General features: G+C 31.8%; 4 protein-coding genes across 4 annotated transcripts in view; 2 read left to right on the top strand and 2 right to left on the bottom strand.

Annotated features, from left to right (window-relative positions):
- Positions 1-23,107, bottom strand: part of LOC135127671 (LITAF domain-containing protein) — a 36,459-nt gene extending 13,352 nt beyond the window's left edge. Inside the window, exons 1-2 of the mRNA XM_064054206.1 lie at positions 22,535-23,107; positions 430-586 (exon numbers count right to left, since the gene is read on the bottom strand). Of these exons, the coding sequence (XP_063910276.1) occupies positions 430-586; positions 22,535-22,649 (272 nt within the window). The 5' untranslated portion in view covers positions 22,650-23,107. The remainder of the gene's footprint in view (positions 1-429; positions 587-22,534) is intronic.
- Positions 23,108-30,392: 7,285 nt separating this feature from the next.
- On the top strand, positions 30,393-31,389 carry LOC135128286 (SOSS complex subunit B homolog). The gene has a single exon (XM_064055190.1). The coding sequence runs from the start codon at positions 30,526-30,528 to the stop codon at positions 31,126-31,128; it is 603 nt and encodes a 200-aa protein (XP_063911260.1). The 5' UTR covers positions 30,393-30,525; the 3' UTR covers positions 31,129-31,389.
- Positions 31,390-36,195: 4,806 nt separating this feature from the next.
- LOC135127670 (solute carrier family 35 member C2) lies at positions 36,196-38,664 on the top strand. Its single transcript, XM_064054205.1, has 6 exons — positions 36,196-36,921; positions 36,970-37,184; positions 37,239-37,311; positions 37,359-37,611; positions 37,659-37,834; positions 37,890-38,664. The coding sequence occupies exons 1-6, from the start codon at positions 36,730-36,732 to the stop codon at positions 38,175-38,177; spliced, it is 1,197 nt and encodes a 398-aa protein (XP_063910275.1). The 5' UTR covers positions 36,196-36,729; the 3' UTR covers positions 38,178-38,664.
- Positions 38,665-43,216: 4,552 nt separating this feature from the next.
- Positions 43,217-69,294, bottom strand: LOC135127666 (protein Jumonji). The gene is made up of 8 exons (XM_064054196.1): positions 68,933-69,294; positions 67,943-68,881; positions 56,629-59,800; positions 56,376-56,574; positions 50,076-50,314; positions 49,493-50,024; positions 43,626-43,987; positions 43,217-43,578 (listed from the first exon to the last, which is right to left on the bottom strand). The coding sequence occupies exons 1-8, from the start codon at positions 69,010-69,012 to the stop codon at positions 43,357-43,359; spliced, it is 5,745 nt and encodes a 1,914-aa protein (XP_063910266.1). The 5' UTR covers positions 69,013-69,294; the 3' UTR covers positions 43,217-43,356.
- Between the last annotated feature and the right edge of the window lie 2,795 nt (positions 69,295-72,089).

The raw sequence follows: 72,089 nt of genomic DNA, 5'->3' as shown, positions 1-72,089 counted from the left end.
GTAAACTAAAAATCGAAAAATCAAGAAATCGACAAATTGTAATTCAATTTTGTTTTATGTTTCCACAAAAATTTCGATGTCGAAGATAAAAATTCAACACGGATTCATGAACCATAGGTACACTGTTACTTTTTTTTAATTTATATAGCATTTATTTGACAAAACTGTAGAACTGAAGAAACGAAAAATAGAAACATTGAAAAACTAAAAATCGAGAAAAAACTAATGAATCAAAGAACGAATTAAATCGAAAAATGTAAAGTCCAAAAACTAACATTCAAAGATCGAAAAATTAAAAAAATCCAAAAACGAAAAATTGAAAAAGTGAACAACTATAATTAAAATTATAATTATTATTACATATCTAAAATGAAAACTAGAAAACCTGCAAATCAAAAATTGAAGTTGCGTTTCGTACTTAATACATACCCCATCAGACAAATTAATGTGGCAGCAATGTATGCGATGTTCCCTGGTCTCGTATATGTCGTAGTGTCTATTTCTGCATGGCAGTGAGGACAAATCATATGCGTTGGATCAGGACCAACCGGCACCACGGTTGTCAGGATCGGAGGTCCTTTCATAACTGCAAACAAATATAAATTACTAGAACCGATAAAAACCAATGTTGTTATTAACTATAAAACAAACAAACGCACAAAGTCACAAATATTTGGACGAAAAATATTTAAACTAGTATTTTTTCGTAGCTTCGAGAACAATTAGACGCAATCACAATTCCGGCAAGTCGTAACTTTGTAGAAAAAGTTCAAGAGCAATTTAAAGATAGCGATTGAAAACAAACATCGCAAGTACGAAACTAATAAAAATTTTGCAAGTATTTGCGGGATAATAAACCTTGAATCAGTGTTTATGATCATAACTGCACGACGTGTTATTATTATGATCATTTGGGAGCCAAATATTATGAAACTATGTTGTAGAAAAAAGTTCGGTGAGAATTTTTTAAACAGGGGTATAAAAACGACGGCAAGTCCCAAAACGGACTGCTCGAGGCTGTAAATTATTAAATTAATAATTGACAATAGTCGTAAATCTCGAATTAGCATATTATAACACTCAGCTTGTGTAAAAAAAAAAAAATTTTGCTGGTCCGGCTACAATTTCAGACTCGTGGCAAGGACGTTCTTGGTCCGAGGAAAATTTATACAAATTTATTTCGGAGTTTTTTAAGGTACGTAAAAACGAACAAAAGTTCTGAGATGGTTCCAAAGGGTTTATCATCGCTATTAAAAGTTATTTGTGTTCCAATGAACTCATTTAAGTTGAAGATTCTCGTGAATTGGAGCAGATAAATACAATGATCTATTATGGTAATTGATTTATTTCTTCCACCGCCAATTATCTGCAATACTGCGTACCTACATTAAATTTTCGTCAAATAATACTTTTCCAACTAGCTATTACCTAGTCTAAACACACGAATTAAATTCTCAGTGTGTTATTAACGTTCTTTTGAACTTTCGGTCATGAAATGAATTAAAATTATCGTAATTGTGAAGCGGTTTCAAACCGAGTTTTATCCTAGTTTTCGAAGTCGGAGTGTAACGCACAATCCTGAGTTTTCGATGACACACCTACATAATGCTTTGATTCAGTTTAATTCTTACGCAGTTTACACAAACCTATTTTTAAATGGTTCTTGATGTTTTGCCAAAACGTACTCCCTGTTCTAATAAAAACTGATTCATCGGGGAAAAAACAATGGGCGATTAGCGATTTGAGTCCAATAACTGGAACTAGATAATAGCTCCATCTGGCGATTGGCCTAATTTTTTAGTTATTGCAACACGGTTTATGTAATTATAATTACGTGGTAACAAATACGGAAATCTGGTTACCACGTACCGATTCTGTGAAAATGCCGCGCTAGATCTTTGAGAATTTTCTATTTATGTTTGTATCGATCTAATGGAAATATTCTTGATGTAAATTAGCTTGAAATCTGCATGTGGTCACGACACGTGTTATAGACGTCATCTGAAACTGTGAGTGTGCGAAAATTTGGGATGCGAGTATTGTTTTTAAATTTCTGCAATTCACATGTGGGAAATTTGTACGGAAAATTGTTGGAAAACTATCTGTAAAATTTAAAATTCTTGTCTTGTTTTTATGGTTTGTGCTTTAAGGTTATCATATAAATATGCTAAAACACAAACAAATATTTTTCTTGTGTTTGAAAAAAAAATCTAAAACCTTAACAATTTGCAAATGTCGATATTCCAGGTTTTCCAAATCGAAAATTCTACTTTATTACTGCATTTTACTTTTTTTGCTTTCTTTCAAATGTTGGTGTTTCATTTTTCGATTTTTCAATGTTTCATTGTTCAATTCTATGATTTTGCAATTTTTCAATTTTTCATTTAACTGAATTTTCAATTTCTAGACATTTTAATTTTTCGATTTTAAAATTTTCTCATTTTTGATTTTTCAATTTCTCGCTTCTTAATTTTTTAATTTTACGATTTTTAATTTTTAAACGGTACAATTTTTGTTTTTTTTTTATGTTCGATTTTTTAAATTTCTAGGTAGATTATTTTTTCAATTTTTTATTTTACCCTTTTTTTCCATTATTCGATTTTTCAGTATTACAATTTTGCAATTTTTTTATATCTCCGTCATGTTTCAATTCTTGAATTTTGGAAATTTAGATTTTTCAATTGATAATTTTTCAGTTTCATAATTTTTGATTGAATTTATCAAATTTACAATTTTTCCATTCATGATTTTTTAATAGTCCAAAAATTTTCAGATTTTGACTTTTCAATTTCTTAATCCCTCGATTTTTGAATTTATAAATTTGTAATTCTTCAGTTCCTGGAAATGAAATTTTAATTTTTCGATTTTACATTTTCTGTTTTTGATTCTTTGGTACCTGAATTTTTTCGAGTTTTTTAATTTTTTGATTTTTGAGTTTTCAATAGTCAATTTTTCAATTTCTCGGTTTTTTAATTTTTTCGATTATTCAATTCTTAAATTTTTTGATTTTCAAATTTTCGATTTTGAGGGAAAAAGCAAACTGTAAGCTTACGGATTTTAGGATTTTGGTATTTTGAGGATTTGGGAATTTTGGTGTTTTAAGAATATGAGGATTTTGGTGTTTTGAAGATTTGAGGATTTTAATGTTTTGAGGATTTCAGGATTTTAGTGTTTTGAGGATTTGGGAATTTTGGTGTTTTAAGAATATAAGTATTTTGGTGTTTTGAGGATTTGAGGATTTCGATGTTTTGAAAATTTGAGGATTTCAGTGTTTTGAGCATTTGGGGATTTTGGTGTTTTAAGAATTTGAGAATTTTGGTGTTTTAAAAATTTGGGGATTTTGGTGTTTTAAGGATACGAGAATTTTGGTTTTTTGAAGATTTCAGGATTTTAGTGTTTTTAAAATTTGTAGATTTTGGTGTTTTGGGGATTTGAGGAGAATAGTGTTTTAAAGTTTTAAGGAGTTGAGAATTTTTATGTTTTGAAAATTTGGGAAGTTTGGTATTTTGAAAATTTAAGGATTTCAGGATTTTAGTCTTTTGGGGATTTGGGGATTTTGGTGTTTTGAGGATTTTGCGGTTTTAGTGTTTTCAAGATTTGAGGATTTCGGTGTTATGAGGATTTCAGGATTTTACTGTTTTGGGGATTTGAGAATTTTAGTGTTTTGAGGATATGAGGATTTTGCGGTTTTGATGTTTAGAGGATTTGAGGATTTCGGGATTCTTGGTGTTTTGAGGATTTCTGGATTCTAGTGTTTTAAGAATTTGGGGATTTTGGTGTTTTGAGGATTTGAGGATTTTGCAGTTTTGTTGTTTGGAGGATTTTAGGATTTTGTTTGTTGAGGATTTTGGAATTTTTGTGTTTTGAGGATTTGAGGATTTTGGTGTTCTAAGGATTTCGGGATTTTTGGTGTTTTGAGGATTTCTGGATTTTTAGTGTTTTGAGAATTTGGGAATTTTGGTGTTTTGAGGATTTGAGATTTTTTTAGTTTTGTTGTTTTGAGGATTTCGGGATTCTAGTGTTTTGAGGATTTGGGGATTTTGTTGTTTTGAGGATTTTAGGATTTTGGTATATTGAGGTTTTGGGAATTTTGGTGTTTTAAGGATATGAGGATTTTGGTGTTTTGAGGATCATTGTATTTTAAGGAAATAAGAATTTTGATATTTTGCAGAATTTGGAAATTTTGTTTTTTTGAGGATTTGAGGATTTTGCACCTTTGGTGTTTTGAGGATTAGAGGATTTCGGGATTCTTGGTGTTTTGAGGATTTCTAGATTCTTGTGTTTTGAGAATTTGGGGATTTTGGTGTTTTGAAGATTTGAGGTTTTTGCAGTTTTGTTGTTTTAAGGATTTTAAGCTTTGGGAATTTTGGTATTTTGAGTATTTCGGGATTCTAGTATTTTGAGGAGTTGGGGATTTTAATGTTTTGAGGATTTTAGAATTTTGGTATATTGAGGATCTGGGAATTTTGGTGTTTTAAGCATATGAGGATTTTGGTGTTTTGAGGATTTAAGGATTTTGCGGTTTTGGTGTTTTGAGGATTTGAGGATATCGGGATTCTTGGTGTTTTGAAGATTTCTGAATTCTAGTGTTTTAAGAATTTGGGGATTTTGGTGTTTTGAGGATTTGAGGATTTTGCAGTTTTGTTGTTTGGAGTATTTTAGGATTTTGGTTTGTTGAGGATTTTGGAATTTTGGTGTTTTGAGGATTTGGGGATTTTGGTGTTTTAAGGATTTCGGGATTTTTGGTGTTTTGAGGATTTCTGGATTCTAGGGTTTTGAGAATTTGGGAATTTTGGTATTTTGAGGATTTGAGATTTTTGCAGTTTTGTTGTTTTGAGGATTTCGGAATTCTAGTGTTTTGAGGATTTGGGGATTTTGTTGTTTTGAGGATTTGGGGATTTTGTTGTTTTGGGGATTTTAGGATTTTGGTATATTCAGGATTTGGGAATTTTGGTGTTTTCAGGATTTGAGGATTTTGTGGTTTTGTTGTTTTGAGGATTTTAGGATTTTGATGTTTGGTGAATTTCAGGATTTTTGTGTTTTGAGGATTTGGGGATTTTTGTGTTTCGAGGATTTGAGGATTTTGTGGTTTTGGTGTTTTGAGGATTTGAGGATTTTCGTGTTGTGAGTATTTCGGTATTCTAGTGTTTTGAGGATTTGGGGATTTTGGTTTTGTGAGGATATGAGGATTTGAGGATTTTGGTGCTTTGAGGTTTTTGGTGTTTAAAAATTTTATAATTGTGTTTTTTTGAGGACCTGGGAATTTTGATGTTTAAAGGATATAAGGATTTTAGTGTTTTGAGGATTTGGTGTTTCGAGGATTTCAGGATTTTAGTGTTTTTAGAATTTGGAAATTTTCGTGTTTTGGGGATTTGAGGATTTTAGTGTTTTAAGGAGTTGAGAATTTTGATGTTTTGAGAATTTGAGGATTTCAGGATTTTAGTGTTTTTTGGGGAATTGGGGATTTGGGGATTTTGGTGTTTTGAGGATTTAAGTATATTACTGTATTAAGACTGAGGATTTTGGTGTTTTGAAGTTTTCCGGACTTTTGGTGTTTTGAGGTATTGAGGATTTCGATGTTTTGAGCATTTGCGGATTTTGGTGTTTTGAAGTTTTCGGGACTTTTTGGTGTTTTGAGGAATTGAGGATTTCGATGTTTTGAGCATTGGGGGCTTTTGGTGTTTTGAGAATTTGAGAAGTTTGGTGTTCTGAGAATTTGAGGAGTTTGATGTTTTGAGGATCTGAGGATTTTGCGATTTTTTTGTTTTGGGGATTTTAGAATTTTGATATATTGAGGATTTGGTTATTTTGGCGTTTTAATATATGAGGATTTTGGTGTTCTGAGGATTTGGGAATTTTTGTGTTTTAAGGATTTCGGGATTTTTGGTGTTTTGAGGATTTGAGTATATCAGTGTATTCAGACTTTGAGAATTTTGGTCTTTTAAAGTTTTCGGGACTTTTTGGTGTTTTTGAGGAATTGAGGATTTCGATGTTTCGAGCATTTGGGGATTTTGGTGTGTTGAGGATTTGGGAATTTTGATGTTTTAAGAATACGATGATTTTGGTGTTTTGAGGTTTTGAGGATTTTGTGGTTTTGGTGTTTTGAGGATTTCAGGATTTTAGTGTTTTGAAGATTTGGCGATTTTGGTATTTTAAAGATTTGAAGATCCTGGTGTTTTAAGGAGTTGAAAATTTTGATGTTTTGAGAATTTTTGAATTTTGGTGTTTTGAGGATTTGAAGATTTCACGATTTTACTGTTTTGGGGATTTGGGAATCTTGTTGTTTTGAGGATTTGAGGATTTCTCGATCTTTAGATTTTTTCATTTCATAATTTTGTAATTTTTCGATTTTTCAATTGCCCGATTTTTCATTTTATAGAAATTTTAATTTTTCGTTTTTACTATTTTTGCTTCATTTTCCGATTTTTCCACTTCCCGATTTTTCAATTTTTCAAAATTTCAGTTTCATTAAATCTGTTCTTGTTGAAAAATTGACCAATTAAAAATATCGAAAAAATTAAACATTAAAAATTGGGAACCTGAAAAATTGCAAAATCGTAAAATTAAAAATTGAAATTTCAAGAACTCAAAATATTGGGAAAACGTAAAAGGTGTAATATTGAAAAAAACAACTGAAAAATTTAAAAAATTCAAAAAACGGTCCCAATGGAAAAAAATGCTCAAATCAGACAATACAAATATAAAAACAAATCGTATGATTTTTCCTGAATCTATTACTTTGGTTATGATTTTGTCATTTTCTTACATAAACGTTGATTTTAATCTCATTATAATCTTAAGAGGTAGCAAGGCATGAAAAAATTGACAAGATTCCTGAAAAAAGAAATTTGCTGTAAGCGATGACTCTGAAAACAGATATTCTTCAGGTCTTTATTATTATCAAAAGCGTGCGTAGTTAATTATGCAAATCATTTCGCGATGACGAACCATACATTAATTTCAAAACTATCTATCAACTGAATGACAAGTGAAAGCAAATGTATTTTCATTTATTAGATACAATTTTAGAATTGGTTGCTGGTTGTTAGTTTCTAAAAACATTACGGGAAACCTGTACTAGGTTAGATGACAAAATTTTCGAATGAATAAGATCCTCTTGAACAATGCTCAGAACTATGTTGTTGTTTAAATAAAAAGGTAAAAATACAGTTAGATCTAACCGCGATCACGCAAGCCGGAATTTTTACTGTTACCACCTATTTTAATTTGCCATAAAAAAAATAGAATAAACAAAAAATTCATATCATTATATAACGCCGTAGTTGTCTTTGTAGATTTGAACTAAAGCAAAAATTGTAACATTTAAAAAATAATATTTTTAAACGATGACAAATGCAAGGAAGCTAAAAACCGGCAACTAATCGTAAAAAATAATCGCAAACGCCTATTCCACCACGCGTGTGTCAAATCGATACAGACTTCCGTCACTATTTACATTAAATGCTAATGCTACATTGTGTTTTACCATTGAAAAATTGTTCATCGGTTAAACACTGGCGCGATAACAATGTCATTAGCAATTTAAATTCGACCAAATTAACCGTAAAAGTAGGCAACCAAACCTCAGGCGTTTTTTAGACATGTCACCACAAACACTGTTCCGTTTTGAAGACGATACCGTTACATAATGTTACGTCGGCGTATTATGATTTAATTTAAAAAATAACCTTGCTCTAGTTTTAATTTATGCTCACGACTAGCATTTCTATTTGACTGTTTTAATTCGGGTCATTAGGCGTCCAGTACGTGATCTCATCCGAAAAGACACAAATAGAACACAACTGTAAAGCGACGCAGAAAAGGTGAAAGGTGAAAGTAGTGAAAAGATACGCAGAGGTTGACAGTAGTGGAATGTTTTGGCTGGGTTTGTGCAGCCCTGTGCCCTTTTTGAATTTCAGTTCCAATTTTGTTGGCCTTGAAAAATTTTTATATCTTTGATAAAAATAAATAAGTGCATCGAATCAAAGCCATTAATTAATTAATGTACGAGGTTTTCTTCAATTCATGGATTATATGGTGCTATTGACGCTGGAATGTCAAGGTTCTAATTTTGCATATTTTTTTGGGATCATTTGTCATATTTTTGGCAGTAATTATTGTCGGTCAAGAATAATTTGAGAATATGTTTTTGTAACTTTAGCATTTATAGTGTGAAAATAAGTAAAAAATTAAATATAAATAATATTATTTATAACATGACTTTTAATATTCAGTTTACACATGTTATGATTATAAATGCGTTTGTGGTAGTTATAAAGTTATTACCAGGAAAATTTAATAGCAGTTAGTAAGTCAGAATAATTAATAACATACGTAAGTAAAACTATGATTGATAAAAATATAATTCTCATAACTGTAGTTTTGAAAAAAATTATACTGTGTGGTCTGAGCATTTTTTTAATTAGCATGAATTTTTTAGTTTTTATTTTACGGGTTTTCGATTTTTCAATTGTTCCTATTTTCGGTCTTTTATTTTTTCGACTTTAAAGTTTTTTGAATTGCGATTTTACCATTTTTAATTTTCGGATTTTTTGATTGTTGATTTTCTAATTTTTCACTCTTTAAAAAAATCAGAAAATTAAGGAATTGGAAAACTTAAATCGAAAAATGTAATAACTGAAAAAGTATTGTTTTAATTTTCCTATTTTTCAATTCCTAAATTTTTGATGAACAAATTTGCTTGAACTGAAATTTGAAAAATCAAAAAGTGAAAAACTGAAAATCGGATACTTGAAGAATAAAAAAAAAATGCACAATTGTAAGTAAGTATTAACGAAAAATAGAAACATCGACCAATTGAGAAAGCGAAAAATAACAAAATTGAGAAATCGAAACTGGAAAATTGAGAAATCAAAAAATTGCAATTTGTAATATTGAAAAATCGAATAAATAAAATACAAGAATCGAATAATTGGGTAATCCAAAAATAGTTAAACTGTAAAATTGAGAAATCGAAAAACTGAAAAATCGAAAACATTTAGAAATGAAAAATCGGAAAAATCTTCAAATCATCAATAATCAAAGACCTCCAAATCCACAAAGCCTCGAAATTCTCAAAATCCTCAGATTCTCAAATCTTTAAAAACTCCAAATCTTCAAATCCTCAATATTCTTAAATAATCATATCTTCAAAACTTCGAAAACCTCAACTCCTAAAAATCCTCGAATTCTCAAAATCCTCAAGTCCCAAAAATCCTTAAAACCTCAAAACTCTCAAAACTTCAAAATCCTCAAATCCTCAAAATCTCCAAATCTCCAAAATCCGCAAATCCTAAAATTCCTCAAATTCTAGAAATAATCAAATAACCAAATCCTAAAATCTTAAAAATCTACAAATCCTCAAAATCTTCAAATACTCAAAATCCTCTAATCAAATCCTGGAAACCTTAAAATCCCCAAATTCTCAAAAATCTCAAATCACCAAGTCCCCAAAACTTCAAATTCTCAAAATCTTCAAATAATCAAAATCGACAAATCTTCGAATCCTCAAAATCCTCAAATCCTAAAAATCCCTAAATCCTCAAAACCCAAAAGTTCTCAAAACTTCAAAATCCTAAATTCTCCAATGTTAAAAATCCTTAAATCCCCAAAATTCTCAAAATCTTGAAAATCCTCAAATCCCCAAATCTCCAAAATCCTAAATTCCTCAAAATCTTCAAAATCTCAAATCCTCAGATCTTCGAAATTCTAGAAATCCTCAAATCCTCATGTCCACAAATCTCCAAAATCCATAAATTCTAAAACTCCTAAATTCTCAAAATCCTCAAATAACCAAATTCTCAAATTTTCAAAATTTACAAACCCTCAAAATCCTCTAATCAAATCCTTAAAACCTCAAAATCTCCAAATTCTCAAAGTCTGTAAATTCTCAAAATTCTCAAAACCCTAAACCCCCAAATTCTCAAATGTTAAAAATCTTCAAATACTCAAAATTCTCAAAAGCTTCAAAATCCTCAAATCTCCAAAATCTCCAGAATCTTAAATTCCTCAAAATCTTCAAATTCTCCAAATACTCAAAATCCCCAAATTTTCAAAATTTTCAAAACCCCAAACCCCCCAAATTCTCCAATGTTAAAAATCCTCAAATCCCCAAAATTCTCAAAATCTTCAAAATCCTCAAATCCCCAAATCTCCAAAATCCCAAATTCCTCAAAATCTCAAATTCTCAAATCTTCGAAATTCTAGAAATCCTCAAATCCACAAATCTCCAAATTTTCAAATTCTAAAAGTCCCTAAATTCTCAAAATCCTCAAATAACCAAATAATCAAAACTTCAACATTTACAAACCCGAAAAATCTTCAAATACTCAAATTCCTCTAATCAAATCCTTAAAACTTCAAAATCTCCAAATTCTCAAAATCTGTAAATTCTCGAAATTCTCAAAACCCCAAACCCCCAAATTCTCAAATGTTAAAAATCCTCAAATCCCCAAAATTCTCAAAATCTACAAAATCCTCAAATCCCCAAATCTCCAAAATCTTCAAATTCTCCAAATACTCAAAATCTCCAAATTCTCAAAATTCTCAAAACCCAAAACCCCCAAATTCTCCAATGTTAAAAATCCTCAAATCCCTAAAATTTTCAAAATCTACAAAATCCTAAATTCTTCAAATCCTTGAAATTCTCAAAATCTTCAAAATCTCAGATCCTCAAATCTTCGAAATTCTAGGAATCCTCAAATCCTCAAGTTCCCAATTCTCCAAAATCTTTAAATTCTAAAAGTCCCTAAATTCTAAAAACACCCAAATAACCAAATCTCCAAAATCCTAAATTCTTCAAAATCTGCAAATTCTCCATATACTCAAAATCTCCAAATTCTCAAAATCTGTAAATTCTCGAAATTCTCAAAACCCCAAACCCCCAAATTCCCCAATGTTAAAAATCCTCAAATCCCCAAAATTCTCAAAAGCTTCAAAATCCTCAAATCCCCAAATCTCCAAAATCCTAAACTCCTCAAATCCTTGACATTCTCAAAATCTCAAATCCTCAAATCTTCGAAATTCTAGAAATCCTCAAATCCTCAAGTCCCCAGATCTCCAAAATCCGCAAATTCTAAAAGTCCTTAAGTTGGCAAAATCCTCAAATAACCAAATCTCCAAATCTTCAAAATCTACATATCCTCAAAATCTTCAAATACTCCAAATCCGCTAATCAAATCCTTGAAACCTCAAAATCCTCAAAATCTTTAAATTCTCAAAATTCTCAAAACCTTAAACCCCCAAATTGTGAAATGTTAAAAAACCTCAAATCCTCAAAATTCTCAAACTTCTAGGAATCCTCAAATCCTCAAGTCCCCAAATCTCTAAAATCCTCAAATACTAAAAGTCCCTAAACTCTCAAAATCTTCAAATAACCAAATCCTCAAAATCATGAAATACTCGTAATCTTCTAATCAAATCCTTGTAACCGCAAAATCCCCAAATTCTCAAAATCCTCAAATCACAAAATCCCCAAAACTTCAAATTTTCAAAATCTTCAAATCCTAAAAATCTTCAATCCTCAAAACTTCAAAGTTCTCAAAACTTTAAAATCCTCAAATCCTCAAAATCTTTAAATTCTCAAAATTCTCACAAACTCAAATCCCAAAATCTCCAAAGTCCTCAAATCCTAAAAATCCCCAAATTTTCAAAATTCTCAAATAACCAAATCCTCAAATCTCCAAAATCTACAAATCCGTAAAATCTTCAAATCCCTGAGACCTCAAAATCCCCAAATTCTCAAAACCCTCAAATCACCAAATCCTCAAATCACCAAATCCTCAAATTCTCAAATCTTTAAATAAGTATACAAAATCATAAAATCCTCAAAATCCTCGAATCGCCAAATTCTTAAAACCATATAATCTCCAAATCCTCAAAAGTTGAATACCCAAATCCCCAAAATTTTAAAAATCCTCAAAATCCTTAAATCCTCATAATTCTCAATTCCTAAAAATCTTGCAAAAATTGAAAAATCGAAAAATTAAAACATCTAAAAACCGAAAAATCGAGAAATTGAGAAATTAAGAAATTGAAAAATCTAAAAAATTGGAAAATGAAAGAATCGAAAAATTGAAAAGGCGTAAAATTGAAAGATCTAAAAATTAAGAGGTCGAAAAATTTAAAAATGAGGAAATTGAAAAATGTACAAATTAAAAAACCGGAAAGTCGAAAAATCGAAAAATGGAATAATCGAGAAGTCGGAAAATCGAAAAACCAAAAACTGAAAAATTGAGAAATTGAAGAATCTGGAAATTGAAAGATCTAAATATTGAGAAATCAAAAAATTCAAAAATGGGAAAATTGAAACGTGAAAAATTAAGAAATCGAAAAATTGAAAGTTCGAGAAATTGGAAAATTGAAAAATTTAAGAATTGAAAAATCGAGATAGTGCAACATTGCACATTTGAAAAACAATATACGAAAAAATTAAAAAATATAAAAATTAAAATATCTAGAAATTGAAAAATCGCAAAATTGAACAATTAAAAGTGGAAACATATCGAAAAATTAAAATATCGAAATGCTGAAAAAAAAACGAAAATTTTGAAAAATCGTAACATTGACACATTGAAACTATAAGTTTGCAGTTCCCATAAAAGTACTCTCGAGTCAACGCAAAATTCTGTAGTGAGAATCCACGCTTTTTTCATTCAAGCTTTTACAGCAGTCACAGTTGTTTGTAATTTATTTTTTAATAAGCATTATTCCAAGGGATGCTCATAAATATTTACGGAGAAGGAAAATATTTATGAAATAACCTTAGAACTGTACAAATATTTGTTATTTATTCCCGATTTTGTTTACTAATGAAAGCAATAATAAAAAAAAAGAAATAAAGTCTGCACTGGAACATTATAACATAACACAACTTTACCTTTTTTGCGCTATTTTTTGAAATCTTTATTACACACCGAAAATTGCATGTTATTGCATTTAGGAAACAGCACTTTTTCTCAAAACAAATTAAAAATCAAGGTTTACACTTCCGTTTTACAATTAGTATCTCGAAATAGATTTTATTTTGTAGTTTCTCTGTTGCCAAATTTATTTCCGATACACCAGCTAAACTCGAACTTATTTTGATAAATCAGTCAAAAAACAGCTACATTCATAGAATACGTGAATCAATGACATCACATAAAATTATACGGCAATCTAAAAATAACAGAAATTATAACAATCTGTGTCTTTTTTGGAATCGTTAAACACACGATACTACTTAACGTTAAAGCAAACAAATAAAACATTTCAGCGCAACAGCAATGTTAATTTAAGTGACGCAAAACAACTTATCACATCCTTGTTAGTTTCGAGTTTGGCTGAATTTTTAAAAGTGATTACTTTCATGATAACAAGCTTCCTGATTGACCAACAAAATACAAACTGCAATTAACCAAAAAAATCAAGTTCGCCTCTGCAATCCCTTACGATTCATTTTCTCTTTCATCGCCGTGAAAGTTCCAAAAAACTATTAATACATCATTTACTTTCACATTATTAACACCATGTCGTCAAACAAATACGCTTTGATCTCGAAAGTCAAACAAATAAAATGGGTGGTCCGAAACAACCGCACACATGAAGACCACGTCTTGCATGCCATTACGGTGTCATCAGTTTAATTCCGCAATAAACCCACTGGAGCGAATTAACCACTCGACGCGAAGATCTAAATCCGGAGCTATCAATTTCAATTGTTTTGAAATTGAAAATTCTGTGAAGCACTGTTTTAACATCGGCGATAAAAATAAAAAGGTAATTTGTTTACGGATCGACCAAATATTTATCCCATTCATAAACTCATAAAGTCGGTATTTAACGCCTGCGCTAGAGCTATTCTCCATGTAAATCCCACACGCGATAATTAACTGCGATTGTCGCGCCTTGAAGTGGCAAAATTGCGCGGAATGCAGGGCCGGCTCGGGAGCATTTATTGATTATTATGGAAAGTACGGTCCTGTGTTGATTCCTGGTATTGGTATTGGCGAATGAGGGAACGCCGAGAGCACGCTGGAAACAGAGGAATCGAGAAGGTCCTAGCACGAATGAATAAAGTTTGAATTGTTAACACAAACAGGTTTGCGATAATAACTGGATTAAAAATAAAAGCTTTTAAGTTAATTAAGTTTGGGCGTCATTGGATTAAATGCACACCGAAACCCACTCACACGGATACTTTCACAAGAATTGATATGCGTCACCGATAACATAAATTATATGTAAAAATAATAACAATTATCATAGTCCCTTTTTTTCTAAAGATTTTCCTAAGTACGATGATTTAGCAAAACGTATTATCGTATACTAAGTATTTAAAAACACAGCTATTAAAATTTACATGGATAATATTTTAATACGGTTCATGGTAGTACCTACAACAACGATTTAACATTTACACAATATATTTATAACGTTTTTTTTTTCACTCGAAATAAAAATTTCAAAATTTTCGCCAAATTCTAGAAGCACAATTTAAAGCAAGTAGAAGTATGAACGGTGAAATACTTTCGCCTATTACACACCCAAATTTTGAAATGTGGGTTGCGACCTTCAGACAAAAAACGTCCCCGACTGTACTATCGTTAAAACCCAAATGAATAATGGGTTCTAAAATTGTTTCGTTTTCCATAAATTTTACTTTGTAGAAGTGTAAAAAATGGTTCAAGTCGCATTTATTGTTACCATGTGGAAATTTTGACGTTTCTAGCTGTTCCAAACCTCATTTTTATTCAGCTGGCATCGACTGGTGTAATCTACAATCGAAGGTGACTTATTAATGTGAAATTTAATTATAATGACCCATTAATATGGTTAAAATTTTAATACTGTAGATGTCAAAACCAGTTACAAAAAATTTACAATATTAAACAAGCGAACACCACGCTCGGAAAAAGTACTCTTTTTCGATCTGTTTCTAAAATTAACTAGCTCCTTGATGCATTCTTCGAACGGAATGTGGAGTTTATCAAGTTTATTAAAATCGTGTAAACTTTACAACCCACGGAAAAACTTGGAACGAAAAAATAGCGAAATACTAAGTGTGTTTTAAAAAATTTAAGTCTAGATTCTCCGCGTTTTTTGTAGTGTTAAAGTTACCGTATGACGAGCTGTAAAATATTCAAATAAATAGCTTAAATATTTCGTGCTTGAAATTGTTTTAAGTGTTTACTGTTAAAAATAATTGCATTAGACTAGCTGAATGTGGAAATTATTAATTTCAAATTATTATTAATAATGAAAAATTGTTTGTATTTTTAGAAGGTTTTTAACAAATTATGTTACTGATTAATGTCAAATTTTTACAATATCTCAAAATTTGCAGTGTATCATTTTGGCGATTTTGGAAAAATTGCAGGAATTTTCGATGAAATAAAATCGTAAAAAACTTCTAGAGGGCAAAATTAACAAACAATTCTTTTGGTACTTTTTGGCTCCAAAAAAGGTCCAAAATTTATCCCTGAAAAATTGAGATTTTTGCAAAGTTGTCTGAAAATTCACAAAAAAAAAATTACAAAATCTCAGAAATGGTTCATTTCATTTTGATGATTCTTGAAAAACGGCACAAATTTTCAAAGCAAAAAAAATTTGGTTATAGTTTTCAAACAACTAAGTCGAAAAACATGTCGATGGTGTTTGAAACCATAATTTCGAAAAATTCGGTTTCAAATTTTTACAAAAACTCAAAAACGGTCTATTTCATTTTTGCAATTCTGGAAAAATTGCACGAATTTTCGAAATAATAAGGCCGAAAACAACTTCTGGAGGTCGAAATTAGCAAAAGAATTTCTTTTGATACTTTTAGAATATGTTCGGAACGAAAACTTTGGCTAAGTTGTCTAAAAATTCATATAAAATTTTATTTAGTTTTTTTTTAATTTCAAGATTGTCGAAATATTAAGGTCTAAATTCAAATTTTGACGATATTCCAAAATCTGCGATCTTTCATTTTAGTGATTCTGAAATCAACAAAATGATTGGCCATTTTCGAAATATTCGCTTTCAAAGTCAAAATTTTTCAAAATCTCAAAAATGAGATATGTACTTCATTTTGAGGCCGAAAACATTTGTACGTCAATATCAACAAAATAATCTCTTTTGGTACTTTTCGAAGATGCTCGAAAAAAGTCAATAATTTCAAGTAAATTCAAAAATTGAAATTTTCGTAGTTTCCAAAAATCGTCAAAAAATTTTTGGGATACAGATCTTTACGAGCTGATTCGAAAAACACTGCGCATTAGTGATGCCCGGCCAAGATTTTAGAAGTATTCGGTTTCAAAGTTAATTTTTTTAAAAATCTTAGAAGTGGCCTATCTCATTTTGATGATTCTTGAAAAACGGTAAGAATTTTAGAAACAAGGAGGTCGAAAACAAATTCTCTACGTCAAAATCAACAAGAGAATTTCTTTTGGTGCTTTTCGAAGGTGTTCGGGAAAAGGTCAAAGATTTCAAAAACACTCAAAAATTTAGATTTTGGCGAAGTTGCCTAGTCGGAGCAAGATTTTTCAAGGATTCGGTTTCAAATTAAATTTTTAGAAAATTTTAAAAATGGTCTAAGATGGTAGGAATTTTTGAACCAGTGAAGACCAAAACAACTTCTGTGGCTTGAACTCAACAAAAGCATTGCTTTTGGTAAGCTTCGGAGGTGCTCGGAAAAAAGTCAAAAATTTCGTATGTTCTGAAAAATTGAAATTTTGGCAAAGTTGTATAAAAATTCACAAAAAATTTGACACAGGGATTTCGAAGAGCTGAATCGAAAAACATTTTGACGGTGTCGAAACAAGATTTTTGGAAAGTTCGGTTTCAAATTTTTACAAAAACTCAAAAATGTCAAAAATTTCCTACATTCTGAAAAACTGAGATTTTGGCAAAGTTGTCTGAAATCCACAAAAAATTCTAGGAAAAAATGTTTATTCAAAAATTGAAATTTTGGCGAAGTTGTCTGTAAATCCACAAAAAATTTTGGAATACAGACTTCGACAATTTGGATCGAAAAACATTGCCTGTTGGTGTCGGAATAAAATTTTCGAAATTTTCGCTTTCAAATTTTAACGAAAACTCAAAAATGGTTTATTTCATTGTGGTAATTCTGGAGGTCGCAGTTAACAAAATATCTTTTGATACTTTTAGAAGATGCGATTCTGGAAAGAGGACAAAAATTTCATACTGTAGGATATCGAAAAATTGCAATTTTGGCCAAGTAAAAATCAATAAAAAATTCTGGGATACATTTCGACACGAAAAACAGTGTGTTGATGGTCCCGGACCAAGACTGTCAAAATATTCAGATCCAAATTCAAATTTTGACAATATTCCACGATTCATTTTGGTGATTCTGAAAAAGTGGCACGAATTTTCGAAGAAGTGAAGCTTGTAAAAACTTCTGGAGATGGAAATCAACAAAAGAAACTCTATTGGCCATTTTCGAAATATTCAGTTTCAAAGTCAAAATTTTTTAAAATCTCAAAAATAGGATAATTCATTTTGAGCCCGAAAACATCTCCACGTTAATATCAACAAATTAACTTCTTTTGGTACTTTTCGAAGATGCTTGGAAAAAAATAAAAAATTTCATGCAAATTCAAAAATTGAAATTTTCGCGAAGTTTCCTAAAAATCGACAAAAATTTGGGATAAAGATCTCGACGAGCTTATTCGAAAAACTCTGCGCATTAGTGATGCCCGGTCAAGCGTTTAGAAATATTCGATTTTGAAGTTAAATTTTTTCAAAATCTTAGAAATGGTCTATTTCCTTTTGATGATTTTTGAAAAACGGTAGGAATTTCGAAGCAAGGAGACCAAAAACAAATTCTCTACGTCAAAATCAACAAGAGAATTTCCTTTGGTGCTTTTCGAAGGTGTTCGGAAAAAGGTCAAAGATTTAAAATAAACTCAAAAATTGAAATTTTGGCGCCAAAAAATTCTGGGACAAAGATCTCGACGACGTGAGTCGAAAAACATGGACCGTTAATGTTGGCGGTCCAAGATTTCCGAAAAATTTGGTTTCAAATTAAATTTTTGGAAAATTTCAGAAATCATTTTGGCGATTCTGGAAAAATGGCAGGAATTTTCGAAGCAGTGAACCCGAAAACAACTTCTGTGTCTCGAAATCAACAAAATAATTTCTTTTGATACTTTTAGAAAAAGCTGGCAAAAAGGTAAAAAATTGTATACGAGGATTAGTGAAAAATTGAAATTTTGGCGAAGTTGTCTTCAGATCCACAAAATTTCTAGTGTAAAGATTTCGACAAACTAAATCTAACGACACGGCTTATTGAGGGTATCGGAACAAGATTTTAGAAATATTCAGTTTCAAATACAAATTTTGACAATATTCCAAGATTTTCAATTTGGTGATTCTGGAAAAATGGCACTAATTATCGAAGAAGTTGAGCCTGTAAAAAGTTCTGAAGATCGAAATCAACAAAAGAAGCTCTTGGCCATTTTCGAAATATTCGGTTTCAAATTCAAAATTTCACAAAATCTTAGAAATAGTCTATTTCATTTTGACGATTTTAGAAAAACGGTGGAAATTTTCGAAGCAATGAGGCTGAAAACAAATTCCATACGTTAAAATCAACAAAAGATTTTCTTTTGCTACTTTTCGAAAAGTAAACAAATTCATACAAATTCAAAATTTGAAATTTTGACGAAGTTTCCTAAAAATTGCCAAAAAATTCTGCATTAAAAATCTCGATGACGTGATTCGAAAAACATGGCGCGTTAATGATTCCGGACCAAGAATTTCGGAAAATTCGGTTTCAAGTTAAATTTTTAGAAAATTTCAAAAATGGTCTACATCGTTTTAGCGATTCTTGAAAAATGGCAGGAATTTTCCAAGCAGTGAAGCCGAAAACAACTTCTGTGACTCGAAATCAACAAAAAAGTTTCGTTTCGTAAGTTTCGGAGGTGCTCGAGAAAAATAAAAAATTTCGTATATTCTGAAAAATTAAAATTTTTGCAAAGTTGTCTAAAAATTCACAAAAAATTTTGACATAGGGATTTCGAAGAGCCGAATCGAAAAATATGTTGAGTGTCGAAACAAGATTTTTAAAAAATTCGGTTTCAAATTTTTACGAAAACTCAAAAATGTCAAAAATTTTGTACATCCTGAAAAATTGAAATTTTGGCGAAGTTGTCTGAAAATCCACAAAAAATTCTAAGAAAAAAATTCTGGGAAAATGGCTGGAATTTTCGAAGCAATGAAGCCGAAAAACAATTTTGTAGGTCAAGCCAGCAAAAGAATTTCTGATAAATTTCAGGAGTGTTTGGGAAACTGAGATTTTGTCGAACTTGTCTAAAAATCCAAAAAAAAATGGGATACAGATTTCGAAGACCTAAATCGAAAAACATGTCGATGGTGTCGAAATAAGATTTTCGAAAAATTTTACAAAATCTTAAAAATGGTCTATTTCATTTTGACCATTTTAGAAAAACTGTGGAAATTTTCGAATCAAGGAGGCTGAAAACAAATTCCGAACATTGATCAACAAAAGAATTTCTTTTGGTACTTTTCGAAGGTGCTCGGAAAAAAGTGAACAATTTCATACAGATTCAAAAATTGAAATTTTGGCGACGTTTCCTAAAAATCGACAAAAAATTCTGCATTAAAGATCTCGATGACGTAGTGGAAAAACATTCGTGATGTCGGACCAAGATTTTCGAAAAATTCACAAAAAAATTTGACATATAGATTTCGAAGAGCTGAATCGAAAAACATGTTGATGGCGTCGAAACAAGATTTTTGAAAAATTCGGGTTCAAATTACATATAACAAAAATTCAAAAATTTCATACATTTTGAAAATTTGAGATTTTTGCGTAGTTGTCTGAAAATCCACAAAAAATTCTAAGAAAGGAACTCCAACGAGCTGAATCGAAAACATCGCGTGTTTCGGTTTCAAAATTTTACAAAAGAACTCAAAAATGGTTTATTTCGTTTTGGCAATTCTGAAAAAATGGCAGAAATTTTCGGGACAATGAAGCCGAAAACAAATTCCGTACGTCAAAATCAACAAAACAATCGTTTTGGTACTTTTAGAAGTTGCTCGCAAACACGTCAAAAATTTCATATTGAAAAATTTTAATTTTAAGAAGTTATCTAAAAATCCACAAAAAATTCTGGGATATAGATTTTAACAAAGTAAAACGAAAACTAGTGTGTTGATGCTGTCATAGCAAAATTTTCGAAAAATTCTGTTTCCAATTCAAGTTTTTATAATAATCTAAGAATTGACAAATATTTTTTTGCTGATTCTGGACAAATGGCGTGACAGATTTTAGAAATATTCGGCTTTAAAGTTAAATTTTTACAAAATCTCAAAAATGGTGTTTTAGCAATTCTGGAGAAACCAGCAAAAGAATTTCTTTTGATAAATTTCCGAGGTGCTCGGGAAAAATTGAGATTTTGGCGAAACATTTTTGAAAAATTCTATTCCAAATTTTTACAGAAACTCAAAAACGATCTATTTGATTTTGGCAATTCTGGAAAAATGACAGAAATTTTCCAACAATAAGGCTGAAAACAACTTCCAGAGGTCGAAATCAACAAAAGAATATATTTTGATACTTTTAGTAAGTGTTTGGAAATAGGTCAAAAATTTCATACAGGGATATTGAAAAACTGAGTTTTTGGAGAATTATCTAAAAACCTACAAAGTTTCTGAGATATAGATTAACGAGCTGAATCAAACAACACTGCGGGTTGATGGCGTCCGAACAAGATTTTCGAAATATTCGGTTTCAAATTTTTACAAAATCTCTTTGACAATTATGGAAAAATTGAAGCAATAAAGCCGAAAACAGCTTTTGTAGATCAAAACAAACAAAAGAATTTCTTTGGCCATTTTCGAATATGCTATAGAAAAAGTCAAAAATTTCAAACATTGTTAAAAAATGAGATTTTGGAAAAAGGTGAAAATTCACTAATTCAATTTTGAAAATCTACAAAAAATTTTGGAACATAGATTTCGACGAGCTGAACTGAAAAACAAAAACAAGAATTTCGAAATATTCACTTCAAATTTTTATAAAAACTGAAAACGGTATACGTCATTTTGGCAATTCTGGAAAAGTGGCAAAAATTTTCTAAGCAATGAAGTCGAAAACAAATTTTGCAGGTTTTCAAAGCTGCTTGGACAACGGTTAAGAATTCCGAAATGAAAAATGGAAATTTTACCGAAGTTATCTAAAAATCCAATTGAATTAGGTTTGAAATTCAAGTTTTTATGATTTTCTAAAATTGACAAATTTTCTTTTGTTGATTCTCGACAAATGGAACATTTTGGCGATTCTGAAGAAACGGCAAAAATTTTCGAAGTAATGAAGCCGAAAAAAATCTGTAGGTGGAAAACAACAACAAAAATTCTTTTGGCAATTTTCGAAAGTGCTTAAAAAAAGGTCAAAATTTTCATACGGGGAGATAATTCTAGAAAAATTAAAACAAAAAATTCTGGAATATTCTTAGATTTCAAAATATGCAATTCAAATTTTGACAATACATATTTCAAAATTTGCCATATTTCATTTTGGTGATTTTTGGATAACTGTAGGAATGGTACGAAGTTTGGAAGAATAATTTGGTAATTTCCTCAAGGTACTGGGAAGTCAAAAATTTCGTTTGGAGGGGATTGAAAGTAGCGATTTTGGCGAAATTGGCTAAAAATCTACAAAAAATTCTGGAATTAAGCCAGGTGAAGTAGCAATATGGCAAATTTGGTATGACTATTGTGACACTAATAAAAATGAACTGATCCCAGAAAAATTAATCAGACAAAAATTGTTTTAGATTCGTATTTATAAACTATTTTTATAAATTTTACCCGTGATTAGGTAAAATGGTTGTCTAGCCGCTAGGAGCAACTAAACTGATACATTTTCTTCTAGATTATTTTCAAAATTTGTAAATAAAAAAACTTGCTGACTTGACTTTTTTAAAGAAGAAATTTCGACAAATGGTTGACACATTTTTTACAAAGATTTCAAAGTCAGACGAAACTCAAATCCTTTCTTTGTTTCATAATGAATCCTGTGCTTTTTACGATGAATTAAAAATGTAATTGACCGGTTCATACAAGATTGTTTTATTATTATTTAAATTTTTGATTTATTAACAGGTTCAACAACTTCATATTCAAACATTTGTTTTATTTTTCTTGTTCTAGTCATAAATTTTTCCACTTCAGACGATGTATTTGCATTAAATTTCGCGTAGTACAACTACATTCAAAAACACCGTTAAAACAAACACTGATAACACAAATTTCGGTAAAAAAAAGTGGTAACAGTAAATAAAAACGCTGATGTCCTAGTGCCACACTGTGTTCACCTATCATCGATTAATTATTCACAACCATAACGCAGTGTCATCGTCGTTCAGCAAATTTACTCAAAACCCACATTCCAACAAATTTTTCGCTCTTCGTCAAAAAGTGTCGAAGTGGGGCACCCACACTAGAAACCGCCTAGTCTGTGTTTATATAACAAAAACCTAGCTTTCACCGTTCCAAAAAGTAGGTCTTTTTCTTGATTACTCACACGTATGGTGCGGCACGAAGGGACTCGTGGGCGGCACACCCCCGACGGCTTGCGCGTAGCTGGGGGGCGCCGACGGGGGCGGGCTGTACGGTGGCGGCGCCGAGTTCTTGTGCATCGTCTAAGCTGACCGAATTTCGCCGACTCCAGCGGTCGTCTTCTAATTTTAGCACCTCCGACCCAGAGCCAGTTACTGGGTTAAGGGCCGCACTAGCACTGAACTGATTCGCGATGCGCCTCCAAGTGACGGCGGCGACCGAATGCGCGAAAATAGCGCGAAGATGATCACTGCTCGACCGCTGTTCGCGGAAGATTGTGATGTAAGCCGGTACTTTCTATATTTCTGTACCATGGGTATCGGGTACTGCCTCCAGCGCGCCGCGCTGCTAAGAATAACGCGGTATTTTCGTGGCGGTGATTGCGCGACGCTGGGTTGTGGGTTCGACGCGGATGGGACTGGTGGGAACGGACCACACGTGTGGATCAGGCGGCTTTTTCTGGATGTGCGTCAGCGGAGGCAAAAAGGTCGGGTTTTTGCTGGCGTGGAGGCGGCGCGACATGTGCAGGGGAGGCGGATCGATGGACGGTGACGTCGGAAATGCAGCGGTTATGCAAGTCGTAATCGGGCTCCGAAGGTTACGGATATCTTTGTTTACGATTATTATTTAAATTACGATTAGTGGGGGCATGGGGGCGATTGTGGTTACGGCGGAAGGTTTCTGTAGTAATGTTTGCGAAAAATGGCAGATGGCGCTTTGGCAGAAATTTACAGATTCCGTTCCAGAACATCCTCGACTTCAAATTTATTATATATTTTTAGTTATTTTGCATAAAATAAGAGCTTGTGGACCAAAACGTTACTGGTTTTTGGAAATATCCGAGTTCAAAATCAAATTTTTAAAAAAATCCAAAAATTTAGTCAATTTTCGGATCAAGATTTTCGAAATATTCGATGTCGAAGCCGAATTTTTAAAATATCTACTTTTTTGTATTCGGAGGTCGAAAACTTACTTTTGCGTGTTTTTGAGCAACATTTTTTTTTTAATAAAAAGGCAAGAGCGTCGTTATTTGAACTCTGCGTTTACTGAATATCGGTGCCACTTTTTTTCTTAGTATAGGAGCAAAGTAGCACTTTGGTTTTATCAAATCTTAGGGGCTTTTCCGTCAACGACGAAAAAACATTTTCTAACCTCAAAACTACTCACATAATCAATTAAAAACGTTGTATGTACGTTGGGCAAGGAAAACTTTTTTCATCTAATTTCTCAAACTTCAGATCGGCCGAAAAAGTTCTAGCGGTAAATCTGCAATAGCTAAATTTGTTTATAAATTTATTTAGTTTATAATTTTTAATTTATGAATGTGCATATTTATTTATTTTTATATTATTTTGTTTACCCATAAATTTGTTCATAAAATTGTTTTTAAGTTTATTTATAAACTCTATTTTTATAGAATTTGTATTTTTTATAAATTTGTGTATAAAATTTGTTCATTTATAAAAATATATAAAATTTTTATAAACTTTTTTCTAATTTATTTTTACTTTGTTTATATTAGAGTATCTGATATTATAATATAAGCAAGAAAAATGCTATGTTATTGTAGCGAGTGTTCCTGACCTCGCGAGTTTATGATGGAATTTTACGTCAGCTGTTAATAATATTAATTTTTGTATCTCAAAGCAGTCTCATAAACTACTTCAAAACCTATTACGCAAGAAAAAATATGTTTATAAAATGTATTTATAAATTTTGTTATCATTTTTTTTTTTAATTCGTTTATGAAACTTGCTAAATTTGTATAAAATTAGTTGAGAAATTTGTTTACAAAATGTTGATAAAATTGTTTATAGAATTTGTTTATAAAACACAACAGTTGAAAGATTTGTATAACTTGTTTATAAAAAATGTTCATAAATTTGTTAATATAATTAGTTTAAACATCTTTATATAAATTTTCTTAATTTTTAAATCTGTTTATAAATTGGGTTATTTGTTAATGTGTTTCTTAAATTTGTTGATTTATCAAAACGTTTATAAAATTTGTTTATAAAAACTGTTGATAAAATTGTTGATTTATTTGTTTACAAATTTGTAGAAATCGTTATTTCTAAATGTTGTCTCTTTTTAAACTTATTTACTTATATAATTTGCTTAGTCATAAATTTGTATATAAAATTTCTTCATTTATAAAATTGCAAACAAAAATATTTATAAAAAAAATTGTAATTTATTATTACTTTATGTGTAAAATTTGTTGATATGTAAATATATTTACAAAATGTTGAGAAAATCCTTAACAGAATTTGTTACTGAATTTGTTAATAAATTTGTTAAACATTTTTTTGATAAATATGTTTCTGAAAATTAATATAATTATTGATAAATTTGTTCGTATGTGTTTAAAAAATTTGTTTATAAATTTGTTTACATAATAAGTTAAAAAAAAATGTATATAAAATTTCTTAATTTTTAAATTTGTTTTTACAAACTTAATTTACTTCTAAATGTTTGTAATAGTAAAATTTGTTTGTAGTATTTGGTTACTTATAAATTTGTTTATAAGATTTTTTTATAAATTTGTCAAATTTATATAAAATTTGTTGAGAAATTTATTTATAAAATGTAAAAAAATTGTTTGTTGAATTTGTTCATGAATTTGCTCATAAATTTGTCAAACAAATTTTTTGATAACTTTGTTTATAAAAATTGATGACATTATAGTTGAAAAATTTGTTGTATAATTTGTTTACAAAAGTTGTTCATAAATTTGTTTATATAATTAGTTAGTAAAAAAAAATTGATGTAATTTTTCTTAATTTTTAAATTTGTTTATAAATTTTTTATTAACGTTTTTTGATATAAAATTGTTTAGAAAATATTTTTATTTATAAATTTGTCTATAAAATTTGTTCAGTTATGAATTTGTTTATATAACATGTTGATAAAATTGGATTGTTTGTAAATTAGTTCATTAAAATTTGTTCATTTCTAAAAATGTTAACAAAAGTTGTTTATAAAAACTGTTGACAAAATTGTTGACTTGTTTGTTTATAAATTTGTGAAAATAGTTGTTTCTAAATGTTGTCTCTTATTAAATTTGTTTATACAATTTGCTTAGTTATAGCATATAAAATCAAATATATTTATAAAATGTTGATAAAATTGTTTATAGAATTAGTTGATGGTTTGTTAATTAATTTGTTAAAAAACTTGTTAAAAAAATGATAAATTTGTTTATATTAGTTTAAAAAAGTGTATAAAAAGTTTCTTAATTTTTATATTTGTTTATAAAATTAATTGATTTATAAATTTATTTTTAAGTGTATTTATAATTCGTTTATATATGAATTTGTTTATTTAATGTTTATAAAAAAGTGTTTCTAAATTTGTTCATCCATTTACTGATATTATTTGTTAGAAGAAACGTTTATTTACAAATTTGTGCATTTATAAATTTGTTAATATGTATACATATTTTTTTAATTTGTTGAGAAATTTGGTTATAAAATTTATTTGTAATTATAAAATTTATTCATAAAATTTGTTGATAAATTTGTTTATAAAACTTGCTAAATTTGTTTATGAAATTTTCTGATGAATTTGTTTATAAATTTTTTTGATAAAAATGTATGTTGATAAAATTGTTTATCGAATTTATTCATGAATTTGTTTATAAACTTGTTAAAGAAATTTTTTGATAAATTTGTTTATAATAATTGATGACACAATAGATGAAAAATTTGTTTGTATAATTTATTTATAAAAGTTGTTCGTAAATTTGTTTATATAATTACTTTAAATCAAAATTATATAATTTTTCTTAATTTTTAACTTTGTTTAATTTTTTTTTAATAACGTTTTGTGGTATAAAATTGTTTAGAAAATATTTTTATTTATAAATTTGTCTATAAAATTTATTTAGTTATGAATTTGTTTGCTAAATTTTTTAAGAAATTTGTTTGATAAATTTGTTTATATAATTAGTTTAAAGGATTTTATATAAATTTTCTTAATTTCTAATTTTGTTTATGAATTTTTTAATAACAATTTTTGGTACAAATTTGTTTAGAAAACATTTTTATTTATAATTTTATCTATAAAATTTGTTTAGTACTGAATTTATTTATATAACATGTTAATAAAATTGGGTTATTTATAAATTTATTTTTTAAATTTGTTCATTTATAGAAACTGTTGATAAAACTGTTGATTTATTTGTTTACAAATTTGTAAAAATCGTTATTTCTAAATGTTGTCTCTTTTTAAACTTGTTTATATAATTTGCTTAGTTATAAATTTGTATATAAAATTTTTTTATTTTTTTTATAATTTATTATTATTATATGCATAAAATTTGTTGATAAATATATTTATGAAATGTTGAGAAAATCCTTAATAGAATTTGTTACTGAATTTGTTAAAAAATTTGTTTATGAAAATTAATACAATTATTGATAAATTTGTTTGCATGTATTTACAAAATTTGTTTATAAATTTGTTTACATAATAAGTTTAAAAAAAATGTATATGAAGTTTCTTAATTTTTAAATTTATTTATAAACTTAATTTATTTTTTAATGCTTTTAATATTTGTTTATACATATAATGTTTATAATAAAATTTGTTTTTAAATTTGATTATTAATTTCTTTCTAAATTTGTTGCTTTGATATTGATTGAAATTATAGTAGTTAATGAAACAATATGGACAAAAATATTCAAAGCAATTTATAGAATTTGTTTATTTAATAAAATTTGCTTGTAATATTTGTTTGCTTATAAATTTGTTTATAAAATTTATTGATAAATTTGTTTATAAAACTTGCTATATTTGTTTATAAATTTTTTTGCTAAATTTATATAAAATTTGTGGAAATTTATTTATAAAATTTTTATTTGGTCAACAAATTTTTTGATAAATTTGTTTAAAAATATTGATGACACAATAGTTGAAAAATTGGTGTGTATAATTTGTTTATAAAAGTTGTTTATAAATTTGTATATATACTTATGTAGTTTAAAAAAAAAATATCATTTTTCTTAATTTTTAAATTTGTTTATAAATTTTTTTAATGACGTTTTTTGGTATAAAATTGTTTAGAAAATATTTTTATTTATAAATTTGTCTATAAAATTTGTTTATTTGTGAATTTGTTTATATAACATGTTGATAAAATTGGATTGTTTGTGAACTAGTTCATTAAATTTGTTCGTTTCTAAAAATGTTAGTAAAAATTGTTTATAAAAACTGTTGATAATATTGTTGACTTCTTTGTTTATAAATGTGTAAAAATAGTTGTTTCTAAATGTTGTCTCTTTTTAAATTTGTTTATACAATTTGCTTAGTTGTAGTATATAAAATTTGTTCGTTTATAAAGCGGCAAACAAAAATATTTATAAAAAAATTTGCAATATATTTTTAATTATAACATGTAATTTGTTGGTAAATGTATTTATAAAATGTTGATAAAATTGTTTATAGAATTAGTTGATGATTTTGTTAATTAATTTGTTTATATTAGTTTTAAAAAAATTTACAAAAGTTTCTTAATTTTTAAACTTGTTTATAAAATTAATTGATTTATAAATTTATTTTTAAATACATTTATAATTTGTTTATATATGAATTTGTTTATTTAATCCTTATAAAAAATTGATTCTAAATTAGTTCCTCCATTTGCTGACATTATTTGTTAGAAGAAACGTTTATTTACAAATTTGTTTATTTATAAATCTGTTCATGAAATTTGTGCACTTATAAATTTGTTAATATACATATTTTTTTAATTTGTTAGGAAATTTGGTTATAAAATGTATTTGTAATTATAAAATTTAATCATAAATTTTGTTGATAAATTTGTTTATAAAACTTGCTAAATTTGTTTATGGAATTTTCGGATGAATTTGTTTATGCATTTTTTTGATAAATTTGTCTAAAGTTTGTTGAGAAATTTATGTTGATAAAATTGTTTATCGAATTTGTTCATAAATTTGTTAAACAAATTTTTTGATAAATTTGTTTATAATAATTGATGACACAATAGATGAAACATTTGTTTGTATAATTTGTTTATAAAAATTGTTCATAAATTTGTTTATATAATTAGTTTAAAACAAAATTATATATGTACTTTTTCTTAATTTTTAAATTTGTTTATAAATTTTTTTAATGACGTTTTTGTTACAAAATTGTTTAAAAAATATTTTTATTTATAAATTTGTTTATAAAATTTATTTAGTTATGAATTTGTTTATATAACATGTTGATAAAATTGAATTGTCTATAAACTTGTTCACTAAATTCATTTATAAAAATAGTTGTGTCTTTTTAAATTTGTTTACACAATTTGCTTAGTCATAGTACATAAAATTTGTTCATTTATAAAGCGGCAAACAAAAATATTTATAGAAAAATATACAACATAATTTTAGCTATATATAATTTGTTAAAATGTTGATAAAATTGTTTACAAAATTAGTCGATGATTTTGTTAACTAATTTGTTAATAAACTTGTTAAAAATTGATAAATTTGTGTATATTAGTAAAAAAAAAGTGTGTAATAATTGATTTATAAATTTATTTTTAAATGCTTTTATAATTTGTTTATATATGAATGTATTTAATGTTTATAATTTTTTTTTAATTCGTTCATGCATTTGCTGGCATTATTTGTTAAAAAAAATGTTTTTTTACAAATTTCTTTATGTTAAAATTTGTTCATTTATAAATCTGTTCATGAAATTTATTCACTTATAAATTTTTTAATACATATGTATACATATTTTTTGTAATTTGTTGAGAAATTTGGTAATAAAATGGATTTATATGTAATTATAAAATTTATTCATAAAATTTGTTTATAAAGTCGTTTATTTATAAATTTGCTTATGTTCATGAATTTGTTGGTAAATTTATATATTTACGTATAATTTGTTTTATAATAAGCATGTTTGTGTATTTGTAAATTTGTTATTTTTATTGTGTGTATTTATTTTGTTTTATTTTTTTCATAAATTTGTTTAAAAATTTGTTGATATTTGTTTATAAATTTCTTTATTTTTAAGTTTTTTCATTTTGTGTATTTCCAAATTAGTTTTTTAATCAATTTGTTCATAAATTTGTGTTTTTGTAGTTGCAAATTCTATTTTTTAAAATTATATGAATACATTGATCAACCAAAATATTTGATATATGTATTTTAGAAACGATTTATTCAGGAAATTTTTGAAATGATTCTGATTAATTTTTATGCAGGGAATAGACGGATACATATACAACAAATACTTGCAAGATTTCAGAGCATTTGGTTTTACAGTTTCAGAGTTAAATTGTATAATGTTGCACATTTCGATATTTCTAAAATACATATAAAATTTGACAACAATCGGTCTACTAGTTTCAGAGACTGTCTGTCTATAAAAATCGACACAGACAATCAGACGAAAACGGGAGACCTATTTTTTGATACTCTCGAGGTAATGAAACGTCAAGAAAAAAAAACATGAAAGTGACAATTCGCTCGGGAAGTAAAAAACACTGATTTCCTTGGTTTATTAGGAAAATTATGTTACGATAAGATCCTTTATGGTATTAGACGCACTAATGTTGAAGAAAATTGATTACATTGTTACACTGGAAAATTTAAATCTAGTTTTATTTATTGCGACGCCCTCTGTACGACAAACGCATTAATAAAATAATCAAGTTCGAATCTGCATAATGTGTGATCCTATTTACATTACTTTAATTAACGCATGACGTAATGATTGCATTTCGTCCCGATAACAAAATAATCAAATACCGCGATGACGCAGATCCCCTAATTACCGACACGTAAATGTCACTTTACTACCAACATGACGCCCCGAAACGCCGTCATTTGACGTTTACGCTTCGAAGCGACAACATCGCATGCGAAAACCCACCCGATTCCCCACGAAAATGCCCCCAGCATTTTTTTCCCTCTAATCCGCCCCCAAGCACCCGCCATGGACACCAATTACGTCCAGATCAAGGACATGCGTCCGGGCTTAAAGAACATAACCGTAGTGTTTATCGTGCTGGAGGTCGGCCACCCCACCGTGACGAAAGAAAACCGCGAAGTTCGAACTTTCAAAGTGGCGGACCAGACGGCGTGCATCAACGCGAGTGTGTGGGACGAGGCGGGCCAGCTGCTGGCCCCCGGGGACATCGTGCGCCTCACAAAGGGCTACCTCTCCATCTGGCGCAACTGCCTCACGCTGTACACCTCCAAGGGGGGCGACCTGCAGAAGGTCGGCGAGTTCTGCATGGTGTTCAACGAGCAGCTCAACATGAGCGAGCCCAACCAGGCCTTCCCGCAGACGCCGCCGGTGTGCGGGCCCCCGAACAACATGCCGATGAACAACGGGACCAACAACGGGGCGGGCAGGATAGGGCCCTCGATGCAGGCTCCGGTCACCACCTCCTCGTCCATGATGAACAACACGGGGCCGATCAAGTCGGCGCCGAGCGGCACGAACAGGGGCGGCGGGCCCCCGCAGGACAGCCAGAAGCGGCAGCGGGGCTCGCGGGGGGGCCAGCATAGGAATAGGCACAACAGGAGTAACTAGGGTTCGGACTATTTATTTGAGTTCTAGCTGCAGAGGATTTATGTTGTAGATAGGCGGCAGTTTGTGTAAAATTATATTTTTTAGCGCGATTGAGGATTAGCGGGACTGAGATCACACGACACAATACAAAAACCAAGATTATATTTTATGTACAAAATTATTTTATGATAAGTGAATCTGAAATAGAAATCGTCTGTTGTATATGTTGAATTGTTTCGGATGAAAGGTAATTTTATCTGTAAATAAATGCATAGATTAAGATGTTGGCGCTTTCATTTAGTGCTATTTTAGCCACAATTGTTGCTACTGTTACAACAAAAAACGTTTAGAATGTTGTTTGAACGTTTTAATTTAGCGAGCGACAAATAAACCTGTCTCAGTTTGTACTTTGTTAAACTTTATCAACAATCACGAATCACCACCTGTTGATTCCTTCTGGTGACAAAATAATTATCCCTGCTGGTGACAGTTCAACTGTCAAACACAAGCCCATCAAAAACAAGAACACATTTTTTTTTTTAAATTTAGCAATTAATGAAAAAAAAAGTAATATTTCCATTTTTTTTTGTCAAAATAACTATACTACGGTAAGCCATATTTACGCCAAATTTCACGAGGTTACACTTTTGTTTGTGACAGTTTGTAAAAAGGCAAGAGTGATGTTTTTATGACCTCATTAAATTTGAATGGTGCAAACCTTAACATTTATACCCACTGGAACGCAGCCAGGTTAAGGTTACATGGGGATCTACGATTCTACGAAGCAAACTTTAGTACCTACAATACGATTTAAACTGTAACCATAAAAACCACTAACCGTTATTGAACTCTGTGAACCCTTTGATTTTTTAACCTCTAACCTTAATTAAGTCATATATCGACACAAAACGAAATGTAACTCTAGATGCGGCATGTTCTTTTTTTGACTGTTTTCTTTAATTGCATTTTTTTGTTGCCTTTCTTTTGGTCGGTCTTTTATCTTTTTTTGTTTTTTTTTTTAGGTCTTTTCTAGTCTTTTGTCTTTATTTCGCTCTTTTTTGTATTTTTCATAGCCTTTTTGGGTCCCGTTTCTTTCAAATTTTTTATCTTCTGTTCTTCGCCTTTTTTTCTTGTCGCTTTTTTGTCCGTTTATTTGATTGCCTTTTTTTCATTTCTTCTCCATTTTTGTTGTTTTTTTTTCAATTTTTTTGATCGTTGAGTTTTTTACGACTTTTGGTTCTGAATTTTTGGATGCATCTTTTGTCCGTTTTTTGTTGTTTGTTTTTCGCTTTTTCGTGATTTTTTGACACCTGTTTCATCCAGTTATTTTATTGCCGTTTTTCGTTTTTTCTCCCTTTTTTGTTGCGTTTTTTTTTTCATTTATTTTGGTCGATCTTCTGTTTTTCTTTTGGTTCTTTTTTGTTTTTATATAACCTTTTTTTGGTCCCGTTTTTAGTTTGTCAATTTTTGTCATTTGTTTTTTTTCTTGTTATTTTTTTGTCCCCTTATATTATTGCATTTTTTTTATTTGTTTATCACTTTTTCTATTGTCGCTTTCTTTAGGACGCTCTTTTCTGCCCTTCTTTTTGTCGTGTTTTGTCTTTTTTTTTCGCATTTTTTTTGCCGCTGGTTTTGCCTTCTTAATTATTGCCTTTTTTTTGTTTTTTTTTCATAGCCTTTTGTGCTCCCGTTTTTTGGGGGCCTTATTTATCACTTTTTGTTGTTTGGGGTTTTTTCTTTTTTTGTCCCCTTACTTTTTGTATTGTTTTTATTTTTCTCCCTTTTTTGGTGTTTTTTGTTACACTCTTTTTAACGTTTTTTTCTGCCTTTTATGTCGATTGTTTTTCGCTTTTTTTTCTTGTCATGTTTTTTTGTCGCATTATTTTGACTCATTTTATCGTCTTTTTTTTTATTTTTTTGCCGCTTGTTTTTTTCTCTTATTTTATTGCGTGATTTTTCTGTTTTTTGTTGCCTTCTTTTTCATTTTTTTTGTTCGATCTTTCTTTAGGTCTTTTTTAGTTTTTTTTAGTTCTTCATAGCCATTTTTTGGTTTCGTTTTTGGGCGCCTTTTTCCCCTTTTTTTGTAGCTTGTTTTTCGCCCTTTATTTTTCTTGTCATCTTTTTGTCGCGTGTTTTGTTCCCTTATTTTATTGCTTCCTTTCCTCCCGTCTTTCCAATTTTTTGTCACTTTTTTTGGTCGTTCTTTTGTTTTTTTTTTGGATTTTTTAGTTTTTTTGATCGCCTTTTTTGGCCCTTTTTTGTCATTTGTTTTTCGCCTTGTTTTTTCCCTTATTTTTTGCCGTTTGTTTTGTCCTCTTATTTTAATGCCCTTTTTTCGTGTTTTTAATCTATTTTTTGTTGCCGTTTTTTCACTTATTTTTGTTGATCTTTTGCCTTTCTTTTGATCTTTTTTTTTAGGGCCTTTTATGGTCCCGTTTTTGGGGGCCTTAGTTATCACTTTTTATTATTTGTTTTTTCCTTTTCTTTTGTCACCTTTTTTGTCCCCTACTTTTCCCATTGTTTTTGTTTATCTCCCCTTTTGTCGTTTGTTTTTCGCTTTTTTTTCTTGTCATCTCTTTTTGGTCGCATTATTTTGACTCATTTTATCACCTTTTTTCTCCGTCTTTTATTGTCTTTTTTTCACTTTTTTACTCGATCTTTTGTCTTTCTTTAGGTCTTTTTTAGTTTTTTTGGTTTTTCATAGCCTTTTTTTGTCCCTTTTTTGTAGTTTGTTTATCGCCTTTTATTTTCCTTGTCGCATCATTTTGGTTCTTTTTCGTCATCTTTTTGTCACGTGTTTTGTTCTTTATTTTATTGCTTCCTTTTCTCCCGTCTTTCGATTTTTTTGCCTTTTTTTGGTCGATCTTTTGTCGTTCTTTCGGTTTTTTTTTGAATTTTTGGTTTTCTCAGGCGAATTTTTTGGTCCTTTTTTGTCATTTGTTTTTAGCCTTGTTATTTCCCTTATTTTCTGTTCGTTTGTTTTGTCTTTCTTTTCCGTCATCTTTTTTCGCTTATTTTTTTTATTGTTTCTTTTCCTCCCCTTTCTCGAATTTTTTTTGTCACTTTGTTTTGGTCGGTCTTTTGTCGTTCTTTTGTTATTTTTTTGGAATTTTTAATTTTTTCAGACGCCTTTTTTGCCCCTTTTTTGTCATTTGTTTTTCGCCTTTGTTTTTTTACTTATTTTTTGCTGCTTTTTTGTCCTGTTATTTTAATACCTTTTTTTTTGTTTTGTTGGCGTTTTTTTCACTCATCTTGATCGATCTTTTTGTCTTTTTTTTTGTGGGGCCTTATTTGCCACTTTTTGTCGTTTTTTTTCTTGTAACCTGTTTATTAAAATATGAGTTTTTTCCATCTTTTTGCCCTTTTTTTTTGTTTTTCGCCTTTTTTTTTCTTGTCATATTTGTTTGTTGCTTTATATTTTTACTTTCTTTTATCGCTTTTTTTTCATATTTTTTTCCGCTTGTTTTTCCCTTTGTTTTATTATCCCCTTTTTCGTATTTTTTTCTCCGTTTTTTGTTCCCTTTTTTTCATTTTTTTTGGCCTATCTTTTGTCTTTCTTTAGGTCATTTTTTAGTTTTTTTATATATTCTTTTTGTCCATTTTTTTGCAGTTTGTTTTTCCCTTTTTATTTTTCTTGTATTTTTTCGTCACCTTTTTTTGTTGCGTGTTTTGTCCCCTTATTTTATTGCTTCTTTTCCTCCCTTTTTTGCATTTTTTGAGTCGGTCTTTTGTCATTCTTTTGGTTTTTTTTTTGCATTTTTTTAGTCTTGGCGCCTTTTTTGCCAGTTTTTTATCGTTTGTTTTTCGCACCTTTCCTTGTTCCATTATTTTGGGCCTATTTTTATTGCCTTTTTTTGTCGTTTTTCCCCCTTATTTTATTGCTTTTTTTTCGTTTTTTTTTCCTTCTTTTTTGTCACTTTTTTCCGTCATGTTTTTGTCGCGTGCTTTGTCCCTATATTTTATTGCTCTTTTTTTATTATTTTTTTCTCCATTTTTTAACCCTTTCTGTCGTTTGTTTTTCGCTTTTTTAATATCGCCTTTTTTTGGTCATCTTTTTTGTCGCGTACATTTTTTGTTTTCTCCAACTTTTTTGGTCGATCTTTTGACTTTATTTTGATCTTTTCTGGATTTTTTATAGTTCGATAGTTTTTTGGGCGCATTTTTTGCCGCTTTTTTAGTTGTCGCCTTTTTTTGTTGCATCATTATTTTGGTTCCATTTTTATCGCCCTTTTTTCGTCGTCTTTTTGAAACCTTTGTTTCGTCCCTAAATATTATTGCATTTCTTTACGTTTTTTACTTTTCGTTTTTTGTCACTTTTTGATCGGCCTTTTGTATCTCTTTTGTTTTTTTTTTGGCTTTTTATAGCATTTTTTGGACACCTTCTTCTTACTTTTTTTGTTGTTTTTCGTCATCTTTTTGTTGTGTTTTATTTCTTTGTTTTATTTTCGTTTTTTCTTCCTTTTTTTGTTGCTACATATTTTTATCACTTTCCATTATATTATTATTATTATATTATATTATTTTATTCCTTTTGATATTTTTCTAGTCACCATTTTTTCATTGATTTTTTTTTTCGTGTTTTAGCCCCTTAATTTATTATCTTTTCATTTCGTTTTTATTTTATTGTTAAAAACTCGCTTGAAACACAGTATGTTAATAATATATGATAATAATTTAAAAAATCTTAAAATGAAATTTTATAATTTATCCAGAAACTAGATACATTGGTTATTACCGTGATTTTGTATATAACATTATTTAATGATTTATTGAAATGACGTTATTACTTTTTGGTAGGGGTAATACACATATTCGTATGCATAACGTAACGTAACCTTGTGTTTGCGTAACAAAATGAAATATTTTATACTTGATATTTTTAACGAAACATTCTATTCTGCTAGTCTCAAAAACTAATCCGGAACAAAATATTATGATATAAGAAGCTAGAGAACTTTAGTATACGTTTAAGGAGTAAATACGCAATTCGTACCGTAATTCACAAATATCATTTATATGTTGTTATCGCCAGTCGTGTTGGTTTTATTTCGTTATTTAAACTAACAAAAAAACGATAAGATTACAGTCTACAGTGAACCCCGAATTCCAAAACGGTGAGTGATGAATAAGCAAAAATAACCACATTTTCCGTGTGTACCCCGCATATTTAATTAAATTCTTATTTAAATAGACCGTTAACGGTTGCGGCTTCTCTTAATATTTGACCACTCATTAGTAAACGACTTTTTGCCTCTTTTACCACACCGTCGTTTCGCGCTCGCAGTTCCTCTTCCGCTCCAGCCCGTGTGACCGCCCCTTAATTAACATAGTGACAATGTGAAAGCGCCCTCACACCTAGGGAATTTCATCCCGCTCCGCTATCCCCCGAAAATCAATTGTCAATCGATGACGCAAACGTCAACAACAATCTTTATGGTCAACTATGCGATAAAAAAGCTGTAAAACATGACGAGGCGGTGTTAGAAGGTGGCAAGCAGGAAACGGAAGTAGTAACCCTATTAAACCGTTCCCGTTTAATAAAACTCCCATAAAATGTGAACCAGTGAAAAACCGCGACAAAACAACCTCGTCAACATGTTGCCATGAGCATAACCTGTCAAAATGTTGGGCAAACGACAAAAATTGAAATACGAAGCGGTGGAAAGTGACGACGAGCCGTCGGACTTCGAGGAGAAGAAACGCGCCTTCTGCAACGGCCCCTGCTTCTGGTCGAGTCTGTTCACGAGTCTGTTGATCGGGACGTACTATGTACCTTCCATATGTTTGACTTTTTATCAGCGATGGCTGTTCCAGGTAAAGCGGAATTAAAACGATTTTGCGGTTGTTGTAACGTGGTTTTAGAGTTTTCATTTTCCGTTGATCACCGTTCTGATACATATGGTCGTGAAGTTCCTCCTTGCCACTCTAATTCGGACTGTGATTGAACGCAAACAAGGTAAGCAGCGGATTTTGTTGGAATGGAAGGACTACCTTATGGCGGTCGCACCCATGGGGGTGTTCAGCGGCCTCGACATTGGTTTCTCTAATTGGGGACTTGAACTAATCCAAGTCTCTTTGTACGTTGACCGCAACTAATTAGCGCTTCACAAATAAACGCGTCAATGTTTTAGGTACACAATGACAAAATCAACAACCGTTGTGTTTATTTTAGGGTTTTCGATGCTCTTCAAACTTGAGAAAAAGGTAGCTAGGTGTGGTGTTAAATTTGTAACTGTAGTGTCAATTTGCAGTCTTGGAGTTTAGCTTTTATAGTCGGGATGATCACCATTGGATTAATTTTGTTTACTTATAAGGCGACGCAATTCGACGTGCTGGGGTTCACGTTGCTAATAATAGCGTCAATGTCTAGCGGAATTAGGTGGACTTGTGTCCAGTTGTTGCTGCAGAAGTCCAAAATGGGTATGAAGAGTCCCATTGACATGATTTTCCACATGCAACCGTGGATGATTCTTTCTGTACTGCCATTTGCTATCTGGATGGAGGGTAAATCAACCACTCTGGAAGTTTGTTTAATGATTACAAAATTCCAGGTCCAACTGTAATAAAAAATTGTCAATTAATCAGAACTACTGACACCACAGTAATTTTCAATACAGTTTTTAAAGTGCTGCTTGGGGCTTTCATTGCGTTTTTTATGGAAGTTTGTGAAGTATTAGTTGTAGGGTACACTTCTAGCTTGACGTTGTCCATAGCTGGAATAGTTAAGGTACAACTAATTTTTTTGATTTTTTGGTGTCTGAATGACTATTTTTTTCCCACAGGAGGTGTTTATTCTAGTCTTAGCTGTAGAATGGAACGGGGACCAATTATCACCCATAAATGTCATAGGCTTGCTTATTTGCCTTTCAGGGATCACTTGCCACGTTTTACACAAGTTGCGCAACTCCTCGAAAATGGTGGGGAGGGTGTACGAAGTTCAAAGCGAGCGACGCGAGCTGGGTGAGCATTTAATTATAAACGAGGACAACCACTATGACTTGTCAAGTGAAAACGACGAAAAAAGTGATACACAGATATTGTTTGACATTTTGCGTAGTCGCGACAGGTAGTCGTTAGGACTACTGGTTGACTGAATTTTGATGACTGTTAGACTTAAGTACTTAAATTGTATTAAATGTAAGAAATACGGACCATAAGTGCATTTATGAAGTCCCGCTGCGTTTTAAACGTTTTTGTGCTTTGAGTATTTCATTAACGTGTGGATATTATGTATTGTATTGAAGCTAACACTAGCAAAACCGGATCGCTTTGTGTAACTAACGTAGAAAAAATGGTGTGTGCAGCTTTCGGAAAAAGTGAGCACTTTTATGTTATGTAGGTTGACCATGTTGGAATTGCAATCGCAAGGTTTTTTCATAAAAAATAACAACCGCAAAAAACCTTAATAATAGTTGTCCAGAACCGTGTTTGTAGGCCAAGTTTTACCGGTCGTTCTCAAAAGTTTTACCCTCAGTTCGTGCTTGTTTCATTTATTATTATTATTATTGAATAATTTGTAATTTAAATTTAAAATTACAAGAGTTTTATTGTTACTAATATTTTGTTTGGTTTTCGCGATAGAAATATTCGACTATATAACACAAGATGAGTCGCTAAATCCAAGAATAGTCTAGTGTTTTATAGTTGTTTAAATTCGTAAAAATAAGTTTTTTCGTTTTTTTTTTGTCTAGTTTTATGTCGTTAGGCCCAATTCTGAATCAAACCCGTTAAAATTTAAAGGTTGTTAAAAAATAAACAGCCAATCAGATTTACGGATTTAACTCGTTACTATGGAAATTTGCAATTTAACACCCTTTAAATTTAACAATTTTGATTCAGAATTGCCCCTGTTGTCGCTTTAAAAACATAAAATAAAAACATACTTAAATGTGGAAAGACAAGTCGGGTATAAAAAATATACAATATGTCCGCGGATTGAGTTCACAAGAGGAAAAAAAACTGTATTTTGTATTGTACCAAAAAATTAATGAAATAATATTTTTTACGTAATTCAAAACTAATAAATCTGCAATTAAAATTTTAATATTAAAATTTATAGTCCCCAATTTTTTTTTGTTTTTTAGATATTTTCAAAATCTCATTTGTCAATACTCCTCTCCCGTTTGAAATTTATGATCTTCCCCGAATCTTACTTTCGAAATTACACAAAAAGCTTTTTCATAAATTTCGATTATTTTCGGGTTCATTTTTCGGTAAATCATTACAATGTTTTCAGAACTGCCATTTTTTCGAAATTATTTTTTCATTTATTTGTTATTTCACGAGCTACAGTGTGACTTCAGACTAATAATCCGTGGCGAATTCTCAAAAAGCTTGAGTTTTTCATTTTGCATTCGGAACGAATTTTTGAAAAACTCTCTTTGCAAATTAATTTTTCAAGTTTGTCAGTTATTTGATGACTCATAACTGAATTTTCTTCAGACGTTTTTTGAAAAGGGTTTGGAAATTATTTTCCCATTTTTAACTTGTTATTTGAAGATCTATGGCAAAATTAATTTCTGATGTATAATAATATACGAAAAGTTTTCTGAACAGATTTTTTCGGAAATTTAACTTATTTGTGGATCATTTTCGGAAAATTTTTACTATTCTTTCAGAATTTCCAGTTGTTTATATAATTGTCAAAGTTTTCAAAATCATACCTTTAAAATGTCCGCGCTAATTTTAAGTCCCCTGGTGTTTTATTTCCGGATAAATTTAAATGAACCTGGTGTTTTGTTACTGGATGAACTTGAAAAAATCTTTTGAACGTTTAGTATTTTATTTTGAAAAAGTATTGAGTGCCACAGTTTTTTTTTTTAATCCAGGAGGCTCTTGGGTACCCATTAAAATAATTTTGTAGGACTTTGGTGTTCCATTTTTGGAAAATTCTGACGTGACCTGTTTTTGAGTTAATTTTGGGACTCCTTTTTTTTTGAAAAACTTAAAACAATGTTGGAGCCTCTGGTGTATTTTCTTATATAAATTTAATTAAGCTTCTTAGAGGATACGTCATTTACTAAAATTAGTCTTATCTTGACAGATCCTAGCCCCGCCCACCCAGCCTCTCTTTTCTTGAAAAGTATGTCATCTGCCAAAATCAGTCTTATCCTAGGAGGTACTAGCCCCGCCCACCCACCCTGTCTTTTCTTAGAGGATATGTTATTTGCCAAAATCAGTCTTATCTTAGTAGGTACTTGGCCCGCCCACCCACCCTCTCTTTTCTTAGAGGGTATATCACTTCCCAAAATCGGTTTTATTTTAGCAAGTACTAAGCCAGCCCACCCGCCCTCTATTTTCTTTGACGTTGTGCCATTTGGTACTATCAGCCTTATCTTGGCAAGCACTAGCCCCGCCCACCCGCCCTTTATTTTCTTAGAGGGCTAGTACCTGATTTTGGCAAATCAGATCCCTCTGAGGAAATAGAGGGCGGGTGGGCGGGGTTAATACCTGCTAAAATAAGATCGATTTTGGCAAATGACATATATAAACTTGATAGAATTATAACCAAAAGCCACAAGGAGCAGTGAGAAAAAAATATATTACAAGGCTTTGAAAAACAACAGAATTTTAAAAAGATTAAGATCTCAAAATTTTCAAAATTAGCTGTAGATACAATTTTAACAATTCGAGAAACAAATCGCAAATCTCTATATGAACCTCTAGAAAAAAAAAAAAATGTACAGTAAAACGCATTAAAAGGATGAATTCAAACTTCAAAAACGTTACAAATTTATAAAAAAAAAAATTAAGCGAAACGTAAATATGCTAAAATGTTGAAAAATTCAATAAAATTTTTAATGAAGACTTTTTTAGTTCAGATTTTGAAAACTGAACTGTGATCTCGAAAAGAAACTTAAAATAAAATCCAGATATTTCTTAGGAAGTGTCTCAGAATAGTAAACAAAATTTCACAACAATAAGGACACTAAGAAAAAAATATCATAAAAAAAACGCAAATGGTTTGAAGAGGACCATTGGATCTTACTAAAAGCATTAAAATCCTAAAAGCGTCAAAATTATCTAGATACCATTTTGACAATTTTAGAAACAAGTCACAAATCTCGACAAAAATGTCTATAAAAAAAATCATGAAATAAAACTTCAAAAATTTTACCAAATGCTGAAAAATCCAATAAAATTTTGAAAAATGATGATTTTTGTAATCAGATTTTGTTAAAACCGTTATGGTCTAAAAATCATCAAAACTAAAAATCTAGATATTTCTTAGAAAGTATCAAACAAAATTCCGCAAAATTAGAAGCATTGGGAAAGATATATCATAAAAGATGCCTCAAACCTCCGAAAAACAACAGAATTTTTAAAAATGTAGAAAAAATCAGGAAATTTTTTTAGTAAATTGAATTTTAAGAAGATGTTCAAAATTGTAATGTTTCCAAATTTTTATCATTTAGCAGAAGTTAGTCGTCAGTACTTGTTAAGATAAAACTGATTTTGGCAAATGACATGCCCTCTAAAAAAAGAGAGGGTGGGTGGGCGGGCCAAATGTTATACCTCTAGTGTCTTTTCTTATAATTATTTAATTAAATTTCTTAGAGGATACGTCATTTGCTAAAATCAGTCTTATCTTAGCAGGTACTAACCCCGCCCACCCACCCTCTCTTTTCTTGGAAGATCTGTCATTTGCCAAAATCAGTTTTTCATTTGCCAAAATCAGTTTTATCTTAGCAGCTATTGGCTAAGATAAGACTGATTTTTGGCAAATGACAAATCTTCCAAGAAAAGAGAGGGTGGGTGGGCGGGGTTAGTACCTGCTAAGATAAGACTGATTTTAGCAAATGATTTTAGAAAAGACACTAGAGGCTTCAAAGTACTTTCAAATTTTTTCCAAACGGTAATACCTAGAACCGCAAGATTGCTTTAAATTTTCAAAAAAAAAAAAAAATCTCCAAGTGCTCCCAAAATAATACACCATGGGTACCCAAAAACTACGGCATAAAAGCTCAAAAGCTACTAATTACTAATTATTAAATTTGTTATAGTGGTTCTCATTAAGAATATAAAACCCGCAAAATTAAATTTTATCATTTTTCGAAAGTGCTGGATATGTTTTATTGTGCTTCAGGAGCGAGGGAAGTTTGTCGAAAGAACTTTCAGCCAATTTTTATTTTTAATTTTTCCATTTGCAATTTTGTAACGAAGAACTTAGCAATATGAAAAAAATAATTTTAAGAATACGGACCAGGAATATTGAAGTTTTAATTGCAGATTTATTCGTTTTGAATTAAGCAAAAAGTTCCTGTCATTTTTGTGTTTTTTGTTTGTTTCCTCTTGTGAACCCAATCTGGGACCATACTGTATTAAGCAAAATGTGTAAATAAAACAATGAAAAATATTTTTCTGAATAGAGAAAAATGGAAGAAAATTTATTATTATTAGTGAAAAGTCTTGGAAAAAACTTTTCATTTGATTTGGGTTAATTATCTGAATTTTTTACTAATTACACGAGAAATATTTTTAGTCAGTGAATTTCAATTGCCCTGAAATCGTATTTTAGAAGACATTTTTTGTACAGGCTGTTTCACCATTGCAGGATTTATTTTAATATTTCGCGCAAGATTTAACGAATGAGTGTGCTATACAAACAACAACTGTTTGGGCGTTTGATAATTGAAAAGCGTTAGTAACGAATGCAATAAAATACTCGTTTACATCTTGCTTTTATTATTAATCGTGACGTATAAACCTTTGTTTGTCATAGTCGCCGTCGATCTTATTTTATTTATTTCTGTGGGCATTTTTACATTCCTCCCCTAACCAACTTGAACGCAGTTCGCGGTTCCTACTTTTATAAAAACTACGTTCATAGAATTTGTGTTTATTTCAGAACTTAATCGTTGATTTGTTAAATTTCTCGTCGAATTTTAACACTCTTATAGAAAATATAGAATTCGATACAAAACTATTTTTGTGATATATACTTTAGTTAACAGAAAATAGCTAATTCGGTCATAACGTGAATAACACTTCTCACATTCAGTATAAGTTACCATCTATCTGTGTTATCTGCCTGAAAGTAATTCTTAACACTAACAATTATTTTCAGACGCAGAATTTAACGTCTATGTATTTGTGTAAAAAAACATAGTGTAAATAAAACCTGTATTGATAAAATAAAATAGTAATAAAAGTCACACTTATAAAATGTGTAAATTTAAAATAAATATTAACCTAGAAAAATACACCTACTGTAAAATAAACTTTGCACACTTTTCTTTCTGTTTTTTTTTATTGTTTAGCCAGAAGAGTTGGCATCCCTGCAAATTTGTTAGGTATTTTCTTCTGCATTTTATTCGTAATCGCCGCCCTAATCCTCTCCACCAACCCATCCAAATCCGCGTCATCATAAGTATACATCAGTTTGCAGTGTTTGCTTTGTATTTTCTTCTTCTCTATTTGTTCAGCCGCATGGTCCAAACAATACACCACATCGTCTTGAGATTCACTCACCTATGAAAAATATTAAACATTTTACACTTTTATAGATGAGCACTCACCATCGACACAAACAGATTCGCGTTACAAACTTCACACTCGTACTCCCCGTCGTCACTATGCAGCTTCTTTTTCTTTCTGACTTGCGGCGTTTCCGGCAGGGGCAACTTCTCCGTCGCACTCACTCCCAAACTCTTAATTTTATCTCTCGCCGCCTTTTCTTTATCACAGAGTTCTTGCACAGCAGGTATGATTTGCCTTAACACTTCCACGTTTGACCTAGCATCATTGACTATACTCAACAAAAGCCTGTCGAAAGAGAACATCGATGGTTCGCAGCTGTTCCTCAACTCGTCGAACACGGTCCGGCCGGTTTTCAACCAATAAGGAGGCGCGAAGTACACGCTCTCGGACACGACGTAACCTGCAAAACGACAATGTCACTCTGGACCAGCATCTGCGTCGAACACTCTACATTGTCAAATTTCAAACGACGCTCCAAAATGTGTTCAAATTTACGTCGCCGACTTAAGGTGCCTTGGCATCAAGACCGCCAAAGCCACAAATTTCCAAACGTTTTTACTTTGTTATTTTAATAGATGAAAAAAATATGGCAACTGTTTCCGATACAGTTTTTTACCCACTACCCCGCTATTCTTATATTTTTGAAAAAACAGTTTTCGTTATTTAAAAAAATGAAAAAAACGTTTAAAACTTAAAACGAAATATTATCGCTAATGTTGACTGTTTTAAAAATTTCAAAAAACCATTAAATAGAATATATTTTACACTAGCCCGCTATTATTTTCGTTTCCGTTCAATTCATCAATTTTTTGTGTAAATTATAAATTAAAAAAAGTAAATTATGCAACCATAAATACAATTTTAACCATTCTCACAAAGACGGAGACAAGTTGCTACTCCGACACGGGACTTCCAAGAACGGATTAGCAGGGGTAGCTTATTGAGCTGATAAGACCGGCAGGTATACTATCCTCAAAGATATTTGGCGTTTATGGCTTTGACGTTTAAAGTACTTTACAGCCGACCCTTCATAAAACTTAGTAAATGTAAACCATGCCACGTGCCAGGGACGGTCGAGACGCGAAGGACCGGACACAGAGTAATTTTGTTTGTTAAAATTTTTAAAAATTATTGTCTTACATTAAATAGTGACAAATAAATAAAAAAAAATAATAACAGGCCATTTAATTAGTATTTTTGTAACAATTTATTTTTAAATACTTTTCGAAATATTGTAGCAAAAAATTTTGCCGGTGATCCCAAAAACATACATTTGTAAGTAGAAATGCGGTTTGTAGCAGAAGCTACAAAACACAGTGCCTTCTTGAAGAATAAATTCAGGAAAAGATTTAATCTATAAATTAATTTGAGTTATCTTCGACATATTGACATACGTGTACTGTTTTAAATGCTTTCAAAGCAAACTCAAGTTGAAAAGTAACAGGATAACGTCTCAAACATACTTTTAATACACTTAAATAACGGAATTTCCGAAAATAATAAGGGACCGGATTTAAGTCGTTAACCACTTCCAAGAAATACTTCTCAAACAATATAATCCTTAATGCTTGTACCTACCTGGCTTCGGAGCGAATTTGACACAATTATTAGAAGTGTTACACACTCGAAAATTTGAGAAAAAATATAAAATAGATGCTATGGCGCGAGATCGTGGATTTAGGGTGATTAGACTTCCGCCGTACCATTGTATATTTAACCCCATCGAACTAATCTGGTCGCAAATGAAAAATAATATAAGAAGGAATAATACGGCACCAAAATTTAGTAGTGCAACAATTGACATAATTAGGGAAGAAGCTTCCAAAATAACTGCCGAAATGTGGGCCAATTGTGTACGACATTCCACAAAAGAAGAAGACCAGTACAGGGCACGGTTGATAACACCGTTAATTATTAATTTAGAAGAGTCGAGTGATGATGACAGTGACTATTTCGATCAATAAATAAGCAGTAGTAGTTAATAAGTAAATAGTTGTGCTGTAATAAAAAATGATTGAGTACAAAGTTACTTTGTTTTTACTTAAAATAAAAAACTCGAAAGGCGCAGTTGTCGGTAAATGCAAAACTCAGTCCTGCCCTGTGCTTTTACCAGAAAAGGTCTTTTCAGGTAGGTATCAGTGAGCGGGTTTAAGACATCCGGTTGTGACGGCCTATTGAATTATAATGGGAGTCAAATTGGTGTGAAGTCATAAACGCCAAATACGTTTGAGGATAGTATACGGATACATCGTATATAAATAACCTCATTGCAAAATGGTTTTCATTTCTTACTTGCCAAGTAAAGAGAGTGTTTCATTTTAAAAATAATGGGTGTACACAGTAAAAAATCAAAAACTGTTGGTGTCAGAAGAAAAAGCAGAAAACAGATGATGAAACATGTCCATGCTAGAAGGAGGTAAGCTCTTTTTATACTTATAATAAATTAATAGTTGTTAAGACTCGGTTTATAGAAAGCGAATTAAAGTTAATTCGCGATTAACTTTTAATAAAGATCCGTTGCTAGGCAACGTGCATGTTTTAGCCAATTACGGGTTCACATTCTACATTTTAATCCTCGGTTAAATTAATCGACGATATTTATTAGTTCGCTTTGTATAAACCGGCCTACTTAAATGATTTAGATTTACTTGATCATAGATCTGTTAATGAAAAAATGTAGTTCTACACTGATATTGATATTGATATCAATACATTGATATCTTTAATGTTCAATATAAATCATTTCTAATTACGGTTCTTTTAATTTAAAGTAAGAAGTATATATCACCAGGTACTGAACTGCAGGTAGTTCGGATAAACGTATTATTAGTAAACAGACCTATCATGAGGATTAGTTTGTCCTAATAACAATGAACAATAGGCGCAACCCTTAGTACCTGGAAAGCTTCTTACAGAGATTATAGCTTCTGTTATTATTCATTTCTATTACTTTAAAGTTAGTTTAACTGCTCAAGCGCTTAGTTTTACTGCACCAGCAGAAAGCTGCAATAATTCAATAAACCGTCACAAAAAAAACATTTATTTGTAAATTGTTACAAATTAATATTTGGTGTTTTTTTATAGAGCAGCCGAAATCACCAATCAAGATGAATATTTGGAAAATGAACTAGCTCAGGAAAGTAATGAGGAATTTCCGGCATTGGAAGTGGAGAAAGATATTTCTTTTCCAAAAGAAAACATAAAAATTGAAGGGCGACGAATGGTGGATATACAACATTTGTGGAAATCTCTACAATCGCTGAAACATGTCGGTTTTGGTTGCGACTTCTACGACATCGAAATTGTTGGAGAAAAACGTCAAGGTCTAGCAAGCACGTTTTTTACCAAATGTCGTGTGTGCAATTTCACTAGTAACTTCACTACCAATGATGAAAGTGACAAAGAAATAGACATAAATAAGAGTGTTATAGTAGGTGCATATGCCTCTGGAATAGGTTTTTCACAATTGTGTGATTTATTTGGGGCCATGAATTTTCCGAAAATGTCACATCACACATATAAGAAATTTGAAGAGAAAATTCAGGATGTTACGAGAATAGTAGCGGAACAAAATTTTTTAGAAGCTGGAAAAGAAGAAGCAAAATTAGCTGTCGAAGCTGGAGACGCTGATGACGACGGACTTCCTATTATTACAGTAATTGTAGATGGTGCTTGGTGCAAAAGATCATACAAGTCAAATTACAACGCTCTGTCTGGAGTTGCTTGTATTATAGGGGCTCGTACGAAAAAAATTGTATATGTCGGCGTAAAAAATAAATACTGTTTTACATGTGACAGAACCAAGCCACGTCCATCAGCTCCAAACCATCGATGTTTTAAGAATTGGTCTGGTACAGCAACATCTATGGAGTCAGAAATCATTTTAGAAGGATTCCAATGTTCCCTTGCAACACATGGAATAAAATATGGTAGAATTATTGGCGACGGGGACAGCAGTGTTTACAAAAAGACTCGTGATAGTAAACCATATGGACCACATTTTTTTATTGAAAAAATCGAATGCAGGAACCATATCCTAAGAAATTACTGTAACAAGCTGCGTGAACTATTTAAGTCTGCAAAGATTGACATGAAACTTCGTCTTTTTTTGCAAAGTAGTATACTACGACTACGTACTGCCATTGTTTCTGCGCTTCGGTATAGAAAAAATGAAAATGGACCATCATATACACAAATTGAAAATTTAAGGAGTGACATAATAAATGGCCCAAAACATGTCATGGGACATCATGACGGTTGTAAAGATAAATACTTCTGCAACGGCCAAAAACCAGGAGAAGTCGATTTATACGAACAATTTAGAAAATGTGGAGTTTTTGAGGAATTTAATAAAGCTCTTGCTCGTGTTGCCAATAATGCAAGTAGTTTACTTCACGATGTTGACAACAATTTAGCCGAAAATTTTAACAGCATAGTTAATAAATTTGTTGGAGGAAAGCGCATAAATTTTTCACTTTCAGGAAGCTATGAAACCCGGTGTTATGCAGCTGCACTAGAGTTTAATAAAAAATCATTTATTTCATCTGTTGAGAGATATTTCAATAAGTCTGGAAAACTTGGAAAATATACGTCAAGTCATTGTGACAAAAAAATCGTTACAATTCCGAGAAGGCCAAGAACCAAAAATAAAACATTCCACTCTGAGGATAATGATTACGGAAGTAATGCTTACGAGACATTTGAAGACAAAAGTACCGAGGAATTGGAATTATTGAAGCAAGGATTTTTGGAAGGACTGGACAAAAGCGATTTAGACTTTGTAGAGGAAAATACACGAGGACAACGACTAAATCCGTTATGGATGAAGGAAAGATCAGTTCGTCTGACTGCAAGCTACTTTGGACAAGTGTGCAAAATGAGACCTACAACTTCTACTGCCAATTTAGTGAAAAACATTTTGTATGCCAGACCTTCAAATACTGCTCCGATTTTACATGGAATTATTAACGAAGAAAAAGCTATTGCTGCGTTTGAGAAAAAATGCTCTCTAAAAGTTGAACCCTGCGGTTTATTTATAGATCAAAATGAAAGATTTTTGGCTTCTTCACCAGATGAAATTATTGGGAACGACGGAATAATGGAAGTGAAATGCCCTTATTCAGCCCGCGACTACAGTGTAAAACAGGCTGTTAGCAAAAAAATTATTTCTTACTGCACAATTGATAAATTTAACAAAATAAAATTAAAAACAAATCACAGGTATTATTTCCAAGTACAAGGTCAGTTGCACATAACTGGACGAAATATATGCTATTTTGTAATATATACGAATAAAGATGTGCACTGGCAAATAATAAAAAGAAATGATACTTTTTGGCAAAATTTTATGGCGGTGCCGTTACAACGATTTTATATGTCAGCACTGCTTCCTGAAATTTTAGACTCGCGAAAAAGAAGAAATTTGCCGCTGCGAGCAATTAAATCCTCGGATTTATAAAAAAAGTGTGCGAAGTAAAATTGTATATAGTCTAAATATGTATATTTTTTTAATTTGCCTAATTTTTAAATAAAATGTTAATGTGTGTTTCAATAGATTCCTTTAGCCCGATTTGAGTATGTATAAGTATATTTATTGAAAATCAAAGAATTGCAGTAATTTGGTGTGCGAAATTCGGCACAGACAAATTTCTGAGAAGTCTTATCTCAAATCTACTTACAAACCCTCCCACTGAACATAATCCGTAATCCGCAAGCGAAAAGATGCAGGTAAAAGCATAAAGTATAGAGGGTTGCAGTATCCATAGTACAAATTAGTAACACTCGAGTGCATTTCTGATCTGACTGCCAAGGCACCTTAACTTAAGCGTCGTATTTGTTGCACGCCCCAATCTATCTGAATAACAGATGGGACCAGCATCTGCATTGAACACTCTATCGTACGTACCTGTACTTAAGCTCGAGGTGAATACTTTCGGAAAAACCACGATGAACTGCCCCGGCTCTTGCACTATCCTGCACAGCGACACCCCGTTGTCTATGAGCAGGTTCGGTGGCACCATGACCGTGTCCGACGGTAGCCAGAGACTCTTATTTCGGCAATAATTGGGCACCAGCGACTTAAGAGCCGCGTGGAAGGCCGTCCCCGTGGAATTAGGGACGCCGTACCAGATCTTGTTCCCCCCGGTGTGCAGGTACTCGATCCATGGTAGGCTGTGCGGGTCCCGGTACCAGCAGCACGAACTGAACACCATCCCCACGTGCAACGTGGGGACGGTTACGCCCATGACGGGACCCATAGCCCGCAGGACCGAGCCGCTGTTGTTGGTTAAGACCTTGAGGTTCCAGGAGTGGCGGGCGAAAGGGCTGTTTTTGCTCACGGCGAAGCCGTAGCCCCAGTTGCCGGAGTCTATGGACCCGGAGTGGACGCATATGTGGTTTTGTTTGAGGGTGACGTGCTTCCAGAACTCCAGTTCCACCTGAAGGACGGGTGTTTAGTGTTATGTGTTTGTAGTAATTTGAAGTTTTACCTCCTCGGCCAACGGTTCGGGGTTTTTGAACCACATGCTCATCGTGTTTCGAGCTATTCTATAAAAGGCGTTCAACGCCATGCTCCGACCCTTCACTATGCACTCTTCGGCTTCGTCGTCCGACTCCGACTCCATTTCCGTGCTGTTTTCGTCGACGTTTTGTTGAGCTTTGAGCAGGGATTTAGATTCGCGTTTTGCCCAATCGGTTTCGACTTCGTCGAAGAGTTTTTCCCTTTCGGCTGAAATCGACAACATTTACAATAAGTCAAATAAAAATTTTGTGACGACGTCATCAATTTTTTGGTGGGGATAAATAGATCAATTGAATAATAACGCTACGCTGTTGGCAGAATTTCTAAAAATGAAATAAGAAGTTTTTTATTTATAGTCTCCTTATTTTTTTGAGATTGCACAGACGTCTATTTTTAATACAAATCCGAGGTAATCCGAAAACATATGACAGAATAATACAAAAAGGATCCAAAAAAATACGAGAGGATCCGATCAAATTTTGAGAGGATATGAGTAAATTTTCGGAAGATCCGAAAGAATCCGAGAGAACACGAAAAAAAGGGAGAGAATAAGAGAGACTCCGAAGGACTCCGAGAAGAGGAAAAATCCGATAGAATCTGTAAACATATAAGACAATACGGAAAAAATCGAGATCCAAAAAAATATGAAAAGAACCCGAAAGAATACGAAAAAATCCGATCAAGTTCGGAGAATCCGAGAAATTCCGAAAGTATCCTAGAGAACACGAAAAAATGCGACAGAATTCGAAAACTTCTGAGATAATAATAACAAATTCGAGATCCGACAAAAAACGAAATGAACCCGACAGAACCGATTAAATTTTGACAAGATAGGCGCAAATTCTGAGAAAATCCGAGCTAATCCGAAAGAAGCCGAAAAAATCCGAGAGAATACGAAAAAATTCGAGGAGAATCCAAAAAGATTTGGAGAATACGAAACAATTCGAAATATGAAAAAAACCGAGATCCAAAAAAATATGAAAAGAACCCGAAAGAATTCGAAAAAATCCGATGAAATTCGGAGAGAATCCGAGAAATTCCGAAAGAATCCTAGACAACACGAAAAAATTCTAGATCTGAAAAAATACGAGAACCGATCAAATTCTGGGAGGATAGGTGCAAATTCTGAGAAAATCCGAGGGAATCCGAAAGAATGCGAGAGAATACGAAAAAAATCCGAGGTCGGATAGAATACGAGAGATTCCGATTAAATTCTGTGAGAATCGGACAGAATCCGAGCAAATTCTGGGAAGATCCGAGAGAATCCGAAGGACTCTGAAAGAATCCGTAAGAACACGCCAAAATCCGAGAGAATACGAAAAAATCTAAGGGGCCAATTCCAAGTTGGTGGCGCAAGTCAGTGGTGCAGCGCAACTTTATAATGCTAATTTGGGTATCAAATGCTGGTTGCTAGGGGTGACGGAATAAACAAGCGCAATTTTTCGAGATAAATTGAAATTTTCCATTGAAATTTGCACCATGGAGTTGCGGCACCTCTAGTAGGCAGTGCAAGTTGGCGCAATTTATCTCGAAAAATTGCGCTTGTTTATTCCGTCACCCCTAGCAACCAGCATTTGATACCCAAATTAGCATTATAAAGTTGCGCTGCACCACTGACTTGCGCCACCAACTTGGAATTGACCCCTGAGACTCGGAAAGAATTGGGGAGAAGACGAAAAAATCGAAGAGAATCCGAGACAAATGATAGAACACGAAAACATTCGAGATCCGAAAAAATACGAAAAGAACCCGAAAAAATACGAAAGAATCCGGAAGAATTCGAGAGATTCAGAAATAATCCGAGAGAAGACGAAAAAATCCGAGGGAATCCAATCAAATTCTGAGAGGATAGGAGAGAATCCGGAAGAATCCGAGAAATTCCGAACGAATTCCAAAGAACACAAAAAAAATGTGAGAATCCGAAAACTTATCAGGGAATACGAGAGAACATCAAGAAATGTGAGAGAAACTGAAAAATTATGAGAGAATATAAAAAATCCGAGATCCGAAAGAATACGACAGATTCCGATCAATTTCCATGAGAATCGGGCAGAATCCAAGCAAATTCTGAGAAGATCCGAGGGAATTCGAAAGAATCTGAGACTCCGAAAGAAGAAAACATGAGAGAATACGAAAAAATCGGAGATCCGAGAGATTGTGAAACAATCTGAGAGAACATGAAAAAATTCGAGAGAATGCGAAAAAATTTGAGAGAATCCAAGAGAATTCTAGAGAATCTGAGAGAATTCGGAAGAATACGAAAATGTACTAGAAACTAAAAAAAATTCAAGTGAATCCGAAAGAATTCGGGGGTTTCCGCAAGAATACAAGAGAATCGGAAAAGATCGAAGATCATAGAGAATATGAAAAAATTTCGAAAAGGATCTGAAAGAATCCGGGAGAATCCGATCAAATTCTGAGAAGATCCGATAGAATCCGGAAGAATTCGAGAGATTCCGAAACAATCTGAGTGAACACGAAAAAATTCTAGAATGCGAAAAAATTTTAGAGAATCCGGAAGAATACGAAAATATAGTAGAAAACAAAAAAAAAAACAAATAAATCCGAAAGAATTCGGGGGATTCCGCAAGAATCCAAAAGTATACAAGAGAATTGGAAAAGATCAGAGAGAATATGAAAAAATTTCGAAGAAACAGAGAAATTTTGAGAAGATCCGATAGAATACGGAATAACCCGAAAGGGTACAAAAAATTTGGGACAATACGAAAAAATCTGACAGAATCCAAGAAAATCTGGAAGAATCCGAAAAGAATCTGAGAGAATTCTAAAATAATTTGAGAAAACGAAAAGAATTCGGAAGAATCTGCGAAGTACGAAGAGAATCCAATAAAATTTTAAGGAGATCCGAGAGAATACAGGAGAATCCGAAGGAATACGAAAAAATCCGAGACCCGAAAGAATACGAAACGATTCCGAAAAAATAAGAGGGAATCCAAAAAAATCTGAAAGCAGAAAAAATACGAAAAGAACCCGAAAAAATACGAAAATCCGGAAGAATTCGAGAGATTCAGAAATAATCCAAGAACCCAAAAAAATCTGAGAAAATCCGAGAGAACCCAAAAAAATTCTAGAGAACACAAAAAAAGCCGAGATCAGAAAAAATATGTAAAGAATACACAAGAATACAAGAAGAATCCGGACGAATCCAAGAGATATATATAATTTATTGCACAAAATTCCGAAAGAATCCGAGAGAATACGAGTGATTCTGAAAAAATCTGAGCTCCAAGGCAGTACGAAAAGAATCCGAAATGGACCCGAAATAACACCAGAGAATCCGACGAAATTTTGAGAAGACCCGAGAGAATACGGGAGAATTCGAAAGAATCCGGGAGACTCTTAGAGAATTCACTAGAATAAAAAAAAAACCTAGAGAATACGAAAAAATTTGAGAGAATTCTAGAGAATCCTGAAGATCTGAAAGAATACGAGAATCCGACCAAATTCCGAGAGAATAAGAGAGAACCAGGAAAAAAATCAGGAAGAATACCAAATAATCGAAAAAGACGACAGAATATGAAAACCCGAGCAAATTCTGGAAAGATTCTAGAGAATTTGGAAGAATCCAAGAAATTTCGAAATAATCCGAGAGAACACTAAAAACTGCGAGAGTCCGAAAACTTATGACAGAATAAAAGAAATCCGAGATTGAAGGAATTCGAGAGATTTGGATCAAATTCCATCAGGAACGGGCAGATCCAAGCAAATTTTGAGGAGATCCAAGAGAAATTCGAGAGAATGCGAAAAAATCTGAGAGAATCCAAGAGAATTCGAGGGAATCTGGGAGAATCCGGAAGAATCGGAAAATATACTAGAAAATTAAAAAAAGATCCAAGTGAATCTGAAGGAATGCGGGAAATTTCACAAGAATTAAAAAGAGTACAAGAGAATCGGAAAAGATTTAAGATTAGAGAGAATACGAAAGAAATTCGAAAAGGATTTGAAAGAACCCGGGAGAATCCGACCAAATTCTGTGAAGGTCCGACAGGATACGAAAAATGCGAAAAAATCTGAGAGAATCCACGAGAATCCGAGCGAATCTGAGAGAATTTTAAAATAATTTGGGGGGAAAAGTACGAGAGAATCCAACTAAATTCTGAGGAGATTCGAAAGAATACGGGAGATTCCGATCAAATTTTGTGAGAATCGCGTAGAATTCAAGGAAATTCTGGGAAGATCCGAGAGAATCCGAAAGTCTCCGAAAAAATATGTGAGAGCGAGAAAAAATTCGAGAGAATACGAAAAATCTGAGATAATCCGACAGACTTCGAAAGAAACTGACAGAACTCGAAAAAATGCGAGAAAATCCGAGAACATGAGAAATGCGACAAAATTTGATAGAATCCGAATGAATTCGAGAGATTACGAAAAATTTTGAGAGAAACAATCCCAGAAAAGAAGAAAAAATCCGAGATCCGAAAAGAACTCGAAAGAATACGAGAGAATTCGATCAAATTCTGAGAGGATCAGAGAGAATCTGAGCAAATTCTGGGACGATTCGAAAGAATCTGAAAGAACACGAAAAAATCTGAGAGGATCTGAGAGACTCCGGAAATTTCCGAGAGACTGGGAGAATTCGAGAGACTCCGGAAGAATCCCTAGAGAATACGAAGAATTTCGACATCCGAAAAAATACGAGTGAATCCGATGTAATTCTGAGGAAATCGGAGAGAATCCGAGCGAATTGTGGGAAGATCCGGAAGAATTCAAAAAAATTCTAAAACATGACAGAATACGAAAAATCCGAAATCCGAAAATACGGAAAGAATCCGAAAAAATAAGAGTGAATCCGATCTAATTCGGAGGAGTTCCGTGAGAGAGTCCAAGCAAGTTCTGGACAGATCCGAGAAAAAAAAAAAATCGAAATAATGCGAAAATATCTGAAAGAATCAAAGAGAATTCGAAAATTTTTTCGGATTCTTCCGGATTCTCTCAGATTCTCTGGTATCTACCAGATAATGAAAAAAGATCAGAGGAGATCAAAAAGAATCCAAAAGAGTCCGAAAACATCCAAGTTCAGAGAGAAATCCAAAACACTGTGAAAAGGATCTGAAAGAAGCTGAGAGAATCCGACCAAATTCTGAGAAGATCCGACAGAACATGGTCAATCCGAAAAGATACGAAAAATCCAAGACAATATGAGAAAAATCTGCGAAAATCGATGAAATTCCGAGAAACTCTGGAAGACTCCTAAAGGATACAAGAGAATCCGAAAAAATCGGAGAGGATGCGAAAGAATCCAAGTGAATCTGAGGGAATTTTAAAACAATTTGAGCGAATCTGGAGAGAACACGAAAAAATCTGAGAGGATCTGAGACTCCGGAAGAATCCGAAAGAATACGAAAGAATCCGAAAAAAATATGGAAAGAACCCGAAAGAATCCGAAAAAAATTGATAGAACACGAAAAAATCTGAGAGGATCTGAGAAACTCCGGAAGAATCCGAAAACATGAGAGAATACGAAAAATTCGAAAGAATACAGCAAGAATCTGATCTAATTATGAGGAAATCGGAGAGAATTCGAGCAAATGCTAGAAAGATCCGAGAATATGAAAAACTTCGCGAGAAGGCGGAAAAATCTGAAAGAATCAAAGTGAATTGGAGAGAATTTGAAATTTTTTTCGGATTCTTCCGAATTCTCTCAGAATCCCAAAAGATCTGAAAGAATCCGATCAAATTCTGAGAAGATCAAAGAGAATTTGGGAAAATTGTAAAGGATACGAAAAATCCGAGAAAATATGAAAAAAATCTGAGAGAATCCAAGAGAATTCGAGAGAACCCGATCAAATTCTGAGAAGATCTGAGAAAACACAGGAGAATTCGAAAGAATGCAAAAGAATACAAAAAAGTTAGAGAATTCTAGGGAGTCCAGAAGCATCCGAAAGAATACGATAGAATTCGAGAAAAATTCGAGTGAATCTAAATGTATCTGAAAAATACGAAAGAATTCGAAAGGACCTAAAAGAATTCCAGAGGATCAGGGAAAATCCGGAAGAATCCAAAACAATGGTAGTGAATCCGAAAGAATCTGAAAATAATTCTAGAGAATCCAACAGAATTCGAAAGAATAGATAATATTCAATAAGAAACCCAGATCCGAGAGAATTTGGAGGCGACCCGAAAAAAATTCATAGAATCCGAGAATATATCGCAGAATCTCTATTTAATAAAATCGCTAACAAAAACAAACCAAGGTCCTACTATTTCGCATTCTAGAAGCTACTTAAGTCAGTAAGTAAACAAGTACCTGGCGACAGTGTGTCATACGGCAGCAAATATTTACAATAAATATCATCCAACTTCGTCACCCTATCCTGCGCCGACTTCGGTATCTTCATCGCGTCGGACACCTTCGGCCACTTCTTCTTCTCAATAACCTCCTTGAGCCCGCCCAACGACTGCACCGTCTGGTACAACCGCGGCAAATCGATCTCCATCCCTCCGATCTACAAACAACTTTCCTCACCTATCGCAACCAAAATTTTTTCAATTATACTAACCCACGGCGGGTGCGTCAAACTGATATTCTGCGTCGACAGGTACTTCTTGATGGCCATCAACTCCTTGAAATTGGGCCCCCAACGGTGCAGCATCTTGTGAACGTACTGGTTGTAAGCCGTAAACCTCATGTCGTCGGTGACTTTACACTCGGGCTTGAAAGTACTCGGCGGGATTATGCGACAAATCCCGAACTGCTCGGCTTTGGGTCGGATCTTCTCTATGTACTCTATCGGGTCCTGGAATTCTTTCTCGTTCGGGTGGAACGTCGGGGCTTCCACTAGCTGCCCGCAGCCACCTAGCGGGAAATCCGGAAGCTTGACAGGTAGGACTTCCGTGGCTCTGAATTTAGAGGTTTGTCGCTTGTATAATTTGGCGCTGGATGAAGAGCTAGCGCTAGGGGAGCTAGGGACTTTGTATTTCGGGTCGTCAGAGACATCGAGGCGTTGTTTGCACTTGCTTGCCGGTGGTAGAGGTTTTTTGTCGATTTTTTGACTAACGACGAGTTTGGGAGCCGGTTGGGGTGGATAGAACGTGGTTTCTTCGTTGCTGCTTTGTGGCTTCTCTTCGCTTTCGGACTCTTTCGACTTATTCGAGTCTTGTTTCATGAGTGGCGGCTTTCTAAACTGCGCAGGTTTAGCGACTTCTTCGAACTTCTCATCTTCCGATTTCGAAGTAGCCGTACTCGAAGGCCTCCGCACCGGTCTCCTGAATGGCGTCTTCATCACATCTTCAGTTTCTTCGCCGAACGCATAGACGCTATTCTCGTTGCTCGCAGAGAACGCGTTCACGTTAATCGCGCCACTTTTGTCTTTGTGGCGAAAGATCAACTTTCGGTCAGTCGGTGGGGTTGGCATCTTCAGGGGGATTTGTTTATCGCTGTCTTTGTCCTTCTCGACTTTTAGTGCCTCTTTTTTGGTTTCTTTAGTCTCGGGTTTGTCTGCAGTCGTAATTAGTAAGGTTTTGAGTTTCTCGGTGTCGATCGAACCGGCAACACTGTGCGACGTTTCGGTTGGTATCTTCTCCCCGAATTTGAGCATCGCGTCGTTTTCGTTCTTTACGCTATTACCAGCCATGGCGGAGTCTTTGAGCCACTTTTCGATTTGCTCTGTTGACATATTTACTTTGCCTTTGCCAAATCGTCGGCCTATGTCTTTACACGACAAGTCTGACGTGGTCGGGAGGTGGGAACAACTCTCGGTTTTCGCGTTTCTGGGTTTAGGGTCCGACTTGAGTTGGAAACCGTGAAAGTAGCTCTCGTCTTCGTCGGAAGACGAGAACATCGGTAAATAGTTCTGAGGTCGTTTCGCACATTCGCGCTTCGGCTTAACGAAGACTTCTTTCTCTTCGTGTTTAGGCGGTTTTTCTTTGTCTTTTGTGTCAGGGTCAAGTTTCTTTTTTTCGTTTGACGATACTTCCTTAGGTGCTTCTTTCTCTTTCGTTTCTTTCAACGGGTTTTTGTTTAGAGTGAGTTTCGACAGAGGTTCTTCATCCGAATCACTAAACCCTTGATCGTCCTTCTGCTGCCCCCTCGTTTTCGTAAATTTCTTGTTCTTCGAAGGCTTCACCGGTTTCACGTTAACATCAGAAGTGGTCGACTGATCCGACTCACTCGAACTATATTCTTTGTAAGTTTTCGCGTTCGTTCTCACCGAGGTTTTGGACTTCTGCGAGTCTTCGTTTTCGCTCTCACATTTGACTTTACTTCTCGTTAGTTGTTTTTTCCTCGGTATTCGAATATCGGCGTGGAAGGACTCGTCCGAATCGTCGCTTTCCGTATGTCGGATGTTCTGTGAAGAGTTCCTCGTCACCCTTTTCGTACTTTCCACTTCGACTTTATCTTTATCTTTGTCGTTCGACTTCTTTTTTTTTAAGTCAGAGGGGACCTCGGAATCGTTGGTTTCGGGACACTTCTTTTTGGCTGGCGGTTCTTTGCATTCCGTTTTTTCCACCTTGAGTTTCTTGCTTTCTGTTTCCACGTCGATGGCGTTGATGTGCACTTTGAGTTCCACTTCTTTGATTTTTTCCACAGGGGATGGTACTTTGTCTGGGTTTTTGTCAACGTTGGCCGAGCGCGTCTTTCTTTCACACAATTCCTCTTTGACACTCTTCTTCACGTCCTTTTCCTCTTCCACTGTCTCTTTCTTCGGGTTTTCGATCTTCGCAGTCTTTTTCTCCTCCGCTTTCTGGGGCACTTTTTTCTTGTCGCTTGATCGCAGAACCTTACTTTCTACCGCGTCACTCTCCTTTTCTTTATCTTTTTCCTTTGGTGGCTTAGTGGGTTTCTTCGTCTCTCCACTTTCGCTCTCCGACGTCTTCGCAGTTTTTGCTTTCGCCTTCAGTTCGTTCTCTCTTTGTTCCGTTTTCTTCACGTTCGGTAGCTCCGGGAAACTATCAATCGACACGTTATCGTCGTCCGCTTTACCCTCATTGACTAGTTTGTGACTCAAAATCTCCATGTAAATAGCCGCAGCTTCTTTAGTTTTGCGAGTGGGTCGCTGCGAGGTCCGCAATTCCACGCTCTCCTTCTCAACTTTCACCACTTCGGCTTTTTTATCCACGTCTTCTACCTTCTTCACCGTTTCTTTCTTTTCCGCCGGCTTGGGGACGGCTTTCCGCAAAATCACCGTCGGTTTTTTCTTCGCCAAAACCTCTTTCTTCGTTTCGACTTTCACACTTTCCGGGGTTTGTTTCACCACGACTTTCGCTTTTTTCACGGGTTCTGGCTCCTTTTTCGGGACTGGCGGTTTCTCCGGTTTGGTTTTAATGGGGGGCGGCGAAGCCGCCTTTTTTAAGGCGTCGACGGGCTTGTTGACGATTTTTTTCGGGTTGTCGGCGGTTTTCGGTTCTTTTTTGCCGTTGGGTTCGTCCTTTTTCGCGCTTTCTTTGGGTTCGGGTTTCGGGCTGTCGGTGCTCCGGGTGACCTTTTTGACGGGCGGGGTTGGTTCTCGCTTTTTTGTTTCTTTTGCCGGAGGTTCTGGTTCTTTTTTGCTTTTGGGCAAAATTTTTGGTTTTGTGTCGGGCAAAATTCGGGCCTTTTGGGCCGTCTGGGATCGCAGGGTTCGGGGTTTTATGATGGTTTTTGGGGTTGTTAGCAGCATGCGTTGTTTGATTTGTTGTCGTCGGGAGACGATTTTGGTGGAGAGGAATTTGTTCGAGCGGGTGATTCTGAAACTGAAAATTTTTTGTTTTCGTAAAAATGACGAGAGAAAAATTGGAATAAAAATTTTAATAAATTGGAAAGTAAAACAATTTAAAAGTCTAAAAACTGAGAAATGTGAAAACTGAAAAATCGCTAATTCGGAAAATCAAGAAGTTAAAAAAGAAATAAATTGACGATTCTAGTATCGAAAATTTGAAAATCTGATGAATCGAATATTCGAAAAAACGAGAATTCGGAAAACGGAAAATTCGAAAATTTAAAAATTGACAAATCGAAGAATCGACGAACCGATCTAAAATTAAAATATCGAAAAAGCTGAAGCATGGAAATTGGGAAAACGGGAAAATTGAAAAATAGAGAAATATTTCACAATCGAGAAATTAAAATTTGAAAAATCGAAAAACTTAAAAATAAAAAAAAGAGAAATCCAAAAATCTAAAATTTAAGAAATCTGAAAATCCAAAATTCAAATATCGAAAAATAGAAAAATCGAAAATTGAAAAATCTAAAAATTGGGAAATTAAAAAATTGGAGAATTAAAAATCTGAAAATCGAAAAATCGAGAAATGGGAAAATTAAAATATCGAAAAATAGAAAAATGGAATAATTAAAAAATCGATTAATCGAAAAATCTAAATACTGGAGAATGGAATTGGAAGTTTGAGAAATCGAAAAGTAAAACAATTTAAAAGTATAAAAACCGAGGAATGTAAAAACTGAAAAATCAAAAATTCGAAAAGTCAAAAATTCGAAAATCTAAAAATCTAAAATTGAAAAATCGAAATTTCGAAAATTAAAAATGTGAAAAATCGGAAAACCGGAAAAGCTAAAAATGTGAAATTAAAAAAAAAACCGAAAAACTGAAAAATCAAAAAACCAGAAACCGAGAAATCGAATAATCAAAAATTTAAAAATTGAAAAAAATGAAGCATTTTTTTATGTTTCAGTTTTTCTATTTTTCAAAAATCGAAAATTGAATAATCTAAAAATTGGAAAATTAAAAAATTGGAGAATTAAAAATCTGAAAATCGAAAAATCGAGAAATGGGAAAATCAAAATATCGAAAAATAGAAAAATGGAATAATTAAAAAATCGATTAATCGAAAAATCTAAAAACTGGAGAATGGAATTGGAAGTTTGAGAAATCGAAAAGTAAAACAATTTAAAAGTATAAAAACCGAGGAATGTAAAAACTGAAAAATCAAAAATTCGAAAAGTCAAAAATTCGAAAATCTAAAAATCTAAAATTGAAAAATCGAAATTTCGAAAATTAAAAATGTGAAAAATCGGAAAACCGGAAAAGCTAAAAATGTGAAATTAAAAAAAAAAAAACGAAAAACTGAAAAATCAAAAAACCAGAAACCGAGAAATCGAATAATCAAAAATTTAAAAATTGAAAAAAATGAAGCATTTTTTTATGTTTCAGTTTTTCTATTTTTCAAAAATCGAAAATTGAATAATCTAAAAATTGGAAAATTAAAAAATTGGAGAATTAAAAATCTGAAAATCGAAAAATCGAGAAATGGGAAAATCAAAATATCGAAAAATAGAAAAATGGAATAATTAAAAAATCGATTAATCGAAAAATCTAAAAACTGGAGAATGGAATTGGAAGTTTGAGAAATCGAAAAGTAAAACAATTTAAAAGTATAAAAACCGAGGAATGTAAAAACTGAAAAATCAAAAATTCGAAAAGTCAAAAATTCGAAAATCTAAAAATCTAAAATTGAAAAATCGAAATTTCGAAAATTAAAAATGTGAAAAATCGGAAAACCGGAAAAGCTAAAAATGTGAAATTAAAAAAAAAAAAAAAACGAAAAACTGAAAAATCAAAAAACCAGAAACCGAGAAATCGAATAATCAAAAATTTAAAAATTGAAAAAAATGAAGCATTTTTTTATGTTTCAGTTTTTCGATTTTTCAAATTTAAATTTCTCGATTTTGGGATATTTCGATTTCTCTATTTTTCAAAAATCGAAAATTGAAAAATCTAAAAATTGGAAAATTAAAAAATTGGAGAATTAAAAATCTGAAAATCGAAAAATCGAGAAATGGGAAAATCAAAATATCGAAAAATAGAAAAATGGAATAATTAAAAAATCGATTAATCGAAAAATCTAAAAACTGGAGAATGGAATTGGAAGTTTGAGAAATCGAAAAGTAAAACAATTTAAAAGTATAAAAACCGAGGAATGTAAAAACTGAAAAATCAAAAATTCGAAAAGTCAAAAATTCGAAAATCTAAAAATCTAAAATTGAAAAATCGAAATTTCGAAAATTAAAAATGTGAAAAATCGGAAAACCGGAAAAGCTAAAAATGTGAAATTAAAAAAAAAAAACGAAAAACTGAAAAATCAAAAAACCAGAAACCGAGAAATCGAATAATCAAAAATTTAAAAATTGAAAAAAATGAAGCATTTTTTTATGTTTCAGTTTTTCTATTTTTCAAAAATCGAAAATTGAATAATCTAAAAATTGGAAAATTAAAAAATTGGAGAATTAAAAATCTGAAAATCGAAAAATCGAGACATGGGAAAATCAAAATATCGAAAAATAGAAAAATGGAATAATTAAAAAATCGATTAATCGAAAAATCTAAAAACTGGAGAATGGAATTGGAAGTTTGAGAAATCGAAAAGTAAAACAATTTAAAAGTATAAAAACCGAGGAATGTAAAAACTGAAAAATCAAAAATTCGAAAAGTCAAAAATTCGAAAATCTAAAAATCTAAAATTGAAAAATCGAAATTTCGAAAATTAAAAATGTGAAAAATCGGAAAACCGGAAAAGCTAAAAATGTGAAATTAAAAAAAAAACGAAAAACTGAAAAATCAAAAAACCAGAAACCGAGAAATCGAATAATCAAAAATTTAAAAATTGAAAAAAATGAAGCATTTTTTTATGTTTCAGTTTTTCGATTTTTCAAATTTAAATTTCTCGATTTTGGGATATTTCGATTTCTCTATTTTTCAATTTCTCAAATTTTCGATATTTTAATTTTTGATTTTTGGGTTTGTCGTTTCCTCGATTTCGATGTCTCCCGATTTCTTGGTTTTTCAATTTTTGGGCTTTTCGATTTTAACGTTTTTGAGTTTTTTTTCCCTATGTTTCGATTCTTGGATTTTTCGAATATGTATTTGATTTCTACGTTTTTCGAATTTTCGTTTTATCAAATTTCCGATTTTTCAGTTTTTAGACTATTAATTTCTCAAATTCCATTCTTCATTTTTTTGATTTTTCAATATTTTAATTTTTGGCTTTTCAAAATTTTCGATTTTACGATTTTTCAATTTTTTCAAATTTTGAGTTTTGGGATTTTTTAGTTTTTCGGTTGTTCAATTTTTCTTCGATTGTTCAATTTTTCCATTAATCGACTGATAAATTTTTCGAATCTTCAATTTTTTTATTATTTTATTTTTGATTTCTCTTTTTTTCCAACATTTCAGTTTTATAATTTTTCAATATTTCAGTGTTTGGCGTCTCTAAATTTTCGATTTTTCCATTAATCGATTTTTCGATGTTTCGGTTTTTCAATTTTTCTTGGACTCTTCAATTTATTTTCGAATTATCAATTTTTCGATTTCTCGTTTTTTTATTTTTCGGTTTTTCGATTTTTCAATTTTTAATTTCTCGATTTGGGGAAATTTCAATTTCTCTAGGTTTGAACTTTCCAATTCTTCGTTTTTTTCAATTTGTAAATTTTAGATTATCCGATTTCCCGATTTCTAGTTTTTTGATTTTTCAGTTTTTCGTCTTTTTTTAATTTCACATTTTCAGCTTTTTCAATTTTTCGAATTTTCCATCTTTCGATTTCTCAAGTTTTCAATATTTTCATCTATTTCTTGGTTTTTCCATTTTCCGGTTTTTCGATTTTTTAAATTTTTGATTTTCGAAATTTCGATTTTTCCATTTTCAATTTTAGAATTTTTGATTTTTCGACTTTCGACATTTCGTTTTTTCTATATTTTGATTCTTGGATTTTTCGATTTTCGAAAAATTTAAAACTTTAGAAATCTGAAAATCCCAAAATTCAAATAACGAAGAATAAAAATTGAAGAATCGAAGAGAAACTGAAGAATCGAAGAAAAATTGAAAAATGGAAAAACCTAAAAATTGGAAAAACAAAAAATTGGAAAATTGAAAATTTGACAATCGAGAAACCGAAACATCGTAAAAACTTGAAATGGGAAAACCAAAATATCGAAAAGTCGAGAAGTGGAAAAATCAAATAATCAAAAAAATCGATTAATCGAAAAATCCAAAATTTAGAAACGCCAAAAACTGAAATATTGAAAAATTATAAAACCGAAATATCGGAAGAGGGCGAAATCGAAAAATAAAAAAAATCGAGAAACTGAAGAACCAAAAAATCTAAAATTTAAGAAATGAAAAAATTGACGATTCGAAAAATCGAAGAAAAAGTCAACAACCTAAAACTAAAAAATTCTAAAACTGAAAATTCAAAAAATCAAAAATTTGAAAATCTAAAAATCGAAAAATCCAAGAATCAAAAGATAAAAATTGAAATTTCGAAAATTAAAAATCTGAAAAATCGAAAAACTAGAAATTGAAATATCTCAAAATCGAGAAATTAAGATTTGAAAAATCGAAAAACTGAAAAATCAAAGAAAAAACGAGAAATCCAAAAATCAAAAATTTGAGAAATCTGAAAAACCCAAAATTCAAATATCGAAACATTGAAAAATCGAAAATTGAAAAATCTAAAAATTAGAAAATTAAAAAATTGGGGAATTAATAATCTGAAAATCGAAAAATCGAGAAAACGAAGCATCGAAGAATCGAGAAGTGGAAAAATCAAAATATCGAAAAATAGAAAAATGGAATAATTAAAAAATCGATTAATCGAAAAATCTAAAATTTAGAAAAGCCAAAAATTGAAATATTGAAAAATCTAAAAACTGAAGAATGAAATTGGAAGTTTGAGAAATCGAAAATCTAAAAATCGAAATCGAGAGAGAGAAGAGAATCAAAATATAGAAAAAATGAAACGTCGAAAGTCGTAAAATCAAAAATTCTAAAATTGAAAATGGAACAAACCGAAATTTCGAAAATAAAAAATTTGAAAAATCAAAAAACAAAGAAATAGGGAAACACCGAAATCGAGAAAATGAAAAGTCGAGAAATCGACAAATCGAAAAATCTAAAATTAAAATAACGAAAACTTGAGAAATGGAAAAATGGAAAATTAGAAAAATTGAAAAACCTAAAAATGTGAAATTAAAAAAAAAAAACGAAAAACTGAAAAATCAAAAAACTATAAATCGAGAAATCGATTACTCCAAAATTTAAAAATTGAAAAAAAAATGAAGAACCGATTGGGAAATCGAAAAATTCAAAAATAGAGAAATTGAAATATCTCAAAACCGAAAAATTAAAATTTGAAAAACCGAAAAACTGAAATTTATTTTTTAATTGAAAAATACAAAATTCGAAAAACCACAAATTTGAAATATCGAAACTTTGAAAACTCGAAGAATTGGAAAATTGAAAAATCGAAATTAGGATGAATCAAACTGGGAAACCAAAAAACTAACAAAAAATTCGAAGATCCGGATTTTGTAAAATCGAAATATAGAAAAGATGAAATATCGAAATCAAAAAGTCAAAAATTTAAAAATCGAAAATTCGAAAAACTGCAAACATTGAAAAATCGAGAAGGCGAGAAAAGGATAATTTCAAAAATGAAAAAATTGAAATTTAAAAAAACTAGAAAATCGTAAAATCTAAAAACCTAAAATTTAAAAATTCTGAAAATCGCAAAATTTAAATATCGAAAAATTGGAGAGTCTAAGAAAAATTGAAAAATTGAGAAACCGAAACATCGAAAAGTCGAAAAGTGGAAAAATCGAAAGGTTGAATAATCAAAAATCGAAAATTTAGAAACGCCAAAAATTGAAATATTGAAAAATTATAAAACTAAAATGTTGGAAAAAAAGAAAAATCGAAAAACTGAAAAATCTAAAATTTAAGAAATCAAAAAATTGAACAACCGAAAAAGTGAAAAATCCTAAAACTCAAAATTCGTAAAACTGATATATAAAAAAACTGAAGAATTGAATTGAAAAATTGAGGGATGTAAAAACTGAAAAATCGAAAATTCGAAAAACGAAGAAATTAAATACATATTCGAAAAATCCAAGAATCGAAATATAGAAAAAACGAAATGTCGAAACTCGACAAATCAAAAATTTTAAAATCGAAAAGCCCAAAAATTGAAAAACCAAGAAATCGGGAGACATCGAAATCGAGAAAACGGAAAGTCGGGAAATCGACAAACCGAAAAATCTAAAATTAAAATATTGAAAACTTGAAAAATTGAAGTGGAAAAATAAAAAAATTGAAAAAACTAAAAATGAAAATAAGAATCGAAGAATTGAAAATCTGAAAAATCGAAAAATCAATTGACCAAAAAATCGAAAATTTGGAAACGCCAAAAATTGAATTTTTAGAAATCGAAAAGTAAAACAATTTAAAAATCTAAAATCTGAAAAATCGAAAAAAAAAAGAGAAATCAGATAATCGAAAATTCGAAACTCTAAAATAGAAAATGGAAAAATCTAAATTGTGAAAATTAAAAATTTGAAAAATCGAAAAGCCGAAAAATTGAAAAACCAAGAAATCGGGAAACATCGAAATCGAGAAAAGCAAATGTCGATAAATGGAAAATTCGAAAAATTAAAAAAACTATAAATCGAGAAATAGAAAAATCAAAAATTTAAAAATCGAAAAAACCAAAAATTGGGAAATCGAAAAATGGAAACATCAAAAAAACTGGAAAATGGAATAATCGAAAAGCCAAAAAATTGAAAAATAGAGAAATAGAAATAGCCCAAAATCGAAAAATTAAAATTTGAAAAATCAAAAAAAAAAAAAGAGAAATCGAAAAATCTGAAATTTAAGTAATCTGAAAATCCCAAAATTCAAACGTCGTAAAATTGATCAATCAATAAATCGAAGAATAATTGAAAAATCCAAGAAAAATTGAGAAATCAAAAAGTCGAAAATCGAAAAATCTATGAATTGAAAAATAAAAAATTGGAGAATTGAAAATCTGAAAATCGAAAAATCGAGAACCCGAAACATCGCAAAAAGGAGAAATGTGAAAATCAAAATATTGAAAAGTCGAGAAGTGGAAAAATCGAAAATTTAGAAACGCCAAAAACTCAAATACATATTGAAAAATTATAAAAACTGAAATGTCGGAAAAAAGAAAAATCGAAAAATAAAAAGATGAAGAAATTGAAGAACCGAAAAATCTAAAAAACCCCAAAACTGAAAATTCGAAATACTGATATATCAAAAAATTGAAAAATCAAAAAACGAAATATCGACAAATTGGAAATCGAAAAACCGAAACATTTGGAAATTCGAAAAACTGATCAAATCAATAAAATCAAAAAACGAAATACCGACAAATTGGAAATCGAAAAACCGAAACATTAGGAATAGTGGAAGTGAAAAATCGAAACATTTAAAAATAGAAAAACTGGAAAATTCCAAAACTGAAATCTGGGGAATTTTGCCGTTGTTGGTGATGGGTTGGTCTGACACTAACCACGAAATATTTGAGGTTCGAATTTTCACAACAACTAATTCAAATCAATTCGAGTTTTTGTAAGTTAAATTTGGTTAAAATGTCTTGTGAAGTTAGTGAAGTCCTTACGCCTCCGGAAATACGGGAAATTTTAATTTGACATTAGCCACTGACATTCACCTGACATTTCTCGTCATGGCTACCAATTTTACCCATCTAAATTACTAAATTCTATTAAAGAACGCCTTCCCGCTATTAACGAACTGCTGTGACGTCATTTGCGTGCTTTAATAGCTCTATTAGAAAACCAAAAAACGTACGCGGTAGAAAAAGTGTTTTTGGTTTTTCCTAATCTCTTCCAAAAAGAAAAATTAGTCCAAAGTTATTTGGACAGAACTTCCCTTCCTCTGACAAGCACAATTAAACAAATCCAGTTTCTTAAATAAATTATAAAATTTGAATTTTTCTGATGCTTCATAGAAACAACAAACAACAAATAAGGTAAAGAAAATGCGACGAAAAAAGCTATAAAAGTGCCAAAAATTATAATTCCAAAAATAAATAAATATTTTTTTTACTATTTCTCTCACACAACTCACTTTATTTCCATGGGCTTTTTGGGCCCCGGCGCCGACTTCTTCGCAATCTTGGGCACCACCACCTTTGGCAGCCGCCGCACCTCAGACGTCTTCAGCGGCTTCTCGTCATCCGAAGAATAATCCGACCCATCGCTCTTCTTTTCCTCCACCTTCTTCACACTAGTCCCCGCCAATCCCGCCGCCTTCAACTTCTTCACCGGCGGCGGCGGCCGCTTCTTCACGTTCCTGAACTGCAGCTCCTTCTGCACAAACCTCCCTCTAAAGCTCCTCAGACACATCTTCTGCTTAATCTGGGGCCTCAACCCCGCCTTGACCGATCGCGTCGTCATTTTATCGTCTCTAACAACCTCCACAGTCTTAGCTTTGGCAAGCGCCGTCTTTTTCGTGATGGTTTCAGTTTTGGTGATCGAGTTGGACCTCACTAGGGTTTTACTGGTGACTTTTTCCGACAATTTGCTGATGGTGACGGCCCGAATTTTCGCCATTCGTTGCTCTTGGTACTTGCGGCGTAACGCTTGGAGGGCTAACGCATGTCTGCGCTTTTTGTCCATTTGTCGACTGATCACAATAGGGTCGGCGCGTTTCCGGACTCCGAAAGCTATGAAGGGGCGCTCCGAGGACCCCGAGCCCGACTTGGCGATCGCGGAGGTGTCAATGGGGCCGTTCTTCGGCGACTCGCTTTTGATTTCGTGGACTTGGCCGTTCGTGTCGACTATCGACGCCGTGTTGAAAAAATTTAGACTGGGGGGTAGAATTGGGGTGCCGCGGAAACACAAAAACGTCAAGAAATCTTCAGTGTTTGGTCGCTTGATGGGGAGAAGTTCCACTGGTTCCGGCATGATATCAATTTCTTGTTTTTCGATTTCTTTGACTGGGGTTATAACAGGGCTGTTTACGTTGGAGCCCTGCGCGAATTTGCGCTGTGCGTGAACTTTGGTCCTTAAATCGAAACGCAATGTTTATTTTATGGGGGGAAAAACGACAACTTACCTTTTGGGGCTTTCGTCCAACAATGGAGACGGACATTCGTCTCGACGTTTTCTTTTCATTTCGCCCCGATTTATTACCATTTTATTGTAAGAAAGAGTGAAATGCGAAGCCCGGCTTCTAGAAATTGCGGCATAGACTAGTTCTTCGAAGAATCACATTCAAGCAACATAACCTAACTTTTCATTTTTTATCACGGTTATGAAAGTTCACAGAAACTGCACGAGTTGGGTGGAGAGGATGCAACGAAACTACATGGTGGTTATGTTCTTCCCATTTTCAGTCTTTGGAGAAAAACAGTGGGTTAGTTTTCGCGAAAAACTGTTGTTTACCACTGCAAAAATAACGGTGGCTGCACTGGCGGCATTTTCGGAAATGTCACTAGGTTGTTTAGGTTGGTGTCCCTGTTGGTTACTTGAAAATTCGCGCATTTTGTGTGTTGAATGCAATAATAAACACATTTTTTTTTAGTTGGTCGATCATAAAATTTGTAACGGAATAAAGTGATGATTTAATAGTTTAACAGTTTTTTAATAACAATTTTCTGGATCATCTTACGTCACGGCACGATTATGATTGTGACATTTGTGACATAGATTAATATAGATGCGACATACAGGCTGATTTTGCAAAACCACCCTTATTGACATTGGAGTCCTCAAGCGCCAAATTTAAATAGTCGATGACAATAAAAAAACTTGATTTTTTAAATGTTTTTAGTCACAATTTTTGTGGTTGTTTTCGATACACTGTATGATATTAACAGTGAGAAAAAAAATGAACAATTAAAATAATCAAAAATTCGAAAAATCGAGAAATCTGATAATCGAAAAATCGAAACCTTAAAAAATCGTAAAACCGAAACATTGAAAAATCGAAATAACGAAGAACTGAAAATCGAACAACTGAGAAATCGAAAAATCAAAAGATCAAGAAATCGTGGAGTCGAAAAGTCGAACAATTGAGAAACCGAAATAGGTCAAAATCGAAAAATCGAAATGTTAAAAATTGAACAATTTATAAATTGAGAAATTGACAATCAGAATATCGATAAATTGAGAAATCAAAAAATTTAAAAATTCGAAAAATTGAAAAATTGAGAGATTGAAAGATCCAAAGAACGAGAAATCGAAAAGTGATGAAGTTGAAAAATCGAAAAATAGAGAATTCGATAAACGAAAAGTTAAAAGTTGAAAAACTGGAAAAGCGGAAAAGTCAAAAAACGAAAAAATGGAAAACTGGAAAAACTGAGAAACCGAAATAGGCTTAGATCATATAATAAATAGATACCAATACTCAAACTGAAAGCAGTGACTAGACATGAAGCTATCTGTTGTCGTTTTCTACGTCAAGAGGAGTAGTATAATGCTATCCTTGTGTGATCACCACGTCTTCATCTTTGTTATATGCATTTCATCTGTATATGTCTATTTCACTTCCATCCTTGTACCGCACCAGCGCAACAAATCGCTTTTGACAGATGTTTCTTCTAACCTCTCTTTCGAGTTGTTGTACAAAAAACAATTTTAGAATTTAGAACAAAGATCCTATTTTAAGTGATGTAATCATAAAGGATCACAATTGCTGCCCAATAATTTACTATTCCTTTCATTATCTACTGTGAATTATTTATAAAATCAAGCTGTCAACATCTTTCGTACGAAGTTAGTTCAGACATACTTCCTAAAATTTAGGCGCGCAAAATTCAAATAGTGATCAGGCAAGGATAGCTTCATTGTAATCCTTCCATGCACGAGAGAGATGTGTGACAGGAGGATGTCGTCACAGGCTCTGCTAGGGAAAGAACACGGCATGGTGGTATCTATTTATTATATGATCTAAGGAAATAGGCCAAAATAAAAAATTGAAAAAATGATAAATCGAAAACCTGAACAATCAAATCTCGATAAATCGGGAACGAAAAATTAACAAATCGAAAAATTGAAAAACAGAACATCTAAAACCAGGAAGTCGAAAAATAGAAAGATTAAGAAATGTTGAAAAATTAAAATATCAAAAGATTGAAAAATCTAAAATTTAAAAATCCAAAAATTGAAAAATCGAAAATGTAAAAAGCTAGACACATCGAAAAGCCCAGAAGTCAAAAGTTGAAAAGCCGAAGAATTGAAATATTGAAAAATCCTAAAACTGAAATATCTAAAAACTGAAAAATCGAAAAATCAAAAAAGTGAAGTCGAAAAATAGAAACCTTAAAAAATCGAAAAATTGAAAATTCAAAAACCTGAAAAATCAAAAAATTAAAGAATTGAAGAACAGGAAAATCGAAACACTCGAAGGTCGAGAAATGGGAAAATCAAAACATCGATTAATTGAAAAATCGAAAAATTGAGAGTTTATAAAAGTCAAATTTGAAAAAAAAAAAATCGAAAATTTGACAAAATGACAACTGAAAAACGGAAAACCGGGAAGTCGAAAAATTTAAACATTTGAAAAATTCGAAAACTTGAAAAATTGAAATATTGAAGAACTGAAATGAAAAATAGAGAAATCGAAAAATCTAAAATTTTATAAATTAAAAAATCTAAAATTTAAAAATCGAAAAATTGAAAAATCAAAAACCTGAAAAATCAAAAAATTAAAGAATTGAAGAACAGGAAAATCGAAACACTCGAAGGTCGAGAAATGGGAAAATCAAAACATCGATTAATTGAAAAATCGAAAAATTGAGAGTTTATAAAAGTCAAACTTGAAAAAAAAAAAATCGAAAATTTGACAAAATGACAACTGAAAAACGGAAAACCGGGAAGTCGAAAAATCTAAACATTTGAAAAATTCGAAAACTTGAAAAATTGAAATATTGAAGAACTGAAATGAAAAATAGAGAAATCGAAAAATCTAAAATTTTATAAATTAAAAAATCTAAAATTTAAAAATCGAAAAATTGAAAAATCGAAAAAGTAAAAAAATCGACACATCGACAATTCCAGAACCCAAAAATGGAAAAGTCGAAGAATCAAAATATTGAAAAATCCCAAAACCGAAATATCGAAAAACTGAAAAATGGAAAACTTGAAAAATCCGAAAACTGAAATATCCAAAAACTGAGACACTAAAAAGTCGAAAAACTGAGCAACAGAAAAATCCAAAAAGTGAAGTCGAAAAGTTGAAACCTTAAAAAAATTAAAAACTGAAAAACCAA

The sequence above is a fragment of the Zophobas morio genome, unplaced genomic scaffold (assembly GCF_036711695.1).
Source record: "Zophobas morio isolate AGI-343-1 ecotype UQ-CSIRO unplaced genomic scaffold, CSIRO_AGI_Zmor_V1 ptg000012l, whole genome shotgun sequence".
In the NCBI taxonomy this organism is placed as follows: Eukaryota; Metazoa; Arthropoda; class Insecta; order Coleoptera; family Tenebrionidae; genus Zophobas; species Zophobas morio.
The sequence above is the reverse complement of the archived record's forward strand: the minus strand, read 5'-3'. Positions and strand labels throughout refer to the sequence as shown.

What these genes read in the sequence shown, in the direction of transcription:
- LOC135128286 (XM_064055190.1), top strand. Translation starts at nt 30,526, where the DNA reads ATGGACACCAATTACGTCCAGATCAAGGACATGCGTCCGGGCTTAAAG.
- LOC135127670 (XM_064054205.1), top strand. Translation starts at nt 36,730, where the DNA reads ATGTTGGGCAAACGACAAAAATTGAAATACGAAGCGGTGGAAAGTGAC. An exon ending in TCTTCAAACTTGAGAAAAAG is followed by an intron (nt 37,312 to 37,358) that starts GTAGCTAGGTGT and finishes GTCAATTTGCAG; the next exon opens with TCTTGGAGTTTAGCTTTTAT. An exon ending in CCATAGCTGGAATAGTTAAG is followed by an intron (nt 37,835 to 37,889) that starts GTACAACTAATT and finishes TTTTTCCCACAG; the next exon opens with GAGGTGTTTATTCTAGTCTT.
- LOC135127666 (XM_064054196.1), bottom strand. Translation starts at nt 69,012, where the DNA reads ATGGTAATAAATCGGGGCGAAATGAAAAGAAAACGTCGAGACGAATGT. An exon ending in TTGGACGAAAGCCCCAAAAG is followed by an intron (nt 68,882 to 68,932) that starts GTAAGTTGTCGT and finishes TTTCGATTTAAG; the next exon opens with GACCAAAGTTCACGCACAGC. An exon ending in CGAATCTGTTTGTGTCGATG is followed by an intron (nt 43,579 to 43,625) that starts GTGAGTGCTCAT and finishes TATTTTTCATAG; the next exon opens with GTGAGTGAATCTCAAGACGA.